At 36.1% G+C, this 72,089-nt stretch overlaps 2 protein-coding genes and 1 pseudogene across 2 annotated transcripts; all 3 read right to left on the bottom strand.

Moving 5' to 3' along the window:
- Positions 1–29,427: 29,427 nt before the first annotated feature.
- On the bottom strand, positions 29,428–30,356 carry LOC149267444 (nucleolar complex-associated protein 2-like). Its single transcript, XM_089411795.1, has 2 exons — positions 30,321–30,356; positions 29,428–30,048 (listed from the first exon to the last, which is right to left on the bottom strand). The coding sequence occupies exons 1-2, from the start codon at positions 30,354–30,356 to the stop codon at positions 29,428–29,430; spliced, it is 657 nt and encodes a 218-aa protein (XP_089267921.1).
- Position 30,357: 1 nt separating this feature from the next.
- LOC149267443 (nucleolar complex-associated protein 2-like) lies at positions 30,358–37,022 on the bottom strand (annotated as a pseudogene).
- A 5,663-nt stretch (positions 37,023–42,685) lies between these two features.
- On the bottom strand, positions 42,686–48,406 carry LOC149267442 (protein indeterminate-domain 14-like). Its single transcript, XM_089432746.1, has 3 exons — positions 47,963–48,406; positions 46,049–46,451; positions 42,686–43,907 (listed from the first exon to the last, which is right to left on the bottom strand). Exons 1-3 carry the CDS (start codon positions 48,192–48,194, stop codon positions 42,974–42,976), a joined length of 1,569 nt encoding a protein of 522 aa, XP_089288872.1. The 5' UTR covers positions 48,195–48,406; the 3' UTR covers positions 42,686–42,973.
- Between the last annotated feature and the right edge of the window lie 23,683 nt (positions 48,407–72,089).

Genomic DNA, 72,089 nt, shown 5'->3' with positions numbered 1-72,089 from the left:
GGAGAAATGGAAAATCGCTGAAGTTTGTGAATCAGGGATTCGACTTCAGGAAGTTCAACGGTAGATTGTTCTGAAATATCAGGGTGTGTAGCAGCGGTTGATACTCAAGCGACTTCTGACTCTGGATTTAAATGTAATGGAGAAGTCGGGGGAGACGATGAGGGCGATTTACTCTCAGAATGGTATTTAGATTTGGATTTACTTGCCATTCATGGTTCAGACCCTCCTTCTAGCGCCAAATATGTTGAGGCCCCGAAAATCGGGTCGACAAAAAGGGGGATACCCGCCCGGTCTGGACCTTGGTTGGCAGCTCCTTATCCGTTTGGTATAGCGGGTCCGACTGGGGATAATGGGACCAGTTTCCCAATCTATGAGTGTGTGTGTGTAGAATTGGATGTTGCTGATCTAACAGTTCCTATCTAAGCTATTCTAATTCAAACTTTAATCTAATTCTATGCTATTGTAATCTAATAAACAGCACATCTAAATCTATGCTAACCTGGGATGTAATTCTTCTATTATGCGATCTAAAGAGATTTCAAATAACAACTAGTAATAAAGATCATTCAGCGATTATAAGAAAGGAAATCAATTAAGATGAACCACTTCGCATAAAAAGTTAGACGAAACAGTTGTGAACAACATATCGCATAATGAGCTATTCATACATTAAACATAAATAAATAGCTACCACCGTACAAAAGTGCCAAATGATAACTCAAGCATTCATGCAATAATACATAAACAACTAAAAACTGTATATCACTTTAACATATAAGCAGAAATGGTCAAGAGATAAAAGTACCATTTATGACTGGTCCTACTCATAAGCTTCAAGCAACAATGATTTATCTCTCCTTGCTCTAACATCTACTAAGAGTACAGAAGTGCAACATCAGTAGCAGATATCAAATGCAAACATCAACAAATATTGATCCATTCATTCACCAAAACCTCCTCTGAGGGTGCAAAAGTGCATGTTCTGAGGACAAGTTTTTGATAAATTTCTGGACCCTTCTCTAAATGCATGAGAAGGGTTTAAATACTACTAACTAAATAACTTAATTACACAGATTCAGGATATGGTTTAAATGACCGCCCTTTTTCTAAGCAAAACTATTTCTAAAAATTAAATCTAATATCTAACTATTTATGTATTTGCTCCTTAATGTTGCGAGCATTCAATATTTTCCTGGGTAGAGTCGGCTGACTGTCTTCTGCTTTTGGTTGAACTAAGCAAACATAAATGGTAAGAGCTGGCACCATCTTTTCAGCAAAATAGATGATATACTCGAGAGTCATCCTCTGGTTATGTGGATTTACTGTGTATGCCCAGTAATAATTCAAGTTCCACTTGGTTAATCCTCGAATTGCTTCTGCCTTTTCTTTCTTGTGTTTTCCGGGCTTACAAGTGATTGAGCAGTTAGAGGCTTTGCTTTTTGAGCAATTTTCTCAGCGCTCGCGCATCGGAAACTGCCTCCGTTCTTTGATCCGGGCCTTTCTGATGCGTTTTTCGCCTTTAGTGCCTTTTCCTTCACCGGGTATAAGCTTCAAAATTTTGTAAACATACTGCTTTCGTGAGCTTCTGACTTTGAGCGTTAAACCGCCTGTTGATATCAGCATTGTTCAACTACTCATTCAACCATGGCCATGACTGAAAGATCTGTAATGGATAGCTCAGCGGCGCTCTGTGAATTTGCGGCTCTGTTGCATGCGGTATCCGCTTATGAGGGCATCTTTTCTCTGTCTCTGAGCATTGGAGCTTTACCCTTTTCCTTTATTGCTTCCTGCACATTGCTTCATGTTACTTCTATTTTTCGTTCCTGCAGTTCACACATGAGGAGAGAGTAATGATAATAAAAATCGACAAGAAAGCTTTAAGCTCTACGGATGTACAAAACATGCCACCTGACGTGAACTGACTCTTCGAAAAACACAAAACCGTCTTTCATTAACAACTGGCGTATCATTCATTAATTATCATTAAAGCGCGTATCCAATTTTTGGTTTATGGACAGCTTTTCTTGAATGTTGAGTCGAGGAAAATCTGCGATGGAATGTTTCTGCGATTCGCATCGCAGCATCGCATCATCGCAGTATCACATTATCACATTTTTCATTAAGATGTGTTATCGCAGGGTTGCTCGATCGCGCTATCGCAAGATCGCGGATCGCACTGTCGCGCTATCGCAAGATCGTGGATTGCACTATCGCGCTATCACGGATCGCACTGTCGTTAAATGGTTATGTGTTTTTGATGCGACATTGCGATATGCGATATCGCATATCGGCTATCGGCGATTTTTTAAGGTTTTCCAATGTGAGCGTTTCTTAACGCATGTGATGCGATCGAATTCACGTCGCATTTTCGTAGTTTATCATTATTACTCATAAGGAAATGTCCTATCATTCTTCGTGCGATGCGATGTTTTCTTAAGGAGTAAAATACATGAGTTTTAATTGAATTTTTGAATTTTTTACTAAGGGTCCCCACTTACCTAGTGTTATTGCTAATACTAAATAAGGAGGGGGGTCGTTGGTGGCCACAACAGGTACATACGGACAAAGGGAGTGAAGCTACAGGGCCTCACTGATATAGATTGGGCAAGGAGTCCATCAGATTGAAAGAGCACATCAGGAGGGATTTTCACCCTTGGGTCAGCGACAGTTTCTTGGTACAGTAGGAAATAGAGGTTAGTTGCACTTAGCTCGGCAGAGGTAGAATACATGGCTGCAAGTTAGGCAGCATGTGAGGTCATCTGGATGCAGAAAATTCTAGTTGGTTTGTTTGATCAGAGGATGGATCCAATTGTGATCTATTATGATAATCAGAGTTGTATCAAACTCTCTGAGAATCCATTATTTCATGATAGGTCCAAGCACATCGACATCCGGTATCATCATCTCAGAGACAGTGTAGCGAGGAGGATCATGTTGTTGCAGTATATTTCGACAGAGGAGCAAAATGCTGACATTTTGACAAAGGCATTGTCAAAGTGTAAATTCGAGTTCCATAGAGACAGGATTGGGGTGGCAGATAATCCCTTTCTTGTTGAGAGGGAGTGTTGAAATATGGCAACAAGAATATGCCAATTTAATTTTTCCTTGAATTAAATTGTGGATTAAAAACGAATTTAGTCTTAACAACTAATTGGAAATAATTAATTAATTTATTTTAAATTAATTAGTTGGAGAAATTCAAGTTAGAAGTCTTTCTGAAGTCATGCAAGAGTCTAGAACTCCTTCTCACATTTTGGAAACTTATGGTTTCTTCTTTGGTGTCCTTTTTCCTCTTTCCTTTCTCCTTATCTTTCTTGATTTGTTCCTTGATCTTGGTTAGTCTTTCAGAAAGCAGTTGTTCATCCTCTTTAGGTGATGAAGGTTTAGGAATATCGCTGTTAATTTCTTCAACCCTTTCTTTCATTTTTCTCCTTTGCTTAGTCTGCTTTTTTATCTCTATTTTAGGAGCTATTTCTGCATCATCTTTTTGTGAGGAGCTTCCAATGCTGACATTTCTCTTTCTACTCCTTTTAGCATGACTTCCCTCAGATAAATCTGGAGCATCTTGGAAGAAATTCCTTACCAAGAAGTCCTCCCATGTATCCCCTACACTTCTCAAATGAAATTCAACTAAAATCTTCACTAGTCCATGGTGATATAAAGTGGTTTCTATTGATTCAACTTTCTTTTGAACATTAGTTGCCATTCTTCTCAGACTATTCAAAAGGAAAAAGGGAATATTGAGGGTTCCATTCTCTAGAAAATTCATTAATAGTCTTATATGATAAACATACATAGACCCAAACCTCCCTTCACAGGTAATGAATTTTTGTAGTATTAACAACATGCTACTCCATTTGTTTTTGAGTGCAGAAATTGGAATCCCTTTTCTAAAAACTGAAATGTCCATACCTGGGTTTTTAAGAATCACCTTCCAAGATTCATCATGAAACTCTTTGTTCTTAAACCACCTTTCTCCTAGCCTTGGGAGTTCTGTTGCTTCTGCTATGAAGGACTCGGTAACTGCAAATTTGATGTCACCTATTTCCACTTCCGTTCCATCAAATGACCTAGCAAAGGATTTAGTGATTTCCTTATGGTAACCATTAAATTTTTCAATAAAACACAACCAACCAGCCTTCTGTAACATTCCCTTCAGCTGCGGATATCCCTCCATGTATTTTACCCCTACGGGTTCAGTTCTAACAATAAGCCCCATATCCTCTGTTCTCGGTTACCCTTCAAAACTACTCTCACTGTCTAAGAAATGGAATGACTGCGTAAATGGTAATGGAGTGACTGGGTATATAGAAGCAAAATGATTATGGATATGGAAACAGGATGACAGGGTATATGGAAGTGAAATGACTATGAATTATGGAAATAGAACCACTGTATATACGAAATATATGAAACAGAGTGTCTGTATACACAAAATGGCTGCGTAAATATGAGAGAAAAACTTAAGAGTTGGCATGTAATAAATAAACAGTTAGGGTTTGAGGAGTCGTATATAGGTAGGTCACGTCATTAACCTGATTGTTAAAAAATGTAGTTGTGGAGGACCGGTTAAGTACAAGTTATGGAGTTTAAAGCGGAGATCAGTTATGAAGGAATCATTGGACTGTTTGTCATTGAAGACAGAAGATATGGTGGAGACATCGTGGCGGTCAAATCATATGATGATTAATCAAGGAGACATGTGATCATACATGTTATACAAGCTTATGTTTTTGAATTTCTTTTTGAAATAAATTTTTGTATTTTACCTTTGGAACCTTTACCTTCCGCTTGCTAATATTTTGATGTTTGCTCTACAGGTGCTTTAGGCATGATTGGTCTTCAAAGTTGATTTTCTTCAATTACCTGCATACAATATTTTGTTAAGAATTGGACTCTTGTGCTTGGACTGATAATCAAACTGTTGCTGCAGAATCAGATTAGCTGCAAAACAGGATTAACTATGGAATGGAATCAGCTGCAGAACGTGGAAACAACTGCAGAATATGAAATAGAGAGTAAAATATGGCTTATGAATGAATGAAATGGAAATGGATGTGTAAATGAAAATAAGACATGATGATAAATGAAAAATGGAGATGAAAGAAATGCTGGGAAAGGAAAACTTTATTGGTGAAATATGGCAATGGAAAGAAGTGAAGTTGTAAAAGTAAAACAGAGTGAAATGAAATGAGACAATGAATTTTGCAGAATGCTGAATGACTGTGGCTTTTTGTCACCATTTTTTTTTCAGAAAGGAAATGGAAAATATAGGGTGTCAGAAACTTCTGATTTTCACCCTGTATTTTCTGTATAAGCATGCCAATCAATGATTGGTTTTCAACCTTATACAATTTATTTTTTTTAATATATATATATATTTTTTTTCAATTTTTTTAGATAGGAAAAACAAAGACTAAGTTGGTGGAGAAGAAGGACTCTTATTCACTAACTTCACTTCAAAATTGTTCTGGAAGACCTTGATGAACTCCTCCTTTGAAATTGGTTTTTGATATATTTTCAATCTATGACCATTCACAAGAAGAGGAGTTTGACTTTCATCTATTTTTATGATCCTCACTGCTCCATTACTGAAGACTTTTTCAATCTCATATGGCCCAAGCCAATGAGTTTGAAACTTCCCTTGGAAATCTTTAAACTTTGAATCAAATAACAGTGCCAAATCTCCCTCTTGAAACCTCTTGTCCTTGATGTATTTGTCATGCCATTTAGCCCTCCGTTGTTGACTATACCAGTCCTTTGAACTACTTCTTGCCTGATTTCATCATGTTCATTTAATTGCTCCAGTCTATGCTTTTGAGCCTCTGCAAAATCCATCCCCAACTAGACTGCCACCTTGAAAGTTCTGATTTGGAACTCTATAGGGAATAGTACTTGTTTCCCATAAACAAGTTCATAAGGTGTATGTCTTGTTGTGTACCTCCATGTAGTTCTATAGGCCCATAAGGCTTCAGGAAGCCTTTCTTCCCAATCTCTTCTATGTAGATGCACAGTCTTGGTGAGGATTCCTTCAATCACTTTATTTGTAGACTCCACTTGACCATTTTCTTGTGGATGATAGGGAGTTTATTTTCTATTCTTGATCTTGTACGCCTCCATAAGCCTTTCCATCATGTTGGATGTGAATTGAGATCCCTGATCTGTCACAATTTCTCTTGGAACACCAAAACGAGTGAAGATGTCCTCAAAAAGAAAATTAACTACAAATTTTTCGTTAGCAAAAGGTAATGCTTTGGCTTCTACCCATTTGGTGACATAATCAGTGCATACCAATATATACTTTTTCTACTTAGATGGAGGATTAATTGGTCCAATAAATTCTAAATCCCACTTTTCAAAGGGTTCGATAAGTACCGGAGTTTGTAATGGCATTTCATTTGAGGGAGCAGGTTTCCCTACCCTTTGGCAGTTGTCACACATTCTGACATATTCTTTAGCATCTTTGAAGATGGATGGCCAATAATATCCTAAAGAAAGGATTTTATAGGTTGTCCTCTTGTCAAAAAAGTGTCCACCACACGGTTCATCATGACATGCTTTGAGAATATCAGGCATTTCATCTTCCCTGACACACCTTCTGATCATAAGATCTGGCCTTGTTTTATACAATTCGTTAGTGATCCATGAATATCTTGCACTTTCTTGAATAATCTTTTTTTTCTCTCTAGGAAACAAATGTGAAGGTAACTTCCCTGTAACAAAGTAATTAGCAACATCTGCAAACCAAGGAGTTTGAGTAGTTACTGTAAAAATATATTCATAGGAAACTTATCTTCAACCGAAGAGTCTTCTTTGATATTCTGAATCCTAGACAAGAAATCAGCAACTGTGTTTTTTTTTCCAGGTCTATCTAGCACAGTAATGTTGAATTCTTGCAAAAGTAAAAGCAATCTTGTAACTCTGCCATTAGTAATAGGTTTATTCATCAAATATCTAATTGCAGAGTGATCTGTATGAACAAAGGTTTCATAGCCTGTTATATAGTGTCTGAACTTATTAATTGCATGAACAATAGCTAAAAATTCCTTTTCAGTCACAATATAATTCAACTTAGTGGGAGTCCAATTCTTACTTGTATAGTAAATGGCATAAGGAATCAAATCGTTTTGTCCCAATACAGCCCAGAGCTGTATTTGAAGCATCTGTGGAAATATGGAAAGGAAGTTTCCAATTTGGACCTCTTAAAATAGGTGCTTCATAAATTTTTGCTTTCAAGGTTTGAAATGCTAGTTGGAAATCAGGATTCCATCTGAATTCACAATCTTTTGTAAGCAATTTGAAGAGTGGAGATGCTATTTTAGTGAAGCTTTCTATAAACCTTCTATAGTATCCTGTAAATCCTAGAAAACTTCTAACATCCTTTTGGAAATTTGGAATTGATAACTTAGAGATGACTTCAACTTTAGATTTGTCAATGTTATAGACATATTTGGGCACTGCAACCCCAATCTTATATGTTGATAAACCAAGGGCTCTTTAACCCCTAAAAGTGTTGTTTCATACCCTAAAGGATCATGGTCAACTGATTACATCATTCCCCAAAAGTTCCACCTGAAAAACCACTCAGAACTGGCCAAAACTGGACCATACTGACTGCTCCACTGTCAGGGTGCGATGCATACTGACTTCTACACTAGCCAGGTGCGATGCATACTGAAGAGGCCTTCTGTGGGGTGCGATGAGTGAGGATGGACAAATTTTCGAGACAGTTTGCTAAGTGGATGCTCATGGAATCTTCCAGAAACTTCTCATATGACACTTGCCTCTCTGAATTCGCCCAGGGATGAGTAAGAGATCCAAGAAATCTCCAAGTGGAACCAAGAACAACAAGTGGAATGACACTAATAAAAAACCCAGAGATGACTCACACCCTTGCAGAAATCTATAAATGGATCCCTCATCTGAGAGATCTAGAGGCTGGAATTTTGTAATTTGTAAGGAAGTGCTGATAGTTTGTCTTTGAGAAAGAGCATTGTATTGTTGGGTGATTTTTATTTTCATGAGGTGAAGAGGGCTTTGATGCTGGGATGATGATTTTGGATCAGACAGCTAGGTTGTAATTCTCCCTTATACTATTAATAAAGTTCTTTGAGTTTTCCTCCATACAATCGTGTATTTCTGAATGTTGTTATTTGTGAATGCTATTGTATCTTCAATGTAATTCTGATTCTGCATTGGTTATGATATAATAAATCGAGATGCTTTGATGGTGTTTCGTTACTTTGTCTCTACAAGTATTCATTGAGCAGGATAAATAGGAGAAGAGGTGCAAGCTCTATTAAGGGAGAGAGAAATCAAGAAAGGAGTCAAGCAGAAGATCCAGGTTGGTCCCTTTGCTTCTCTCTTATCTATCATACATAAAGGAAATCACAAATTGCTTTGATTGTTTGTTTCTAGGATAGCTACCAATCCCAGTGGGACTAGCAGATCGAAAAGACACTAGTTCGGAAACAAAAATGGTGACTCCGCTGGGGATCGAATAGTTTGTTTGTTTGTTGTTGATTGTTTGTTTTATAAACTACATATGGAGCCTGAAGTTAGCCAGATAGCCTTCGAAATGCTTTTGCTCTGCAATTGCAAAGTAGATGAACGCTGCTTTAGTCAATCTCCAGTTTAGTTTATGATTTGAACATCTGACTTACAAGCATTCTAGATGCCCTGTTGGTAGCTCAATAACCTTCCAAGATCATACCCCTGTACTTTTTTCTTTACTGTCCATAATAGCTCAACTTAACTCACTGAATTCAGCTGCAAATTTGAGCCAAAACCCACCTCAGTTGCGCTCCCTGGCCCATCACACTATCTACCACTGGAAACCAGTATGCATCGCACTTCCCAAGTGTAGCAGGTGAGATGCATCCCTGTTTCTGTGAAGCACAGGTGCGATGACTGAGTAATCCTATTTCTTTCCTTGAAATTTGGGTTTTCTGTCCTTGTTTTCAGCTCTGTTTGATTGTTTTGCTGCTTATGAAAAATATCTCACTACTGAAGCCTCCTTGCTTTACATAGAACAACCTCCATTGATTAGGATTAGTAAATGTTTTAATGTATTTTTCCATAATTTGCAATCCTTTGTCGATAAGTTGTGTAAATTGATCTATCGTTTTGGTGCAAAAAGTGTCGTAACTGTTGTTTTGTATCAAAAAGAGGAGTGTCGTAAAGTCTTCCCCCTCTAGATAGTCGATTGAACTTTTTTCATTTATTTGATTTGATTTGTTGATATTTGAAGTGTCGAAAGCATTTCTATTTGAAATTGAAAAGTGTCGTTTAAGTCTTCCTTTCATTTTGAAAAATAAATTGTCGAAATGTCGCTTTGAAGAAAATATTTCAGATCTATACTCAGTTTTCCTTTTTGGAATTTCTCACATTAAGGGAACGAAAAACAAATACATGCATTTGCATTTGCATTTAGACTGTGTGCAAAAAATGATTTAGGAAAAGTGCATTTAGTGTGTGCTGTTTGCTCTCTGTTTGAAAGAATTGTAACCTTATTTCCTTAGTAACTAGGATTTTCATTGCTAAAAATAAACAACGATTGTTTATCATTTTAGATTACATATTTAGGAATTTTACATCTACATCATGCGGTGAACCTTGAAAGACAAAATTCTAAGCAAGATCAACTCTAAAATAAATTTCAATGAAATTAACAACGCTTTGGAACCTAACGCAACACATCTAGAGGTCTAGGCTAGAGACGTGTTCCCGACGTTGTAAAATCTAGTAACTATCATTTTCATCGAAGGTTGGGTGATTCCTCCTCTTTTATATGACAAGTGATAGCACAGAATTGTGCTCCTCGTACCGTCGAGTATATATTGGGAGACCACAATAGGCTTATATCCTTTATCCATAGGAAGCTGTGTCTACCGCCCTATCAATCGCAATGCACTGAACACAACATTCGGGAAGATTGACTGCCGTACATAAGTCCTTGGTAATTTCTCTTTAATTTATCACCAAGGTGTATTTTGCAGTTTTGCAATTGGTTTGGTAATCCCTCTATCTAGATCTCCAGAGTAGTCATTTTCGTTCATTTTCGACTCCTTAAAAGAAAAGGTCCATCTGAGCACTTGTCACTTCAGGCTCATTAAAAATTGAAGGGGACTAGAGTCATCTTTACCTTTTTCTCGACTCTTAAAAATTGAAAAAGCAAAGTTGTGTTAAAGCGTCATTAAAATTTATTAAATTCGGAATAACATCCCTATTCCTTCGTTGATCTTAGGTTGAGTTAATGGAGTCTACCAATCATGTAATCCCTCTTAAGGGGAATCCTAGTCCATTTTATTCTTGGGGAAATATTGGTGCTCCTCATACGGCCACATTGTCTCTGCCAGGTCTGACTATTGGCCTGCCAGTGTGGCTGTTCTCAACCTCTGTGGTTCAAAATAACGTGATTCCTCAGCAATCGAATCAGCATCTAGTTGATACTGGAGTTGACCCTTCACCTTCCTCTTCGTTTGTTTCTCCCTCCCCTTCTTCATCTTCGCTTGGTGAAAATAGTGATGCTAGTAACCAAGTGCCCGAGAAGAAGAAGAAAGGGAAGGAGAAGAAGAAGAAGAAGTCAGTTAAGCAAGGGGGCAACCATGAATCATCTGGTGAAAATCTGCACACTAAATCTCCAAAATATCCTTGTGTAATTTGCAAAGGAAACCATTTTCATCGAGATTGTCCTTGCATTTCGCGGATCTTGAGAGAATGGTCTCCCCGTTCGCACCGTCCGGTGTCATCAACCTCTGGTGATCATGTTGACAACACACCATCAACTAGTGAAAATGAAATTCCTGGATAGAAAGGAAAGGTCAAAACTCCATGTGGATTATGTGAGGGGGACCATCACCTTCCCCATTGTCTCTTTTTGGATGAGGCCAAAAGAGTCTTGCATAACCATCCTGCTTCACCGCAGCGACTTCCGTTTGGGTACAAGAAACTCACCTCAAGTCTTTTACTAGTTGAAAATACGACTGACATACCCCAATCGTCGGTCGAAACTCCTATCGTCGAAAGTGAATCTTCTGAGTCCATACCGGACCAAAGTCAACAGGTCGAGATGGCAGTCGACCCAGTCTTGCCTTCAGAAAGTCCACCTTCAGATGATATCATTCCCAAAAAGAGTGAGAACGATACTGTTCAAATTCTTTTTGTCACTTCAGAATCTGATGAACTTGGGGTAATCCGCCCGTTCCTTCACAGGAAGAGAATCCCCCAATTCCTGCTACTCAAAGGGTTATTTCACCCGTTTATTTGGTACCCCCTCAAAGCAGTCTAATCGCTTCCTTTGATTGGAATCGACTAGCAATATCTCGCCTTCCTTATAATGTATCATTCCGAATCATAGTACAAGTTTACAAAATGATCGTGGCTGGAATTATCATAGATGAAGGGGCTTCAATGAGTATCCTTTCCTCAACTACTTGGAAAGTGCTTGGTTCACCATCGCTTATGCCTGTTACACAGAATTTTTTCAGGCTTTAACAAAAGAACCACTCGACTGTTAGGGATCCTTCTTAAGTTACCGATAACTTTGAGAAGGAAAACCGTTCACTTGAATGTGATGGTAGTCCAAGGACCGTTAGATTACAATCTACTCCTCGGACGTGATTATGTTTACAACATGGAAGCTATTGTTTCAACACTCTTTCGAGTGATGTGTTTCCCGCATGAAGGCAAAATTGTCACTGTTGACCAGCTTTCATTTCCCGGTTCAAACACAGATTCAAGTCAAACATCATCTCTAAACGGTCCTTTTGTGTCAAGAATGTCTCTTCAACCTTCATTTCATCCACCTAATTATCGCGAGTAGTCTGGTGAATGAAACAAAGCTTAGGGGGCATGCACCCTTGTCTATTTGGTGGATGAACCTAGCCGAAAAAATAAGTTTCCCTGTGAGTTATGTGATTGGTCTCTGACACCTTTCACCTTCGTCTATTCTACGGACAAAGTGCAGGAAGTGTTTTGTCTAACCTCTGATAGAAAATCATCCTTCTTAACCACAGTAAGTTTCCATATGGTTACCTGGAGACTCTCTTTTTGATGCCTGGGGGCATGCAAACCTTTTTATGCAAGCAAAAAAACGACCAATTTCATTTTTTAGATTTTTAGAGTTTTTTTAGCTTTTTAGCTTTTTAGTTTCAACTTCTTAGGTTAGGTGATTGGTCTGATCCACCATTCACCTTTGTCTACGCCACAGATGGAGTAAAGTGTCTAAAATGCTGATGAAACCATCCTACCTAACCTCAACAGTTCCTTAGCTTTAATAGTTTTTTTTTAGCTTTGTAGTTTGGTCGTTGCTAACCTACATAAAAAGGCGATGAGCATACTTTCCGCAAGGTTTGAGCTCATTAAAAAATGAACCCGCACTCTCATGAGCAATGTTTTCGCAAGGTTCAAGCTCGTTAAAAATAAACCTGCCAAATGAGCAATGTTTCCGCAAGGTTCAAGCTCGTTAAAAAATAAACCTGCCAATTGAGCATATGTTCCCCCAGAGTTCAAGCTCGTTAAAAAACGAACCCACCTTCGATAAATAACCCTTGTGATCACAATTATGTCAACCTTTTGAACCTTGGTTGTGTTTCCTCCATCACCTCCATCCGTTTGGACGATCATACACTTCCACTAGATTGTTTACCATTTTGAGGAATAGCTACGATGAGTGGTCTTGTTAGCCACCCTCTTCACATCACCATGTTTTGAGAAGTTCCAAGCTTACCCGGAACCAGCTGCTACCCTGAAACGCCACTCATTCCTCAAAAATGAGTCTCCTTTAAACTCTTTTCAGACTCGCTAAATATGAAAAGATTTTCGAGCTATTGGCCTCTCCAGCTCGCTAAAGTGATTGGAAATGCCATCCCTCCTGTATATTTTAATCTTTTTCGAACCTGAGGGATTATCTTAACAAAAAGATCGAGCGCTTGTCTTTTCAGCTCGCTAAAGTTATCAAAAACTCATCCCTTTTGTATTATTTTAATCTTTTTCAGACTTAAGGGATTATGCTACGAAAAAGAACTGCTGGAGTTTCCTTTTCATCCCTTTTCAAACTCTCTAAACATGAAAAGGACCGAGTTGTCTTTGTCGTTAAACTCGTTAAAACAATAGTGACAAACTTGTCCACCCAGACAAGAACGAGTTTCACTGTCGCTAAACTCGCTAAAACATAGCGACAGGTTTACCCGAAGGGAAAATTATAGAACAAGCATATGTTATCCTCCTCAAGCTTGACAAAAATAAAGGGGTACTGGTCAGCAATGACTGGGGAAAAAAGGGAAGAAAACTTGAATAATTTTTATGGTAGCAGGTCGCTCTTGAACATGACACTTTCACTCCATCACCATGATTGAGTCGGGTTGGGTTATTCCGTTCACCGGTCATATCGCCATTGGTCCTCCATACCATCCACCTTTTGGGGTTAACGCTACCAATCCATTTCAGTGTCGCCGATATGTTCAAGAGAAGTCATTTAGAGAATTCACCACCTAGTCAAGGCCTCATCCACTGCAATACCTTCAACCTCCATTTTTCATGACCGCCATTCCTGAAACTTGTGTCGTCGATCGTTTTCACCTCCAAAAAATCATTTGCTTCGTTTCGTGTCGTAGATGTGGGATACATTAAGGCCCTCCTACGACGGGTCACTTCTTGTTGACATCAACTCATTATCCAAGAAGTTGACTTAGAAACAACCTTTTCAGTACTTTGAAGCTTGCATGCCTCAATGGCAAGTTTCTCACTTCCGGCGATAGGTTTACATCAATGGCCTTCGACCGAAATATTTTGCGTGGTGTTCAACATCGGATCATAAATTCACACCACGTGAATTGTACTGTAGTACCTTGAGGGTCATTATCATTATCGTTGATTCCTCTCGTGCCTGTTAACAACTTACATTATTGGCTAGTATTCAGATGATGTCTTTCCATGTTCAACTTCAGGACATCTTTTCACATGGATCGACTTGTATATCAGGCGAAGATTGAATGAGTTTTGAAGACCCCAGATCTAGTTTCATCCATCCGGGTTGCGATATATTCAGGAATATAAAGACATCAAATGTACACAGAATCTGCGCAGATAGTTATCTAAGCCAGGGAAGATGACTCTTCATGTGAAGAATCACCAGTCTGCAACTACAGACCATTTTCTGTCCTATGTACATGAAAATGAATTTATAAAGCTAAGAATGGGAATGCCCTCCTCAGCTAGGTCATGAAAATAATATGATGATGATGTATTGTATTCTATCTTATAAAGGTCACCTTCCAGTTTGAATACCTCAGATCCTCATGATAAAGCATTTCACCCGACATCAAAAGATTTACGACTTCATGCTTCAGGGGGCAACTGTTATAGACATATTTGGGCACTGCTACCCCAATATTATATGTCGATAAAACAAGGGCTATTTAACCCTAAAAGTGTTGTTTCATATCCTACAGGATCATGGTCAACTGATTACATCATTCTCGAAAAGTTCCACTTGAGAAACCACTCAGAATTGGCCAAAACTGGACCATACTGACTGCTCCACTGTCAAGGTGCGATGCATAATGACTTCTACACTAGCCAGGTGCAATGCATACTGAAGAGGCCTTCTGTGGGGTGCGATGAATGAGGATGGACAAATGTCTGAGACAGTTTGCTAAGTGGATGCTCATGGAATCTTCCAGAAACATCTCATATGACACTTGCCTCTCTGAATTCGCTCAGGGATGAGTAAGAGATCCAAGAAATCTCCAAGTGGAACCAAGAACAACAAGTGGAATGACACTAATTAAAAACCCATAGATGAATCACACCCTTGCAGACGTCTATAAATGGATCCCTCATCTGAGAGATCTAGAGGCTGGAATTTTGTAATTTGTAAGGAAGTGCTGATAGTTTGTCTTTGAGAAAGAGCATTGTATTGTTGGGTGATTTTGCTTTTCATGAGGTGAAGAGGGCTTTGATGCTGGATCAAACAGTTGGGTTGTAATTCTCCCTTCTACTATTAATAAAGTTCTTTGAGTTTTCCTCCATACAATCGTGTATTTGTGAATGTTGTTATTTATGAATGCTATTGTATGTTCAATGTATTTCTAATTCTGCATTGGTTATGATATAATAGATCGAGATGCTTTGATGGTGTTTTGTTACTTTGTCTCTACAGGTATTCATTGAGCGGGATAAGTAGGAGAAGAGGTGCAAGCTCTATTAAGGGAGAGAGAAATCAAGCAAGGAGTCAAGTAGAAGATCCAGGTTGGTCCCTTTGCTTCTCTCTTATCTATCATACATAAAGGAAATCGCAAATTGCTTTGATTGTTTGTTTCTAGGATAGCTACTAATCCTAGTGGGACTAGCAGATTGAAAAGACACTAATTTTCTCGGAAACAGTCAACTTTAATCCCATCTCCCGAAATATGATGTCCTAAAACAATACCTTCTGTAAACATCATAAAACATTTTCATGGCTTAGTGAAAGGTTTGTTTCTTTACATATTTTAAGAAAATTTTCCAAATTTTCCAAAGCTTCTTTAAATTTGTTTCCATAGACTGTAAAATCATCCATATATATCTCTACACAATCATGTATTAGATCAGAAAAAATTCCTAGTACTGCTCTTTGGAATGTTGCAGGAGCATTACATAACCCAAAATGAAGTACTCGGTAGGCCAAAGTTCCCCATGGACAAGTAAATGTGGTTTTATCCTGATCCTCAGGTGCTACCTGAATTTGATTATAACCACTAAAACCATCCAAGAATGATAAATACTTCTTACCTACAGATGTATCTAACACTTGATCTATAAAGGGTAAAGGAAAGTGATCTTTAAGGGTTGATTTATTCAATTCTCGGTAACCAATGCACACCCTCCATTTACCATTCTTTTTAGGCACAATTACCAAAGGAGAAACCCAATGGCTATCTGAAATTGGGTAAATGAAGTTTACATTGAGTAATTTCTGGAACTCTTCTTTTACAATTTCCCTAAGATTTGGATTCATTCTTCTCTGAGGTTGTCTGATTGGTCTACTGTTTTCCTCAATATAGATATGATGGATACAAGTTTTAGGATCAATACCTTTCATGTCGGTGTACTCCCATGCAAATGCAGCATAATGTTTTTGTAATGTTTTGGTTAGCTCTTCTTGTTGTATTTTCTCCAAGTTTTTGTTTATATTCAATGTCCTACTTGGAAAAATTTCAGTTGTAGAACTACCAAACTCTTCCATAGAATAGAGAGACATCTGCCTAGATGACAAGTATTCAACATTAGATTTTTCTTGAAATTGTGCATGATCATATTCTGAACATGTTTCAAAATTTTCCAATGTATTCAAAATTTGACTATCTTCACTGATTTCTGACATAGTAAAGAGAGGCAGAATATCATCTTCATCATCAATCCATTCCTTGTCATCTATTTCTGTGATTTCTTTTTCTAGAGGATACAAAGTAAATTTCTTTGTTGAATTACCATCAGAAATATACATGTCACCAGACCTACAACTAATAAAAGCATCAGTTGTGGCCAGCCAAGGTCTTCCTAATATGAGTGGATGTCCTCCTAAATTATTCTTAGGAGTTAAGATCATGAAATCAACAAGATATTCCCAAGAATCTAAGGAGACTGAAATATCTTCTAGTACACCATTTGGTTTGATTACTGATCTATCTGCAAGTTGCAGTAAGGTAGTTGTGTAAAGAAGATTAAGAAGTGTAAGCTGCTCCATAGTTTTTCTACTCATGATGTTTATTGTTGCCCCTAAGTCAATCAATGTATTTGGAATTTCAATTCCATTTATATGTGTCTTGACAATTGGACTTCCTGGATCCACATATTTCTGTATGGAAATTTTTCCCATCATTATGTCTGTTATCTTTCCTACCAAGTGAATTCTTTTTGTTTCTTTTGATTTTCTTCCTGGTCTTTTGATGCTCAACTCCTTTATTGTTTTGGCTAGAATTGGAATTTCTCTAATGGCTTGTAGCAAAGGAATTTTGATACAGACATTCTTCAATTCATCTAGAAAATCATAATTGGGCAACAAGATCTGTTTTTCTACCCCTCTATCAATTTGTAGTCTCTCAGGAAAAGGAGGTGTAGAAGTAGATGCTAGTTGCTCAATGATAGGAGTTGTGTTCACTGATTCTTTTTGTTTTTCTTTTTCAATGTTTTGGTTTTGGAGAGATGTTTCCTCAAAAAATTTATTGACTTTTAGAGAATCTTCCTCAGAAGTGTCTTGTTCTTGAATAACTACAGAAGGTCTTTCCTTTTCTAATATCCTACTAGATCTTAGTTGAACATCATTAAGATCTAGAGGAGTAATCATGTAAGTTGGAAATTATTGTCCTTCTACCATGTAAGCATTTTGAGGGATTTTTTTGTTGGGGTTTGGTAATGGTTGGGTAGGTAGCTGATTTGGTTTCTGCTGAAATGGCAGTAAGAGTTGAGGGTTTTGACTTTGTTGTGGAGGTTGTTGTGGAAATGGCAATGAAAGTTGGGGATTTTGATTTTGAAGTTGTGGTTGCTGATTTTGTTGCTGATTTTGTGGGGGAGGATAATTCTGATAGGATGGAGGATATTGATAATATTGAGCAAATCTCCCATAAGGATTTTGTACCCCTTGTTCCCACGGTTGAGATTGATACTGAGATTGAGGTTGAGGCCAAGGTTGATGCCAAGGATTCCAATTTGGTGGGGGATGAAGATACATTGGATTGTTAAATCCCTGATTTTGTGGCCCCTGCCAAGGTCTTTTTGCAACAAAACAAAGAGGTTCTGCAGAATTTGGGACTGTTTCCTCTTGAAAGACAACCTTAAGACCTGGGATTGAAGGACAACCCTTGGTCTCATGACTTTCTGAACAAATCATACAAATTTCTACAAGTTTTGCATCTAAAGGGCATTCCCTTAGAGCATGTTTCTTTCTGCGTTTTGGACAAAAAATGGCTAAAGCATCAGCCTCCCTTTTCTGCTTGTTTTGAATTTTAAGGGTGTCTAGTTGCTCACTAAGGCTCCTTAGAATGTCAGTTTTAAACTCATCAAGCATATTTCCAATTTCTACCCTACTTACAGATCCAGTTGCAGATTTTCTTGCTCTAACAAGAGAAGGATATCTCGGCCCTTTCCCTGTTTTAGATTTCCCTCTTGAGAGATGAACACGTAGTTCTCCTATATCACTCAATGGAAGTTGAGAGATATCTCCCTTCCCCATCATGTTAAGGATATCTGTCCACTCATCTCTAATGGCCTTTAACAAAAGAGCTTTCAAATTTTCTTCATCTAAATTGTTCATCTTTGCTCTTTTCAAATTATAGTTGAATATCTCAATCAAATCTTCTAAGTTTTCATCCTTTCTTTGCATCATTTTGAACACCTCATCTTTATGATTGGTAGGCATACAATAATCCAAGTATCTATCCAAAAATTCTTGTTTCATGTCATTCCATGTTCTAATGGATTGAGTGACTAACCCCATGAACCATTTCAAAGAAGCCCCTTTTAGTGTTGAAGGAAACAATTTGAGTTTTTGAGAGTCTTCTAGATAGTCATAAGTTCTGCACAAGACTTCAAACTCAAACAAAAATGTTTCAGGGTCCTCACTTCTCAACCCATAGAAGTTTGGGAGGACAAATGGTGAGATATTTTTCATTGTGGTATGTGTTTCCTCATCCACTATAGGGAATCCAAAAGAGTTATATACTTCCCTATTTCCTCTGCCTCCTCCATTATTACCTCTACCTCCTCCATTATTTCCTCTACCTCTCCCTCTACCCCCTCCTCTAAACAGTGAGAATTCTCCATCTTGTTCTTCTTCTGCCATTATAGTTTCTTCAGAGTCAGTATAGGGCTCAACCTGTAAGGTTATTCCCTCCTCCTCTGGTTCTTCTATTAATGGACTATGGGAGAGAGTTTCTACTTTTTATTCCTCACCAGGTATTCCTAATTCTTCAACTACAATAGGCTCTCCTGTGGAGGTGAAAAAGGTTATCCCTGTTGTTGGAGATTCAAAATTTTGCTCTCCTAGGACTATTTTGGTAGATGAAGTAGGAGAATCTTCTGATTGAGTTTCTACCCCTTGAATTCCAGGAATCCTATGGCTGGGAGTATGAGTCTAGGATGGAGGTGTGTCTTTTCTAACTCTTGGTGGAGTAGGTGGAGTTGTGGGAATTGAACTTCTGCCCCTAGCTATAAATCTACCCCTAGAGTCTCTTTCTCTATGCATGTCATTGTTTTGTTTTTGTTTTTGTTTTTTGTTTTTTGAATATAAGATATAAGGCTACCTACTTACACTTCCTTGGCAACGGTGCCAAAATTTTTGGTCAATTTAGTGTCCTAAATTGCTCTACATAAACTATCAATCTGGGTATTGTAAACTGATGAAGTGTAGTGCACTATATGTGCTAGATGACCCTTCTTACTTCATTGCTTTTGAGTTTTATGTTGTTTTGGGGTTTTTGATCCTTTAATCCCTAATGATTTACAATGTACTTAAAAATCTTAAATCTAACTTCTGTAAAGACTGCTAAGAACCTAAAGAAATGAAAACTAAAAAGAGCTTAAGTAAGATTTGGAAGCAAAGTTTAATCAAGAAATGAAAACAGAGTTTCTATTTCTAGTCATATCATTATTTCCAAATCATGAGCTACAAACTAAAAAGTAAAATTGCAACTACTGTCTATTCAATTACAAAAACAAGACTAAATGGAATACTGAAAACTGAAAGTGAAATTGCAACTATTGTCTATTCTGTTAAAACTAAATGAAATACTAAAAATGAAAATGAAATTGCAACTAATCTATTATGGAAACAGAACTAAATGAAATACTAAGACTGAAAATGAAATTGCAACTAATCTACTATGGAAACAAAACTAAATGAAGTGCTTAGTTACTCTGCCTCTCAATTTTGGGAGAAAAACCTCCTTGTGATGACATTTTGAGGAATTCTGTACTTCATTATTCTAAGAGAAGATAAATACAAAAATGCAGAAAAGACTCATTGCATGAATGAAGTATTCAACCACTTAGTTTAAGATGAGTTATCAACTAGAAGGGCTCTTTAGAAACATTCATCTACACCATGAGTCAATAAACTAGTAACAAAATGGCAAGAACTGTAATGGTACTGATCAGTCTAATTGAAAAACTTAAGACTAGTGAAACAGTAAATGAAACAACTACATTACACTACTGCATTTCAACTTCTAACTACTGATAAAAACTAGAAATAAATTAAGCAAAAAGAAACTATTTTACATTGAAAGAATCTATTCTGCGTTAGTAAGAAAATGATAATGATTGCATTATAAACAAGGTTAGTGTGGAAATGATTATGAACACTGTGAAAGGAATGATGAAATTACAGTTAACTAGAAAATACAAAACAAAATGAAATGAAACCTCAGTCAGCGCAGGGGCCCTCTGCAATTGCTCAGGTTATGTGTACTAAATCAAAACTCTAAGAAACGCTTTCAGATATCCATAAATCACATGGTCTTCATATTAAAAATAGGAAATGAGTTTTTCAAAATTACAGAGCAGTAGTCTGAGCTTAATACATGCGAAAATTTGAATTGGTTATGTGTTCTTTACACAGGTATTTATAAGAAAATTATACAACTCTGGAGAAAAATAAGCTATAGACAAAAACATGTAGCAGACAAGCACACGAAATTCTCTTCCTTGGCTGCTGGAGACATAAATCTAAGATGATGGCTGTTGGATTCGGTTGCACAGATGGTTGTTGGAGTCTGTGGGTTCAGGAAGTTGTTTCGGATCCCATCACTGTGAAACATGTACAAAATAGAGTCCTGTTTGCCTTTGGTCTCTACGTTTGACTTCTTCTTTGACTGGAGTCTTGTACCATCTTCCTTATCAACCTGGGCTAGGTGAATAGGACACGATCCATGTCATGATGTTTTCCAAGCTGCCCATGTAGCTAGTTTCTCCTTCTGACACCTAGAACCTGTTAAAGCATGGAAGTAGTTGCGGAACAGCCAATTAGCTGCAGAATACGCTGCATTCCGTAGCTAAAAGACAAAAACTTATTCAAATAGCAAAACAAAAAAGCATAACATGTAAATCACTAAAATGTTCTCCTTAAGGCAACGTATACTGGTTATTGATGATAGGGATACATTTTCTTCATGGAAAAACAAATAAAAGGGAGGAGAAGAGTTGCTAAGGAAAGGGCAGTTTTGAGGCGCAACAGTGGGGTAATTATCTTTCGGAAAAGCTTTGTTCAAATCCCTAAAGTCAATGCATACACAGATCGTTCCTCATTTTTTATCAACTGGGACTGGATTAGAAACCTAATTCGTTAGAGGACAAGGGTATATGAAACCCGCCTTGAGCGACTTTTCTACTTCAACTTTAATAGCAGCCGCTTTCCTAGGATTGACCGGCCGAAGCTTTTGACGGATCAGCTTAGCGTTTTCATACGTCTTGATCTCATGCTAAACGATGGATGGATCAATACCAGGCATTTCTTCATAAGACCAAGCGAATACATCCCGAAACTCTTTAAAGAGGTTGGTGTAAATTTGAATCTCTTTAGGGGAACACTCGGCTCCGATGAAGACATTTTCTATCACATTAGGGTTCCTAGAGATGTTTATCGGTACGGTTTTTGAAATGACCGACATATTACCTTTGGCATGTATGTGTGCTGGAGCCAAAGGGTTTGAAACCGTACAAACATCGCTAGTAAGTAGATTGGAGAACCTGGATTCGACTTCTTGCAATGGGGGAAGAAAATATGAACGATGATGTAAATCTTCCCATGGTTGATCTACACCCGTCATTGCTTCTAAGATTGCTTCCTCAGATGGTAAAACTGTATCTAAGCAATCCATAGCAGAAGTAGAGTCAAGGGTCCAAGCTGGGGCCACATCACCATCTAACTCTTCCTCTGAAAAAGGAGTAGGATGGTCGTCTACAGAGTTAATGATAGACTGATATCTAAGCTCTGCTGTAGACATAGGGAATGCCATTCCACCAACTTGTCCTTCATCTAATGTGGTTGTAGGCGAAGGCAAGGTCCAAGGGTCTGAAAAATAACGAGTCCACAAGAACTCTTCTCGTGAAGACTCTTTGGAGGACAAAATGGCATTGATTCTAGCTATAGGAGTGGGAAGATCAAATGTACCCATCAATGAAGAATACATCCCAACTCCTAGGTTCTCGATAGGTTGACGAGGGTTATCCACCAACGGAACAGTAGAATCCGATGTTGCACAAGGGTTAACTGAAGAATAATCCAATTGATCAACTTTAACAATTCTCCCCTCATGAGGAAAACAAAGGACGTGAAACAGAGTCGAAACTACGACATCCATTTCATAAATCCAATTCCGTCCTAAGAGGAGGTTGTAATCGAGGTTGGCATCAACGATTTCTACTTCGATATTAACGACCTTTCCTCCAACACATATAGGAAAGGCCAGGATAATCCCGTGTGGCCTATGAGAATGTCTGTCAAATGCTGTCAAGAGAGTGGGTGAAGGAACAGCCGAAGGCGATCCAATGGCCTTCCAACATGACATAGACATTATGCATGTGGAAGCTCCCTCATCTATAACTGTTCGAAAAATATTAGTTTTCTGGTAAGTAGACTTTATTTGAAAAGCCATATGATGAGGAAGTCTCTTTTTGACATTGAGCATATCAAAAGTGAGCACTAAAGAATTCTTTAGATCTACTGCCCTAATCGCTGAAAGCAAACACTGGAGTACCTCTAAAGTAGACATAACGCAAGGACTTTGAGCCATATCTTCTATAATGGAGTAGTTTTGGGCTGCCCTAGCATTAGGGTTGATAGTCGCGCGTTTGGCGGAACCTTTCGGTATCCGAGGTATAGACTCGACAGAGGGTCGTTCAATATGAAGTGGATCCGTAGTTCCAGGAACAGATTTATCCTTAGATGTTTCTACTTCACCATAATCCCGTGACCATGTAGCCACATTGACATTAGAACTCATCATGAAAACATTTGAGGAATTGTCCCCCTCCTGGTTGCCCCCTGCAAAGGTACCAGGGTTTGAGTTCGCGCCAGCAAGTAGCTGCTACCCTTGGGGGAAAGGTTTAGTTAAGACAACTTGGGAGCTAGAAGACCCTTGCTGCACTCACAAGCGCTAAGCATCTTGAATTTTTGGGCAGAGATGAGTCAAATGATCTCCAGTGCATAACTTGCATGGAAATTTAACTTTCTTCTTAGACTCTTTTCCACCCTCACCAGCACCATTGTTGGGCTTGTTCGCATTACCCTTCCCATCCTGATTCTTATTTTTACCTCGTCCCTTCTTCTTCCCATCGGAATTTTGATTTCCTTTGGGGTTAGAAGCATGAACGACGTTTACGGAAGAAGGTTGGGAAGGTGAAGGAGTAGACGATGCAACCTAATTGGAAGAAGCAGTTTGTAGAGACAACTGCTGCAATTGGTTTAAAAGGTTCACCGCATTTGCATCAATTGATCCAACAATACCATCAGCATGAGGGCTTGGCTTCGGTTTGGCTATATCAACCGTGGATCTAGGAGCATTAGGCAAGATTTTTTGAAGAGTCCCAGACTGAGAATATATCAGTTCTAATTGTTGGGCGCGAAAGATAGCCAACTCTTCCGAATACACACCAGACATAGAAACATCCTTGGAGATCTCGGGTTGTAATGATTTTAAAAACCATTTGAGACAGAATTCAGGTGGAATGTCGGCTTTGATGAGCCTCTTTCTCCATCTCCATTCCTGGATATGATCTGAAATGTGAGTAGCCGTGTCTTGATGAAAATTGGCCAGAAGTTCAGTTCTGGCTTCGTAACGGACAGGCAACTGAAAATGGTTTAAGAAAATGTTAGCCAAATCGGTGAAAGATGTAAAGGTGCCCCCTAGCAACTCTATGTATCACTTAGCCGCATTCCCTGTTAAGGTGCGTTGAAATAGTCTCAACCTAATCGAATCATCGATTAGGGAGTTAGATGAGCACCATAAATGGAACGTGGTTACATGGTCGCTCGGGTCTTCACCACTCTTCCCTTCGAATTTTGGAATATCCAATGGAAGTTTGGTTGGGACCGGAGGCCAAGCTGGATTGTATCTGATTGGATCGTTCGTCAACTTAGTCAAGTCTGGCATATTAAGCGTGGCCAGAAAAGGAAGTCGTGGAGGACCTTGGGGATTCCAACCAAAATGGGCGGGGTTCCCAAAAGTATAAAAAGAATGACCTGGATTTTGAAAGGCACCAGGTTGCTCAAAGTAACTAGTAGAACCTATTGAACCAAAAGGTGACCCTTGTGGTCTAGTAAAACTTGAAGTTTGACCAACTCCAGCCGAAAAACCTCCGTAACCGGCAAAGTTTCCCCCTAACAAATTATTTTAAGGAGCGAATAGCCCCTAGTAAGGGTTCCAAGCATTAGCTAAGGGTGGAAAACTTCGAAATGAATTGACTGAGGAATACGACACATTCCCTTGTTGGTTGAAAAACTGATTCCCAGTTCCTATCCCACTAACTGCAGGGTTTGTCCAACTCTGAAAAGGATTACTACCTTGACCTGTGAAAGGAAAAGGCATAGACCCTACTGTCGGATTGGAATGTGGTATATGACCACTTCCAAATGGGAAACCTTGAAAAGAAGCTGATCCACTCATCATGGACGTGGAGGCGGTTAATGGTACATTTAATGGAACTGAAGGAATACCTTGAGAGGGCATTCCAAAAGGGAAGAATCCAAAACTGGATGCATTGGCTTGAGAACTTCCACTCATCGACGGAATGGAAGTAGACCCAAATAAGGATGTGCTAGCAGTAGACCCAAATAAGGATGTAGAGGGGATGGAAATAGTTCCTCCCCCTTGCACTGACATGGGAGTCTGCATACTCGCAGCACTCGTGGTGGATGCCATGCTTCCAATAGTGGTCATCGAAGGGATAGATGTGTGTGGACTTGGGCTTGAAGACCTGTGAGTCGAAGTTCCAACGTATAAAAATATGTCTGGATGATCAGAAGGGAAAGGAGAATTCAAAGCCGCAATTGACTTTGAAGCTCTTTTACCTCAATACTATCTTCTGACTAGAAGAGCACTTGAGAAAGAACTGGTGTGTTCCTCTCTAGCTCTGTAGTAGTACCAGGTCTATCTTGTGAACTAATGCCCCCAAGCGGAGGATCAATCTTCGATGCACCTGCTGCCACTGGTTGAAAACCACTGGCAGAATCGCTCCTACGCCTTCTAGGAGAAGGCTCTGGACTCGCAGGTGAAAGCCCACGAAGTCTATGGGACTGCTGAGGTGGTCGGTTAGCCACTTTGAATTATTTTTATAAGATCTACTTAAAGACTCAAGAAAATTGAAAGCTAGGCCAACTAGGAGCATAGAACACACACTAAAAATGTCCCTAAAGAATTCAGCAATCAAACAACTTCCAAGTATTTCCGCTTCGAGTGATTAGGACCATACACCAAAATACAAGAAAGTTAATATTAAGGGCCTTCCGAAAATAGACTGGGGTAATTACGCCCCAGGTCTACTAGTGAAGGTATCAGAGGTAGTTACGCTAACCTCTAGACAATAGCCTTTATCGGTGCAATCCCCCAAGCTTTGCAAGGGTGCCCTCCAGAAGTACCGTTGAACATGATGCAACGTTAACCTCAGGTGCCACAGGATTCCCCTCCGCAGCCACCTGTGTAGATCCTTAGGATAGGCAACTAAAGATACCAACTTGTATCAGAAGCTGGGTAGAACAGTCTGAGGTAAGATCCGACAAGTAAGAGAGGGGGTATCTCTCGTCCTTATCTTCACAAACCATTGTGCTTAACTCCCAGTCACGGAGCTTTCTCGTTCTCCCTAACGCTATTGGATTTCACTCTTTATTCAGACTTCTATGTTTTACAATTTAGAGTGGCCTTGGAGAGTTTACTCTCCTCTCGCCTAATCCAAGGCCCTAAATAAACCTAAAACTTGTTGGTGTATACTGATTGACAATATAAAAAGTTCTAGTTTATTTTATTAAGTGCTTGATTTTAGGTGTCTGTTCTTTTAAGTCAAAGGGACAATATGGAAATGAAACCGATGGTGTTTTTTACGACGCAAAAGAAATTAATGAAAAAATAACTTATATGCAATGCACTTGTTCGTTCTTCGATGAAAAGCAACTTCTACTTGGGTTCTAAGAAACTTCTATAAAGAAAAAACTTTTTCTTTTCTTTTCTTATAGCAGACTTCACACTCATAAAAATTAAAAGACTATTGATGCTTTAATAATGCAAAACTACCCTAATGCAAGGTGTACATGATAATGCAAAATTCTAGATTACTCTAAAAAGAGATGAAAGTAATTGTTTAAAACTTTTTGATAAGCCAACTTAAATGTTTGAAGAGAATGCAAATTTCACATACAAATTTTCCTCCAAATAAGCAAGGCAAATCTCGGAAAATCACAATTCACTTTCACAAAACCAAAGAAACCAAACTCAAATTCGGAAAAACAAAGCAAAAACAATGTTTTTGAAGAACTTTTCTTTTTCAAGAAGCAATAACAACAACTTTTCAAAAGCACTCAAAATGCAACCAAAGACTCAAAGACCGAAAGCAAATCACAAGGAAACTTTGTAAGTTACCAATTCAACATGAATGAAAACTTGAACAAAAAGGTGTTTCAACTTGCACTAAATGATCCAAAAGTAGCAAAAAGAGCTTTGAGAAACTGATCAAGAAATCAGGAAAGACACACTTTCAAATTCATCAACAAGAAACTTTCGAAAAGCAAGAAAAAGTGTATGGCCACAAAAATGACGGGAAGCAAAGCAAGAAAACCAATAATGAAGTTTGACACAAAGATTGCAAACAATCTTCTGTTTCAAAAGACCAGAACAATCAAGAACCTCTATAAGAAGCCTTGTGTGTTCAAACACAAATCATAAAACTCACTCAAAAGAAAACCGAGGCCAAAAACTTTTCAAAGCAGGAGAGAATTCAAAACAGTAAGCTCACTGAATAATTAAAATCTGGAGACAGAAACTGACCACTTAGAAACCACACAGACCAAGAAAAAAATCTTTCTGGGCAGAAAGATTTGAAAAAAGCATGCAAAAAATTGTATACGCGACTGTGTCCCTACACAGGTGCGTGTACATGCGCTTCTGCCAAAAGAAACTTGCGTATATGTGGTTTCAGTTCACCTAAACAAGCGTGTGTACGCCTCTGTAAACAGACAAAGGTGCGTATATGAAGTTTTACAAGAAAAATAAAAAATGAGGCCTGATGAAAAGATCAGACTTGAAGTCTGAGTTCCTACAAGAGCAGGCAATAAAATCACAGTAAGCAAACTAAGAACTGAGCCCTGATTGGCACTGAATAACCCAAACTAGGAATAACAAGATTGTTATCCCTAATGGAGTCACCAATTCTGTTAAGGGAATAAGTCCCCTAGGGCTTTGGGTCAGAACCCTATCAGAGCAGGAGTAATCTACAGCAAGAAACACGCATACAACTCAAGCAACATGCTTAAATAAACTAACTATGCGAGGATGAACATACCCGGATGTCCTCCGTTTGGGTAGTTCTAGCGAGGGTTCAAACTCTCTGCAACTCCTGATGATCTTCGAATCTGCAAATCAACCAATTCGAATACACATAGCAGCAGATGAAGCATTTTAGTAAAATCAACTTTATATCATATAAGTATATGGTTAGTTATACATCAAAATAGTCATTCATATATAAACCATAACAATAACATCAAATGCATAAACAAAGTCGATATCAGGAATAAGACATCGTTTATTTTTATTGTAGAAAACTATAATAAACATGGAAAGGGTCACCTGAGTCTTCCTCTTCCGGCTCCCAAGTGAAACAGTCCTTTAGGTCTGTCCAGTCCCAGTCTTCAACAGCCTCCTTCCATAACCAATACCATGCTATCTCAATCAAGTGGGAGAATATCAACACTCAAGAAAACAAGGGTTTCCTGAACTTGGGGAAGTGCTTGAAGCACAGGGATACTTCAGACTTGATCAGGGGATAATCTCAGTATAGTAATTCTATCCTTTCTCTCCTCCTTAAGGCCTTCCCATTGAAGTCTTTTTATACTTCTCCCAAATTAGTTTTTTAGTTTGGAAACAGTTGGGAACAATTGGGCCACGGGCACTAGGCAATAATCAATAGGTAAAACCCGTGATCTTTGCCCATAATTAAGGAAATTTAATTTTTTTAAGTGTTTTAACACATATACGCGGGTTGGGTATAGACTAACCCATGTGTACACGCTTTTATCACAGGGAAAAGTAGCGTACAGGAATTAAAACACTGTTTTTAAAATGTTTGGACCAAGCCTGGAAGGAGGGGTTGCCCTAGGCCATAAACCAAGCATCACAAATACCAAGGGTGATATTTGGAGCTATAACACCATCGTATGAATCGAATCGTGATCAAATATGAGTATACCCTTACACCGCCATACGAATAGAATCACCACCGTACGAATCAAATCATGATAAAATATGAGACGCGACGTATAGAAAACCCGACCGACAGGGATTTACGCAGGATGATCACCCAGAATTTGGTTAGAAGGTAGCGTGGTCAACGAATTGACTGTTTTTGAATCGCAATGGATGAGGCAACATCGAACATTGACTGTTTTTGAATCATAGTGGATGAGGCAGCGTTGGACAATGGAATTCAAGAACCTCTCTGTATATAGGAAGTCGATAATGTTTCTATTCACACAATCGCATCCATGCTTCTTGGTCTATGAATCGCAGTGGATGACGCAGCGTCGAACAACGGGATTTAATAACCCCTCTGTATATATGAAGTCGATAATGTTTAGGTTTGCACAATCACATCCACGCTTCTTGGTCCTGCCTACGTCATCTGTCAGAAAATATTTGCAGTCGGCAGCCAACATATGGAGGTGTTTATCCTTGTTGGGAATGTATGGCACAAAATATACACACTCATATTGGAAAGCACGAATTTCAAGAAAACTTTTAGCACCTTTAATGCTATTGAAGAGTCAAAAACTTTCCCATATCCTCCAGTTGGTGTCCTGTCTAGTTCTTTACACTCTAGCATATCAAAAAGTAAAGAAGCCACAGGAACAAAAATTCCCCTAGCAAAAGAAAGTGTGTTTAACATTTAGGTACATCTCAGCTTCAAAGGGGTATAGCGTGCAGTAGGCACCAAATGAGTAACTCCAATTACAATATAGCGTGCAATAGGCACTAAATGAGAAACTCCAATTACAATGTGAGCCATTGGATAGGAAGGAGGTTGGAAGTCAATACTGATCGCATTGACACAAAGAAATTTAACCCAAAGTTCAAGGTAATTCATAAATTTCCAACTGTAAGCCTTCTCCAATGCTTCCTTGGTATTTAATGTGAGCGCACGTCGTAAAACCATTCCCAACTGATTAATGAATATAAATACATGCTAATAAGAATTTGATAAGTCCACTCCATAGAGTTCCACAACATAGTTCTTTAGGGATTCAATCTGTTGAAGGTTTGTTGTGTTGAAAAAATATGACTTAATGAGACCCTCAAGGTCCTTCCATCGTGGAGTGTCTTTCATTTCTAAAATTTCTTCCCTCTTTCCACCTGGCAGAGGCATTCGCAACAATTTCCTGAATATACCATCAATTTCACCAAGAACAATTATCATGATTGTGTTAAAGGTATTGATGTTTACAATTTTCAAAATTGAAAGAGAGTCATCTCTTCTCCCATCCCCATAGTGACATGTAGTTCTAAAAGCTTGCAGGAGGCAACGAAGAGCTCCTATGTTTTGTCGCTCCTTTATTTCTTGACACCAAGCATCAACATGAGCAGCTGTGAGGAACTTTTTTGATGAAGACTTCAAACTTTTGTTCTTAATCTCTTCTAGTTGACCAGGCTTCAAGACACTTTCCTTGAGATTCTCTTTGTCTTCTTCAGAGTCAGTGTTATATTCATGATTGACTTGAAGAAGTTCCTTTTTATGTTCTTTTAAAAATTTCAAAAAATTAGGATCATTCTGTTTAAGTATCTCTAATTGTTTCTTGTGCTTACCACTCTTTAATTGCAGTGTCTTATTTTACTCTGGTTGAGAATGGCATCTAGCTAAAGACTAAGAGAAGTCTCAAGTTCAGAATCCTTTTCAAGAGCTAAGCCTTCTGAGAAATTCAATGCATTATGATCTTGGTTTGCCTCTGAAACATTGCTTAGCATATCTTGTTTAGATTGCTTAGCATATCTTGTTTAGACTTTCCATTATCATGCTTAGATTCTGAAGCTGATATGTGAATTACATCCTAAACTTGTGTTGGCAACTCATTCGATGAATACCAATAACCTCTCTTTCACCTTCTTGATTGATATCATTCTAATCCACATCAAGATCAACTTCATCTGGATCATTTTCATATTCATCATTCTCGTCCATATCAAGATCAACTTCATCTGGATCCTCATCTTGATCTTGTTTCGTTACTTTACTGTCCCTATCATCTTCCTTATTATCAATTTCCTTTTGACATCCTTTAACTTCTGCAAATGATTTTTCTAAATGCTGAAATGCTTCTTGAATTTTACTAAATTGCTCAATGCATTCAAGACTGAACGTAATGGCACATTGTGTGGTGAACAACGTTCAAAGACCCGCATGATTATATTGTGTGCCATGGCTCTGATACCACTAAAGCATCAAAACTGATAGCTTGTAGGCTTGAATGTAAAAATACATGAGAGGCATTTGTAATAATAATTTATTATATATAAAAATGTACAAGTGATGAATGTTACAATGAGGACCTGCATATATATAACTAAGCAGGTGTCCCTTCGTGACTGGGAATGTCTTTTAGACATGCCTTTTCACTTAAATTAATGACTATTTAACATTATCAATATTTGATTATTTAATATTTAGATTTATTTTATTTATTTACTTGTTATGAATTATATTCATAACACTTGGTCTAAAGAAAAATCTAGTTTTTGTAGCTGTACTTGAAGATAGAGGATATGATGTGGTATTCAGTATAGGGAAGGCCTATCTGAAGCATGTTGCTACTAGACAGGTTAAGAAGATTGGTATTAGGATTAATTATCTCTACAAGCTAGAGGTTGAAGCATGAGTTGCATTGAGTAGCAAGGCATAACATGTTCAGGGCTGAGATGTTGGAGAGATCTGGCATAGGTCCATGGGACACCTACATGATGAAATTTTGAAAATAATGCAATAGATCACCACTGGACTTCCAAAATGCACCCTTAATCAACATGATGTTTGCAAGGGATGCACTCTTGGGAAATATGTTAAATAATCCTTCCAGGGCTGAGATAGCAGAGCTGGAGCCATCTTGGAGTGAGTTCACTTAGATTTGTGTGGACCATTTTCCATAGTCTCAATTGCAAAGTACATGTATTATGTGATCTTCATAGATGATTTTTCCCACAAATGTTGGATCTATTTCATGAAGAAGAAATATGAGGTTTATTCAAAGTTTGCTGAATTTAAAGCCTTAGTTGAAAATGATACTAGAAAGAAAATTAAATCCATGAGAAGTGATAATGGAGGAAAGTATGTTTCTAATGCCTTCAAAGAATTATGTGACAAGGATGGTATTAGAAGGGAGTTGATTGCACCCCACAACCCACAACAAAATGGGGCTGCAGAGAGGAAAAACAAAAGTGTTGTAGGAGTTACTAGAGCAATGTTACATGACAAGGGATTGCTACTATCCCTGTGGGCATAAGCTTGCAATACAATTGTTTACTTGTAGAATTGGAGCCCTCACAAAATTCTTGGAATGAATACACCTGAAGAGGATTTATCTGGGAGGAATCTAGATGTCTCCCACTTTTCAATTTTTGGATCCATACTTTATTTTCATGTCTCCAAAGATAGCATGAAAAAGTTGGAGCCCACTATAGAGAGGGGGGTATTTATGGGCTATTCTATGACACCTCATATTTATCGAGTGTACATGCCCTCACTCAAGATGACTGTTATGAGGGATGTGAGATTTGATGAGGAGAAAGCCATGAGGGGCTCTCTATAGTGAGATTTGAGCATACCTCCAGAGGAGGAGCTTCTATCTCCAAAGGAGGAGCCTCAATCAGATCCACAAAGTCATATCTTGCTGAAAGGAAAGATAACATTCCAAGAGGATGATGTGGAGCAGCCACATGTGGAGGAGCAGAGTACAAGCCGAGTGGAGGCATCCACTCACACAGAGACATCCAGAGAATGGAGGAAGAGAACCGGTATGGTTGACAAGTTGGTGCAGGAAGCTCAGGAGCAGGTTGGATGTCCTAGCTCCTTGCATAGATAAAGGAGATTACTAGACATATATACAAGATATATGGCACTCATATAAGAGTTGATTGATTTTGAGCCATCTTCTTTCAAAGTGGAAACTTTCCAACAAGTGTGGTTGGATGCCATGGTGTAGGAGTATAACTCCATCATGAAGAACAATGTTAGGTAAGTAGTGCCCAAGCCCAAGAATAAGTCAATTATTGGTTCCAGGTGGTTGTATAAGGTGAAAGATGCAATTGATGGCAGTGTTGAGAAGTACAAGGCCATATTTGTGGCAAAAGGATTCTCACAAGTGGAGGACATTTATTATGAGGAGACATTTGCCCCTTGCAGCAAGATACACATCTATCAGGACCATGCTTGCATTGTCTGCACAGTTGGGGTGGAGGAGTCACCAAATGGATATTAAAATCACCTTCCTCAATGGAGTGGTTGAGGAAGAGATCTACATTGAGTAGTCTGAGGGGTTCGAGACTTTTAGCAATGAGACACATGTGTGTAGGCTTGATAGATCCCTATATGGTCTCAAGCAGACACCTCATACTTGGTACACTTGCATAGATTCTTATCCCAGTGGATTGGGCTTCACTAAGAGTGAAGCATATGCCAATATCCATTACATTATGGTAGATGTCAATATGCTCATCTTATTTCTCTATGTGGATGATTCGATACTGACAAGAGATGGCAGGTTGATCAATTCTCACAAGGAAGATCTTGCAAGAGAGTTCGAGATGAAGGATTTGGGTTTGATGCAATACTTCCTTGGCTTGGAGTTGTGGCAGGGAGATGGAGAGATATTTTTTGGACACAGGAAGTACACCTCTGAAATCCTTCAGATATTCCATATGCAGGATTGAAAATCCATGGATACTCCTCTAGGTACTAACTGGAGGAAAGAGGATGTCTACAGGGGAGGTAGAAGATGGCACTATATAAAAACAGTTAGTTGGGTCCTTTATGTACTTGGTGAACACAAGGCCCGATATTTGTTTCGAAGTCAACCACCTTAGTCAGTTCATGGGGGAGCCTACCAAGCTTCACTGGAAAATAGCAAAACATGTTCTAATATACCTTAGAGGCACAATATACTTTGGTTTATGGTACAAGAAAACTAATGGAGTGAAGCTCCAAGGCTTCACAGATGCAGAGTGGGAAGGGAGTCCTTGAGATAGGAAGAGCACATCAGGAGCAATCTTCAGCTTTGGGTTAGTAATAATTTCTTGGTACAACAAGAAACCGAGAACTCAGAAGAGGCCGAGTATATGATCGTTATTCAAGCAACATGCGAGGCTATTTGGATGAAAACAATCTTGGTTGGTCTCTTCAGTTAGGGGATGGAGCCTACATTGATCCAATGTGACAATCAGAGTTGTATAAAACTCTATGAAAATCCAGTGATTCATGATAGGTCCAAGAATATAGACATCAGGTACATCACCTAAGGGATTGTGTGCAAAGGAGGTTTCTTATGTATATGCGACTGTGTCCCTACACAGGTGCGTGTACAGTGCTTCTACCAAAAGAAACTCGCGTATATGTGGTTTTAGTTCACATAAACAAGCGTGTGTATGCCTCTGTAAACAGACAAAGGTGCGTATATGAAGTTTTACAAGAAAAATAAAAAATGAGGCCTAATGAAAAAGATTAGACTTGAAGTCTGAGTTCCTACAGGAGTAGGCAATACAATCACAGCAAGCAAACTAAGAACTGAGCCCTGATTGGCACTGAATAACCCAAACTAGGAATAACAAGATTGTTATCCCCAATGGAGTCACCAATTCTGTTAAGGGAATAAGTCCCCTAGGGCTTTGGGTCAGAACCCTATCAGAGCAGGAGTAATCTACAGCAAGAAACACACATACAACTCAAGCAACATGCTTAAATAAACTAACTATGTAAGGATGAACATACCCGGATGTCCTTCATTTGGGTAGTTCCAGCGAGGGTTCAAACCCTCTGCAACTCCTGATGATCTTCGAATCTGCAAATCAACCAATTTGAATACACATAGTAGCATATAGATGAAGCATTTTAGTGAAATCAACTTTATATCATATAAGTATATGGTTAGTTATACATCAAAATAGTCATTCATATATAAACCATAACAATAACATTAGATGCATAAACAAAGTCGATATCAGGAATAAGACAACGTTTCTTTTTATTGTAGAAAACTATAATAAACATGGAAAGAGTTCACCTGAGTCTTCCTCTTCTGGCTCCAAGCAAAACCGTCCTCTAGGTCCGTCCAGTCCCAGTCTTCAACAGCCTCCTTCCATAACCAATACCATGATATCTCAAGCAAGTGGGAGAATATCAACACTCAAGGAAACAAGGGTTTCCTAAACTTGGGGAAGTGCTTGAAGCACAGGGATACTTCAGACTTGATCAGGGGATAATCTCAGTATAGTAATTCTATCCTTTCTCTCCTCCTTAAGGCCTTCCCATTGAAGTCTTTTTATACTTCTCCCAAATTAGTTTTTTAGTTGGGAAATAGTTTGGAACAGTTGGGCCATGGGCACTAGGAGGTAATCAACAGGTAAAACCCGTGATCTCCACCCATAATTAAGGAAATTTAATTTTTTAAAGTGTTTTAACACATATATGTGGGTTGGGTATAGACTAACCCGCGTGTACACGCTTTTATCATAGGGAAAAGTAGCGTACAGGAAGTAAAACACTGTTTTTAAAATATTTGAACCAAGTCTGGAAGGAGGAGTTGCCCTAGGCCATAAACCAAGCATCACAAATACCAAGGGTGATATTTGGAGCTATAACACCATCATATGAATCGAATCATGATCAAATATGAGTATACCCTTACACCGCCATACGAATCGAATCACCACCGTACGAATCAAATCATGATCAAATATGAGACACGACATATAGAAAACCCGGCTGACAGGGATTTACGCAGAATGATCACCTGGAATTTAGTTAAAAGGTAGCATGGTCAATGAATTGACTGTTTTTGAATCGCAACGGACGATGCAGTGTTGAACATTGACTGTTTTTTAATGATAGTGGATGAGGAAGCGTCGGACAACGGAATTCAAGAACCTCTCTGTATATAGGAAGTCGATAATGTTTCTATTCACACAGTCGCATCCATGCTTCTTGGTCTATGAATTGCAGTGGATAACGCAGCGTCGAACGACGGGATTTAAGAACCCCTCTATATATATGAAGTCGATAATGTTTATGTTCGCACAATCGCATCCACGCTTCTTGGTCCTACCTACGTCATCTGTCGGAAAATATTTGCAGTCGGCAGCCAACATATGGAGGTGTTCATCCTTGTTGGGAATGTATGGCACAAAATATACACACTCGTATTGGAAAGCACGAATTTCAAGAAAACTTTTGGCACCTTTAATGCTATTGAATAGTCAAAAGCTTTCTAATATCCTCCAGTTGGTGTCCTGTCTAGTTCTTTACACTCTAGCATATCAAAAAGTAAAGAAGCCACATGAATAAAAATTCCCCTAGCAAAAGAAAGTGTGTTTAACATTTAGGTACATCTCAACTTCAAAGGGGTATAGCGTGCAGTAGGCACCAAATGAGTAACTCCAATTACAATATAGCATGCAATAGGCACTAAATGAGAAACTCCAATCACAATGTGAGCCATTGGATAGGAAGGAGGTTGGAAGTCAATATTGCTAGCATTGGCACAAAGAAATTTAACCCAAAGTTCAAGGCAATTCATATATTGCCAACTGTAAGCCTTCTCCAATGCTTCCTTGGTATTTAATGTGAGCGCACGTCGTAAAACCATTCCCAAGTGATTAATGAATATAAATGCATGCTGATAAGAATTTGATAAGTCCACTCCATAGAGTTCCACAACATAGTTCTTTAGGGACTCAATCTATTGAAGGTTTGTTGTGTTGAAAAAATATGACTTAATGAGACCCTCAAGGTCCTCCCATCATGGAGTGTCTTTCATTTATAAAATTTCTTCCCTCTTTCCACCTGGCAGAGGCATTCACAACAATTTCCTGAATATACCATCAATTTCACCAAGAACAATTATCATGATTGTGTTAAAGGTATTGATGTTTACAATTTTCAAAATTGAAAGAGAGTCATCTTTTCTCCCATCCCCATAGTGACATGTAGTTCTAAAAGCTTGCAGGAGGCAACGAAGAGCTCCTATGTTTTGTTGCTCCTTTATTTATTGACACCAAGCATCAACATGAGCAGCTGTGAGGAAATTTTTTGATGAAGACTTCAAACTTTTGTTCTTAATCTCTTCTCGTTGACCAGGCTTCAAAACACTTTCCTTGAGATTCTCTTTGTCTTCTTCAGAGTCAGTGTTATATTCATGATTGACTTGAAGAAGTTCCTTTTTATGTTCTTTTGAAAATTTCAAAAAATTAGGATCATTCTGTTTAAGTATATCTAACTGTTTCTTGTGCTTATCACTCTTTAATTGCAGTGTCTTATTTTACTCTGGTTGAGAATATCATCTAGCTAAAGACTAAGAGAAGTCTCAAGTTCAGAATCCTTTTCAAGAGCTAAGCCTTCTGAGAAATTCAATGCATTATGATCTTGGTCTGCCTGTGAAACATTGCTTAGCATATCTTGTTTAGACTTTCCATTATCATGCTTAGATTCTGAAGCTGATATGTGAATTACATCCTGACCTTTGTGTTGGCAACTCATTTGATGAATACCAATAACCTCTCTTTCACCTTCTTGATTGATATCATTCTCATCCACATCAAGATCAACTTCATCTGGATCATTTTCATATTCATCATTCTCATCCATATTAAGATCAACTTCATCTGGATCCTCATCTTGATCTTGTTTCGTTTCTTTACTGTCCCTATCATTTTCCTTATTATCAATTTCCTTTCGACATCCTTTAACTTCTGCAAATGATTTTTCTAAATGCTGAAATGCTCCTTGAATTTTACTAAATTGCTCAATGCATTCAAGACTGAACGTAATGGCACATTGTGTGGCGAACAACGTTCAAAGACCCGCATGATTATATTGTGTGCCATGGCTCTGATACCACTAAAGCATCAAAACCGATAGCTTGTAGGCTTGAATGTAAAAATACACGAGAGGAATTTGTAATAGTAATTTATTATATATAAAAATGTGCAAGTGATGAATGTTACAATGAGGACCCGCATATATATAACTAATCAGGTGTCCTTTCGTGACTGGGAATGTCTTTTAGACATGCCTTTTCACTTAAATTAATGACTATTTAACATTATGAATATTTGATTATTTAATATTTACATTTATTTTATTTATTTACTTGTTATGAATTATATTCATAACACCTGGTCTAAAGAAAAATCTAGTTTTTGTAGATGTACTTGAAGATAAAGGATATGATGTGGTATTCAGTATAGGGAAGGCCTATCTGAAACATGTTGCTACTAGACAGGTTAAGCAGATTGGTATTAGGATTAAAAATCTCTACAAGCTAGAGGTTGATGCATGTGTTGCATTGAGTAGCAAGGCAAAACATGTTCAGGGCTGAGATGTTGGAGAGATTTGGCATAGATGCATGGGACACCTACACCATGAATTTTTGAAAATAATGCAATAGATCACCACTGGACTTCCAAAATGCACCCTTAATCAACATGATGTTTGCAAGGGATGCACTCTTGGAAAATATGTTAAATCCTCCTTCCAGGGCCGAGATAGCAGAGCTGGAGCCATCTTGGAGTGAGTTCACTCAGATGTGTGTGGACCATTTTCCATAGTCTCAACTGCAAAGCACATGTATTATGTGATCTTCATAGATGATTTTTCCCACAAATGTTGGATCTATTTCATGAAGAAGAAAGATGAGGTTTATTCAAAGTTTGTTGAATTTAAAGCCTTAGTTGAAAATGATACTGGAAAGAAAATTAAATCCCTGAGAAGTGATAATGGAGGAGAGTATGTGTCTAATGCCTTCAAAGAATTATGTGCCAAGGATGGTATTAGAAGGGAGTTGACTGCACCCCACAACCCACAACAAAATGGGGTTGCAGAGAGGAAAAACAAAAGTTTTGTAGGAGTTACTAGAGCAATGTTGCATGATCAGGGATTTCTACTATCCCTGTGGGCATAAGCTTGCAATACAATTGTTTACTTGCAGAATAGGAGCCCTCACAAAATTCTTGGAATGATTACACCTGAAGAGGATTTCTCTGGGAGGAATCCATATGTCTCCCACTTTCAAATTTTTGGATCCATACTTTATTTTCGTGTCTCCAAAGATAGCAAGAAAAATTTGGAGCCCACTACAGAGAGGGGGGTCTTTATGGGCTATTCTAAGACACCTCATATTTATCGAGTGTACATGCCCTCACTCAAGATGACTGTTATGAGGAGTGATGTGAGATTTGATGAGGAGAAAGCCATGAGGAGCTCTCTATAGTGAGATTTGAGCATACCACCAGAGGAGGAGCTTCTAGCTCCAAAGGAGGAGCCTCATTCAGATCCACAAAGTCATATCTTGCTCAAAGGAAAGATAACATTCCAAGAGGATGATGTGGAGTAGCCACATGTGGAGGAGCAGAGTAAAAGCCGAGTGGAGGCATCCACTCACACAGAGACATCCAGAGAAGAGAGGAAGAGAACCAGGATGGTTAACAAGTTGATACAAGAAGCTCAGGAGCAGGTTGGATCTCCTAGCTCCTTGCACAAATAAAGGAGATTACGAGACATATATACAAGATATATGGCACTCATATAAGAGTTGATTGATTCTGAGCCATCTTCTTTCAAAGTGAAAACTTTCCAACAAGTGTGGTTGGATGCCATGGTGGAGGAGTATAACTCCATCATGAAGAACAATGTTAGGTAAGTAGTGCCAAGCCCGAGAATAAGTCAGTTATTGGTTCTAGGTGGTTGTATAAGGTGAAAGATGCAATTGATGGCAGTGTTGAGAAGTACAAGGCCATATTTGTGGCAAAAGGATTCTCACAAGTGGAGGAGATTGATTATGATGAGACATTTGCCCCTTGCAGTAAGATACACATCTATCAGGACGATACTTGCATTGTCTGCACAGTTGGCGTGGAGGAGTCACCAAATGGATATTAAAATCTCCTTCCTCAATGGAGTGGTTGAGGAAGAGATCTACATTGAGTAGCTTGAGGGGTTCGAGACTTTTAGCAATGAGACACACGTGTGTAGGCTTAATAGATCCCTATATGGTCTCAAGCAGACACCTCATACTTGGTACACTTGCATAGATTATTATCCCAGTGGATTGGGCTTCACTAAGAGTGAAGCATATGCCAATATCCATTACATTATGGTAGATGTCAATATGCTCATCTTATTTCTCTATGTGGATGATTCGATACTGACAAGAGATGGCAGGTTGATCAATTCGCACAAGGAGGATCTTGCAAGAGAGTTCGAGATGAAGGATTTGGGTTTGATGCAATACTTCCTTGGCTTGGAGTTGTGGCAGGGAGATGGAGAGATATTTTTTGGACACAGGAAGTACACCTCTGAAATCCTTCAGATATTCCATATGCAGGATTGAAAATCCATGTATACTCCTCTAGGTACTAACTGGAGGAAAGAGGATGCTTCTACAGGAGAGGTAGAAGATGGCACTATCTACAAATAGTTAGTGGGGTCCTTTATGTACTTGGTGAACGCAAGGCCCGATATTTGTTTTGTAGTGAACCAACTTAATCAGTTCATGGTGGAGCCTACCAAGCTTCACTGGAAAATAGCAAAACATGTTCTAAGATACCTTAGAGGCACAATATACTCTAGTTTATGGTACAAGAAAACTAATCGAGTGAAGCTCCAAGGCTTCACAGATGCAGAGTGGGAAGGGAGTCCCTGAGATAGGAAGAGCACATCAGGAGCAATCTTCAGCTTTGGGTTAGCAATAGTTTCTTGATACAATAAGAAACTGAGAGCTCAAAAGAGGCTGAGTATATGATTGTTATTCAAGCAGCATGCGAGGCTATTTAGATGAAAACGATCCTGGTTGGTCTCTTCAGTTAGGGGATGGAGCCTACATTGATCCAATGTGACAATCAGAGTTGTATAAAACTCTATGAAAATCCAGTGATTCATGCTAGGTCCAAGCATATAAACATCAGGTACATCACCTAAGAGATTGTGTGCAAAGGAGGTTTCTTATGTTACAATACATTCCTACAGAGGAGCATGATGTAGACATCTTGACAGAGGCTTTGTCAAGAGGCAAGTTCAAGTTCCACAAGAGTGGGATTGGGGTTTTTCAGAACCTTTTTCTTTCTAAGAGGGAGTATTAAATTATAGTAATAAAAGACTTCATTTGACTTGTACCTTAGTCAAATGAGAAAAATTGAATTCAACTTCAAGCAGGATGAGTCGTCAAGTGATCAATAGGAGTGACATGGCCAAATCACTCAGTTAAGTCAGTCAATTCGAGTTTGTGGGCAAGTAGTAGAGTTGTGTACAAGTTGATGGCTAAGTTCTAGCTATTTAGTGGTGTTATCTTTAGTGTTTGATAGTTGACTGAGCTTTAGTCTAGAATAGAGTCAATTAGGAGTTTAGTTGAGTAGTGGAACTATTGTAAACTCAATTGACTCTTAGTTAACTAGTTCATTTACTAAAAATAGCCCTAGTCATGCATGCAATTCAAATTGCCTAGTGAAGTTGGAGGGAAAAGGAAAATTGTAATTATTATTGTATACTAGTGAGTGTACAGAGTTTGTTACATGCAGGTGAGTTATTTTCCTTGGGAATTGCGCAAGGAAATAGGATCTTTCCCTATTCTTTAGGAGCAAAATTGTGCAAGGAAATAGGAGGAAGCAAAAGCCTATTTTGTCTAAGTATTGGGCAGAGAAGAATCAAGGAGAGAGATCAGTATTGCAGTGCAAAGGGAGCTTCAAGCATTAAAGTTGTCATTGTAATAGCTCATTGTTCTCATATAATATAATACAAACAGAGGAGGGGATTTTCCCAGTTGGGTTCCCTAGTAAAAAATGTGTTCATGTGATTGAATGATTGATTTTGTTTCTATTGTATGTTTTCCCTTCCACAGATTGAGTAGATGAAGTTTTATGTCTTTTGATTTCAGTTGAATTCATTAGCAACTACAGAAATTTAAGATTTGTCTACATTAAAAGCTCTTCCTTTGACCTAAAACTTTCAATGTTTCCAAACCCTCAACGTCTAGCCACTTGCAGAGCAGAGAACCAGAGGGAATGAATGTTAGTTGCGTGCTAATGGAAGAATTCATGTCCTTCATTGCCAGTAAATGCCTTGTCCTCATTTGATCCTCCATCATTTGAATGTGGCATTGGATGTGTTCGGAGAATGATTGGTACGCAACCTTTCTCATTAAAATCTTATGTAGTACTAGCATTAAAAATATATCGTACCTTAAATAATGCGTAAACACTTCGATCCAAAGTAAATAATAAATTTCACATTCATGGAAATTATGAAAAATAAACAAATAATTAATATTTATATAATTTTTAAAAATAAATAAGATAATTACTTTTTAATGGTAAAATCTCTATATTATTTATCTATATTAAATTTTATTTTAATTATTTATATTATATTACTATAAAAATCCAAATCAATTTAAAACTTCTATTTTATATTAATATCATTAATCTCCCAATCTTTTTAACTTACTATACTAAACACTAATAATATCTTATATTATCCCATTTTATCATCTTATCCAAAAGCTCTCACTTTACAGTGGCATCATTACACTCCACCATTTAACCTTCTTATATTATCCCATTTTATCATCTTATCCAAAAGCTCTCACTTTACAGTGGCATCATTACACTCCACCATTTAACCTTCTTAAATAGAAACTAATAATTACACATTTTTATAGAGATATTATTATATTTTAAAATAATACACTAAACTACTTTAACACCATTCTGACTTTATATTGACATTATTATACCAACCATATTTTTATTTTGATAAATATTAATAATATTTTATCTTTGTTAAAAATCTACAATGGTACTAGGAATACTCAATGATTACCCAGTTTTATTATATAATTATACCAAACTATCATTTAACCTTCTTTAATAGACATTAATAATATCTGCTCTTTTATGTAAATATTATTATATTTTTAATCCACGAGAATGATACGAGTAATATTCAATAGTTAGCAGGTTAAGATGCATGCCACATGGAATATGTAAAGCATAGAATTATCCTTATCTTGCCACACAACTGGTTTTACTGCCTTGGCTCACAAAATATTTTAAAATATGATGAATAAGAATGAAGTAAAGTATCACAGTTTACAATATTTCTAATTGCTTAATCTCGTTTTTATGGTTGATTACAGACACATGAAAAAAATAAAAAAAACAACTTTAAGGAAGTACAGGATTTCAGTGACTCCAAGTTCCAAATGAAATGAAATGATGCGATACACCATATAATATTAAGTGGACTTGCAACAGTGTCCAATATTTGAAGAATCAATCCCAGCGTTAAAAGAATGAATGATAACTTCAGTACTAATAAACACCCAGAATAGGCGAGATATCAAATTTATAATGCTAATTTCCCAGAGTTCAATGCACAGGCAGCCATAACCAGGAAGAAATATTCCTCATTCAACATTCATATGTGCATGCTCCCGCCTTCACATGGCTTCATGATTCATCCACCATGAAAAAAAAACCTTTGGTTAATTGCAGGGTTCGATCTTTGTGGAGGAAGTAACCGAGCTTGACACTGTTCTGCTAACATGAGCACCGTACAGCTGGTCATTAGGTTTTGATAACGACATCTGCATTTTATCTTGGCTGCCCTTGTCAATTTCTATGACAGTTGGATTGGAGAACTGCATGTACCTCATCCTGCTAACTTCTGGAAACACGTTTCCATGACAGTTTTCATCATCTGCGCCACCTTTAATAGACGACAAGAAGCCATTTAGTGAAGGAGATTGATATTGCAGCGGCCACTGAAACTGGCGCTGGCAAGATCTGCATGTTATCTCCAGAGGAGTTATTGCAGCGTCAGAAATTTCTCTGGTTGCTTTTTCTTTCAGGAATCGAGCTTTATCAAGCTCTGCATGAGCCTGTTCTCTTATTTTCTTTGCTCGTTCAAGTTCTATATCTGCTAATTCCAGCTGCCTTTTAGCCACCCTTCGTACATGCTCTGCGTAAGCCATTTCATCGCATGCCAGCCTCATGACCAGCTGTTTTCGTTGTTCAATTTCCTCATTAACCCTGATCTCATTCTCCTCGAGTTTCTTTTCTGTGATCTCACTGCCGAGTCCAATGGATAGCTGCAACCGAGGAGAATTTTTTTCATCTGCTGGCTTTGAATATGGTTGAGGAAATTCAGAAGTTTCAGATGTGCCTTGTTGCTTGGAAGGCATAAGTTGAAGCTCGTGTCTTTGCTCCATTGAAGACCAGTTAGGATCCAGCCTTTCATTCTCGATGCCTCTCCACATGGTTGCAGTGAAAAGAGCAGTACTCTCAGTGGCATTAATGACTGTATTGCCACTGTTTATTCCGGTGAATGAGCAGGGCATGGATAACTGATCATCATCATCAACCATCTTGTCTATAGTTGTAGTGCAATCGTCTTGGTGCTCAATGAAGCTTTCAACTCTACATCAAACATACTTATACCTAAAATCAGGAGCAGAAGGTGATTATATGCTACATTTTCTCCTAAATTTGATGTTGTAATCATGATGGCTTGAAGATAAATTTTTACTGCAGGTGTAATGTGAAAAAAGTAATATTTTTATAGGGAAAAAGAGATTGTACGTAAGAGTTTCAAATCACGATGAGCACATATCTCTATAAACTTTTTACAAGAGGTTTAATGTGAAAAAAGTAAAATTTTTGTAAGGAAAAAGAGATTGTATGTAAGTGTTTCAAATCACGATGAGCACATATCTCTATAAACTTTTTACAAGAGGTTAACAAAAACAATGATAAGAAAAAGAACCCAAGAAACATCGTATCAACTTATGATCCATATTTAAAATAATATATATGAATATAAACAGGTTAATGTATTGGATTGTCATTTAGGATTTAGGATAAAGGATGATTAGATGTAAGAAAATGGAATAAACTTTTTAGCCTAAGATGTTTAAAAAAACAATTATAAACTAAAAAATAACATCATATCAGATTCTTGATACATTAAAAAATAAAAACATACAAAATCAATGAACATGGAGAGACCTATGCTATATTCTAGGCAGGGATTAAAAATATAAATACAAATATAAACATGTTAGTATATGCTATATTCGAGGCAGGGATTAATAATATAAATACAAATATAAACATGTTAATATATTAGATTGTAATGTAGGTAAAGATTCATAACCTAACAATATGGTAAAGACTCATAACCTAACAATATGATATAAGAAATGAATAAAAAAATATATATATAGTTTATTAATAAATGTAAATTTTAAAAATAATAAAAAATTGTTATATTTTTTTATATAAAATATATATATTAATGTAAAATAATTACTTATAATTTATTATTTGGAGAAAATTATATATATATAATTTATCTATTTAATTTTTTATGTAAATTATATTAAAAAGTATAGTCTTCATAATAATGAATCATACTTGAGGGTTATATAAGAACTACAGTGAGAAACTATGAATCACAAAAATTTGTATTCTCAAATATTAAAAAAAAAAATCCAAAATACAAAATAGTGAAATTATTACTCGTATTTATTATAAAACAATATTCACAATTATAATTATAATTGTAATATACATAATTACAACAAAATTAAAAACAATATATACTGAAACAATATATAATAAACTTCAACACTAATTCATAAAATCTTATTTTTTATTTCTTTTAAATAATAATTACATGAAAAATATAACCTAGTTATAAATATGTAAAAAAGAAAAATATAATAAAAACAACAATAAATATGGTTACAATATACATAAATATATCTAATAAATATAACATTACAATATTTATAAATGTCATAAATATATCATTAAATCATAAATTTGAAAATAATGTTTTATGGATTTTAATAAATATGGTTACAATATACATAAATATATCTAATAAATATAACATTACAATATTTATAAATGTCGTAAATATATCATTAAATCATAAATTTGAAAATAATGTTTTATGGATTTTAATTAAACATCAGAAATAATTGTAATGAAAATTTAGATAATCTAATACAAAATACATATCATATTATAATTTATAATCATGGGTAAAAATTATTAGTTTATATAACTATTTATATTTAATAAAAACAAGTTATATTTTTATTTTAAATAACATTTTTGACTTAATAACTTAATATTAAAATTACACCGAAACATTATATTAAATTTTTATATTAAAAAAATTAACAAACAAATTTATATATAACTTTATAAATAAAATCTATATATATATTTCATTTTTTTCTTTTCTTTTTCTTTTTCCTTTTTTTTTTAATCTATTCTCTTTAATCCTATGCAATATTCCTATTAAAAAAAATATTCTAATCTAACTTTTATATATATTTAAAAAAAAGCACACATAACATCACCAATTTTTCAAAACCCAGCTCCATAAACTAACCGATCTTTATATTACAAATATTTAAAAAACTATATTACAAATTAAAATATCTCTCATTTATCAATAATATCAAACTAATTTATTTTTTCTTCTCGTCTCATAAGTCCTGCACCATAGTCATATAAAAATATTATAATCTAAATTATATATGTACCTTGAGAACACGCGACCGCAATCGCAAGTATGACCTCTGGTGCCACACGTTTTGAGATGCGCCTTATAATCCGATTGTACCGCATACGCTTTGGAGCATTTTTCACATGTCCACTGTTTGTTGCTGCTGTGTTTCCTCCGAAAATGTTTTTTGATTCCGACCAGGTCTCCCAGCGCATGAGAAGGATTATGGTGGAGGCATGTTGGTTCAGGGCAAACAAACACTCGTTTAATGCGTGCATCCGTTGTCTCTCGCTTCAATAATTTCCACGGCACCTTATGCCTGCGTCTGTGCATCTGAAGATTTTGGTCTCTCTGGAATCCCTGCTCGCATATCTCGCACACATATTTGTCTGATTCCATCAATGTCTTGGGTGACAATGAAACCACTTCTGCTTCAGGATCTGCATAAACATAATCCGATAAAACTTGTCTTCTGTCTCTATATATAAATCAGTATAAATCTATTTTAAATACAAAATATAAATCAGTATAAATCTATTTTAAATACAGATTTAATATGAACTAATTTTAAATATGAATCTAACCCGAGCAAATCTAACATGAACAAAATTAACATGAACAAATTGAGTGAATTTTAAATATAAATCTAACATAAAATCTAACCTGAACAAATTTAACATAAACTGAGAGATCTAATTCCTTTATTTGCAATTGTTTTTATAAACCAACCAAACATTATTTAAATCCAAATCCAAATCTGTTTATAGATTCTATACTGTAAAATACATTAATCGAGCTATGAAATCCAAATCTTGTTTTAATGACATTATTATCTGTGATTTCCACCCTAAGCACTCAGAAATGTTTGAGAATAATGTGTGATTTCCACCTTGGTTCATATGAGAAAATTAAACACAACTGTTCAAGAAACATGAATCAGGCTCTCATATCCAAATCTTGTTTTAAAGACATTATTATATGTGATTTCCACCATAGTCACTGAAAAATGTTTCATAATAAAGTGTGATTTCCACCTTGGTTCGTATGAGAAAATTAAACACAACTATTCCTGAAGCATTATCATTACAGAAGTATATTATTTTGTCTAAGGTTCAGGGTTCTCTCAGTTCACAAATTTATTTAAAATTGAAGCTAAATTATTTGAAGTAAACTCCAATCTCCACAGCTCAACTCACCAAACCAAAACCTCAAAGAAAATGCATATGATTTGGAAAAAATTGTGAAAATGTTTTATGAATAGTGTGTTTCATTTTCTCATATTGGCATTTCCAACTTGACTTGATTCATCTTCAAGATTGATAAGCCAGTGAGGTTAATCAATGATCTGAAAATATTGAACACAGCTATTCCTGAAACATGACTATTTAAAAAACAAAAGTTGTAAACCTATTCATTGTTTTCTAGGGGCTCCAAGCCACATTCAGGATCAGGTTTAGAGTTGAATCCAGGTTAGTTGTGGCCAACTTTTATTTGAATGAAAGTTTTATGTGTTCTTGATAATGGTGAAAGTTTTATATGTTCTTAAGGGATGGTGAAAAATTTATGTGTTTGTGAAAGTTTTATATGTTTGTGATGAACTATTTGTCGATTTGTGGGTGTCATTTTTGGGCAGGCGCCATGTTAAATTTCTGTGTATCATTCCAATTTTATCGATAAATGTGACGATGATGAAGAAAATTTTGTGTTCCTAATGATGAATGTGACTATGGTAAATTTTTTATATGTTGATGATAATGGTTAAGAATTGAATAAAATCTTTATGTATTGCCAATAATCTGTAGAGAGTACAACCTAAAACATTTCCTATAATCTGCACAGTTATTTCTAGAAGAAATTTAGAACAAAATAAATCTAACCCAACTGAAACAAACAAAATAAACATAACCCAACTGAAACAAAATTTGCAAGCTTGAGATCAACCCCAGCGTACCGGGCGTTCCAGCTGGACGACGCGCTCTCTTGTTGTTTGTTCCACGTAAAACAGGAGGTAAAGGCGATTTGTAATGAGATTGTTGGGAAATGGATTGTGAAGGTGACGAGGATCCATGGAGAAGCCTGGCCGAGTTAGCAGAGCTGCAAGGCGTGCCTGGTTCTGGCGATATCTCTGCCATTTGTCCAAAGAATAGAGCTGAACCCCACCTATTAAGGTATGCATCATTCATAACTTTCCATAGTCTTATTCTCTAAGGAAACTTGATCAACACTGTTCCTATATTCATGTCAATGCCTACAGAATATGGATCCAGCAGAGGGGCATCGCAGCCCTAAAATCAATGGCAAAGAAAAGAATTTAACACAAAAAGACTGGAACTGGGAAAAACACAAAAATGCAGAATCCTGTTCATTTCTGGATTGTTTTTTATTCAACAAAAGGTCATCAAAGTAGAGGCTTGTGTACCAAGCAAAATCCGAGTATCTGCACGTGGAGAGGAGCCGTCAGAATTCAAACCGACCTTTAGAACTTAGGAAAGTGATTTGACAAGTTGCAGATTATAAGCAAATTTAAATTTAAAAAGGATTTTGAGTGTGGAATTAGCAAATCTAATTCTGACGACTGGGTGATGGGCATGAGGGGCATTAAAGTCAAAAGATATAATTGCTAGCTTTGCAACTTTTGTTTCATTCGGAGCTGGGCGGGCAATGAGACTATAGTCCAGGGGACACTTAACTTTTTCCCCATTATGGGCCCTTCCATTAATGCCGGCCATGAGAAAGAGTGGACCCTGCTTCACATTCACATGGCTTTAAATTTTGAATACAAACAAAATACAATTTCCTGTGGTGCAAACCCTTTGGAGCAGAATTGCCTGTCAGCAGGCAGCTTTGTCCCAGAAACCACCCAGCTCCAGCTGGAAAAGCTATGGCTGAGGAATTGCAATGATATTAGCAGGTGATGTTGCCATGTGTCATTTCCTCAGTCTGTCACTTCATTTTTCTAATTGTCTTATCTGCCTCTGCTGGCTGATTCATACGTCAATCCAAGCTGTAGCATTCATTAAAAATATTCGAGGTCACAGACTGAAATAGATTACCCACTGCCTACACAGCAAAATCTGATAGAATGAAGAGTCCCGTACAGACAAACTGAGTCGAATATTGATAAACATTTGTTGTCTGTTTCTAATATACTTGAGATTGGGCTTCTTGCTAGTGTCCAAATGTGGGTAGTGTTCGGTGAAATGTCAAAGTTATACGTCATGCAATGACTATTCAGCAGGGCCTTGCATTCTGGATTCAGTCTATTAAGAAGACAAATTAATGCCACTTTGAGAAAAGATAAAGTTCCAAAAACTTAAAGTTCTCCGACTTTTGTTCTGAGTGTAACTTGCAACGTTTATTTCATGTCATATGAGTAAAATTTTATGTTTATTTCATGTTATATGAGTAAAATTAATTGCTGGACTTTTCATATAGGTTAGATTTAAAAAAAAAAATGGGATTACATGTATTTATTTTTCAACACTCTAGTCTTATATGAAACATGAAATTGGTTTACTTTCCATTTTTTTTATAACATCTCTATTTTTAGTTATTAGAAATGTATTTTAAATAAAAATTTAAAAAGTTCTCTGACATTAGTTTACAAAGACTTAATAACTTAAAAACTTACTCTAATTTATAGACAAAATAGTCTTTTTCACAGGAATTCATTAAAATCTAGCAATACAATTTCAAGACTTTTTGTCGTCTACAACACAATTTTGAATGCATAAATATATTCAACACCATCAAAAACCCCTAGGGCACTAGAATTATGCAGATTAAATAATTTCAACTCAAGTTTTTAAAAATATAGGTCATATTTTGATTAAAATTAACCAAAAAAAATAGTCATGAAAAAGGTCATTTTATCTATTAAACTGGGTCATAACTTTAAATATGTCTCTTTCAACAATTTTAATTATATTTCTAATACTCTGTTTGGTGTTACTCAAGTGGTGATGGTTGTGGAATGAAGTCTCACCAAAAAATCTTGTGCTACCACTCTCCCGTAGTGGAGTGAATAATAGACATATAAACTCAAAAATAGAAAAATCCTACCAAATTTACTATATATATATATATATATATATCCAATAAAAATTATATAAAAAATATATACAATATTATACTATTTAAACTCCACTGCATCAAACCTTAAATCATACTAATATTGCTAACCCCTTTCAACATTTTGGTTTTAAATGCAATTCTAAATAAATAATAAATATACAATAATAAATATATAAATTACAATTATTTATAACAAAATAAATATATAAATTTCAATTATTTATAATATAAAATGGAACTATATGAGAATAAACATATAAATTTCAATTATTTATAATTTAAAATAGAAATATATAATAATAAATGTATAAATTTCAATTTTTTATTAAAATTGAGATTTCATTGATTTATTTTTCAACATTCTAGTTCTGTATGAAACATGAAATTATTTTACAATTTTTTTTATATTAAAAATGTATTTTTAAATACATAAATGTATTAAGAAACTTGAAAAATTCCACAACATTAAGTTTACAAAGACGTAATAAATTAAGTATGTTGTTCCAATAATTTTTAACTATATTTCCAATAAAAATTATATAAAAACATATGCAAAATTATACTATTTAAACTCCCCTAATATTATTAATATCTTTCAACATTTTATTCTTAAATAATGCTAAATAATCTTTGATTTCATACTTTTGTGATCATATAGAATATATGAAACCGAGGTTTTGATTAATCACATAATCAATATTTATTTGTAACTCTTTAATGTGGTTGATCATCAGGGACAAGATGGAAAAACCAATCATTTTTTATGATTAAATAGCAAGATGCATCAAATTCCAAAATTAACCATTAAAAATTAAAAATTATTTTAATCAAAAAATATTAAGAGAAAGTTTAAGTGAATATTTAATCAAATAATTAGATCAAAATGATAATCTTCCAATAGAATTTAGATCAATATTTAAATAAAAATAAATAGGATTTTTTTTTTTTTTTTAGTATTTTCTAATTATTATGAAAGAAATCATTGATAGGCAAAAAAGAAAGAATATATATATATATATATATAAAATAAATTAATATATTATATATTGAAATAAGGAAAAGAAAAAAATAAAGATTTATAATTTTACAGTGATAAAAATATAAATAATTATATAATATATAATATCTTTTTATCAATGATTAAAACACACAAAAAAATACTTAAAAATAAAAAATAAAATAATAAGATTAATTTAGAGATAAATATGATGGATGATTAATAATGTGAGAATAGGAACATCGAGGATGAAAACCACTTCCTCTTAGAGTGCCCCGCGTATAACCACATTAGATCTCAGTTTCACAATCTTTGCTACAATACTAACCTTCCTAGCCTTTTACAATGTCAAAATTATAGTGAGCTCGGGAGGCTTCTCTCCAAGCTTTTTGAGCATAGGAATAAAATCTTAAATCAAAATAGATAATTTGTTTCTTTAGGTCCGATAGACCATTATTTGGTCTCAGTGGACGTTAACCATCATCATCATCATCATCAATAAATAATAATTATTATTTAAAATTATTTAAAAAATATTATAAACTATAATAAACTATATAAACCGTAGATCATACCAAGAATGCTAATATTTTGTTTTTAAAAATAAATATATAAATATATAAATTGTAATTATATATTTTATAATTATATCCGATAGACCAATGTTTGATCTCAGTGGACGTTAACCATCATCATCATTATATATATATATATAATAAAATGGAAATATATGAAAATAAATATATAAATTACAATTTAGATAGTAGTTAAATGTATTTATAATTGTTTTTAGGTAATTTTTATATTTAATGGATATTGGATTATTTAAATTTCGAAATAGGAGAAATTGACTTTGTTTCAAGAATATGTACTTAAATTACGAATGATTTCATAATTAAGTAGATATATTATACAAATAAAAATTTAAAAATAATTTTAATTTGAATAATTAAAATAATAAATATTTTAATTTATATTGTTAAAATGAATTTTAATTTTGATTAGGATTGAATTATTTTAATTATACAAATAATTTTATAAAATCATATAAAAATATTTAAAATATTAATATTTATTACATCAACGTATCTGTCACCTCACTGTAAAACACCTCACTTTTCACTTTTCTTAAAACAAACAAAACGGACATTGCAAACCGTGTATAAAAAAGCACTACGAATAATGTGTTCCGGCTACTTTACCGGGATGGGTAGCACGAGTATAATATGTTTGACCTACTGGTTAGAAATTAAGGGCATTTCAAATCTAGTTTATTTTTGCAGTTTTGGCTTTACTATAATTTAATATGATGCTGATCTGAATGTACCTTCAAACAGTGAGTTTAGGGGGAATTTATTAAGAATCAGAAGGTACAGTGAGTTTAGGGGGAATTTATTAAGAATCAGAAGGTTTTAAAGTATATTTATGTATAAAATTTGTAATTATTAAAAAAACATTGATTAATATTTCTATATTGATTTATATAAATTAATTAATAGATTTAAATAGATAATTATTATTATTATTATTATATAATTTTAAAGTTACAACTAAGTTAGACATTAAATCGGTGTATGAAACTTTCGTGTTTTAAGGTCACGGTTAAGCTAGACACTAAATTGGTGTATGAAACCCTCTTGTTTGTGAGACAAGGGACCCACCTCCACCCAACTATTTGATTGCTAAGTCTAGGAAGGCATACATACTCTACCTGCTTTGGTCTTACCAAGAAACACATGATCTTAAGCATTAGGCCCACTCTTAACCATAATATATTGAGTGGGTTTGGAATATGTTTTAAAATTAATTTTATTTTTGTTAAGATAAATTAATTATTTAAAGTCCATATATATATATATATATATATATTTATTTATTTTGATTATAAGTTTGGCAGGATTCTATCTTTATCCCGTCTAATAATAGATAACTTCACATCAAAAAATACTTTAACAGAACACCTGATTACTCTCTATCCAAAACCCCTCGAACAAAATCCAAAAATATTTTGAAAAAGTAAAAACTTATCTTTTAATTAATTATTTTAATTTTAAATAATAAAAAATTAACAATAATTATAAATAAAAATAGAAATAGCTATCGTAACTAATAAACCATTCAATTACCCCGGATGCGGGTGTCTGATGGCAAGGAGGGCAGGCACGTGGTCGGTCACATGGACAAGTGTCCGAACACGCCTGATATGAGGTGGTGTACAAGGCTTTTAATGCTTTTAATGCGAGACATTAATTCCTCAACCAGACTCCCGGTTAACTGTGCCATGGAGCACCATATCCGTCGCTCTCCTGATGCTTCCGAGTTCATTTCTGCTGCTCCAGTCTCTTGGGATACTGTGGTCAGTGTAAAGAAGAGCTTCTCCCTCAGCGTGGCAGTGTTAAATTCCTTTCCAGGTTCATTCGCTCCACCTCAGGGCCTTGCAATGCCGCAAGAACGGCTCAGGATGATAAGTAGGCGAGGAGGCTCCAGGGGTCGCGCCATCTCGCAGCGGTCAACCTCCCCGACGCGCTCTTTCACGGAGGTGCAGGATTCCGGGCGAAGCAGTCCTCCTGGCACAAGATTTGGTCGTGGCAGAGGTCGAGGGCGCGGTAGACGGAATAATTGTGAGCATGAGGCACACCCCACGGTCCGCTATCGAATCCCCTGCACTCTTGCTCATTCGACCTTTATTGTTTCTGTCACAATTGAGAAATGTGAAGATCCCAGAGGCCAGGTAGATGCTCCTCCGGAAATGCCGGCCGTCCAGCGAAGGGCGACTCCAATGGACAGTCAGCGCCCAGTCTCAGGAAGCTCCTCGATGGTGAATCAAGCGGTCACTGCAGGTCCAAGCGAGCCAGTGCAGAGAGAACCAACAGGCTCGGGGGCTCGGCACTCAGATACGGAGGACTCTTTACAATTTGGTTGCAGAGTTGTAGAGGAACCATACACCACTGATGATGATTGATCTATCTCGGTTCTCCGCTAAAGGCAGCTTCAGCAGCAGGAACACCACTCTGTTTTGCTTCTTGACTCATGCCAGTATCGGGTCTCTGTCTGTGTTTAGCAATGTTTCGGGTACTTTACTGTCTTTGTTGTCTCTGTTTAGCCTTGTTTCGGGCACTTTACTGTCTCTGTTCAGCTATGTATATGTGTCGGGTCTTATAAGAGGCCATATCAAAAATGGAGGTCCTCTGAGAACTAACAATGTGAACACTTGTGCAAATTGCCAACCTCTTGGCAAGACTTTCAAGGCCACAGCCTTGCTGTAATTTTTGCTCTTTTTGTATAATAATAGAAGTAGACAGATCTAGAAAAAAAAATAAACCATTCAATTATATATATATATGAATTAGAATAAAGTATGAATTCAGTTGAAAAAAGCCCAAAAAATAAAAAATAAAAAATAAAAAATAAAAAATTAGATTTATATTAAATTCCCACACAAGACCAGGCATTTCATTGATCTTATGTCTCACACTTCTATTATAAAGCATCTTGCATTCTGAAAACCATCAAATGAATATTGAGGACACTGTATCTAGAAGAACTGTGTGCTCTGGCAACTTGACATGGGTGGGTCACATTTAATATAATAAATTATTTGGAAAAGGAAGTTGAAATCAGAGGCGCTTCCTTTCTGCCTTGGTCACTCACTTCATTGGTTTAAGTTGAGCAATGAGGAGATGTGTACAGTGCTTTATTCAATGACTTGGTGGTTTATAAGTATGTTTAAAATAGACATCAGACATCACTATAAAGAGAAACTTGGGAATAAATATACTGTGTATGGTACAGTTACAGCTGCACTCCTTGATGCTGAAAAGAAAAGTTAAAGAGGAGCAGAAGAGAATTGAATTTTTATAATGGGACCACCTGCACCTCCCTTCAACATTTTGGTTTATTCAGTCGTATTCGACAAAGGCTGCTGAGTTTCTTTTAGAACATGGAGGGATATGGATGAGTTATGGCGCATAAGACAACTGGAAAATTATGCCCCCTGCGCACAGAAAAGAAAAGAAAAAGGCGCAGGAAGACACACAGAGTATCTCCTTACTTTCTTAAAAATAATAACATCTTGTTGGGCTTTGACAACACGGGACATGGCCGCTGCAAGCAAGTCAAACATGATTACATCAATTAATTAAATAACAACGAAAGGAGAAACGCAGGCACCATTGAAGCTTATCCTAATGTCACCTGCTCTGCACAGCAAGTTTTTCTCCCATTTCTTTCAGCAGCGTCATGCTATATGTCTAGTTCTGTATTGTCGAATCAATGGAGTGGGGACAACGGATTTCTGCACATCTGTTACAACAGCAGTGTGGGGTCATTAGATCACGTCTCGCAGCTACTAGTCTCTGGAGTTGTCTTATCTGTAGGTACAGAGAAAATGGGCCTCCTAACTTCTACCTACTTTCTTCAAACCCTAATCATTCAAAACACATCCGGAATAACAATGAGTATTTATTTAGTTGCAGTGCTATAGCGGTTATAGTGGTAGTTCTTCAAACCTAATCATTCCAAACACATCCCGAATAAGAATAAGTATTTATTTAGTTGCAGTGATCTAGCGGTTATAGTGGTAGCAGTCAGGTTCGATTTCGGATGAGTTTTAATTAGGCTTTTTTAGTTAGAAATTACGTTGTTACACAAAAATTTTTTAGTATTTATTTAGCCTTAGTCTTATTGTGTTTGGGTATATTTTTTAGTTAAATTTATCTAAAATCTAGTAAGCATGTGTTGGAATCACAAATTTATATATAAACTTTGCTAAATGCTAACAAAATAAAAATGCTTCAAAAAATTTCTCAATACTAAATCTATTTATATATTGATGATGAAAACTTCTGAAGTCTTGTGTGAATTGTTTGAAGAGCTCAACGTTTCGGGTGAACACTTCACTCATCTTCAGAAACAGAAAGCAAACTCATCTTCATTTATTTACTTCTTGCCCATAAAAATGAGTAAAATATTCACCTTAAACGTTGAGCTCTTCAAACAATTCACACAAAACTCCAAAAACCCAATATATTTTTCACTGTAAAAACATATATATTTAAAAACAAATTAAAAATTAAAAATTAAAAATAAACATATAATTTAACCAAAAATTATTTCACTAAATTCCAAAAATAAATTAAAAAACAAAATAATTAAGCTTTAGTGCGGTGTAAGTGGGCTCAGCTTTAACATGTGTTTTGTCCTTGTAAGTCTAAGGATCCAGAGACCAGGGCTTCCTTGTTCTTGGACGAAAGGATCTCGTATGATAATTTGGCTTTTTTGATTTGACTTTAACATATATTTATATTATATTTATTATTATTTGTAGAATAGAATAAGGTCTTTTATTTCTCATCAAGGTTGGTTGTTTCTTTACGTATCAGAAACTCATCATGAAAATTCGAATAAAAACATGAATTTTAATGTTAAAATAATTTATAAAGTTATGAAGAACTCATTGTTATTACAAATTTTGTGGAACACTCTAAGAGAGTGGCTCCAAAGTCTGGAAACATTTGCAACTGCATGTGTGATTCCGACAAGTCAGTGGGCACTGCATTATATTATGTGAAAGTGAAATTCAAACAGTTGAATTCCAGTATTGGAATGATCATTGTATCATTTACATAATAATATAATCGCAGAAGATTGAGAACTATTTTATAAAATTTGGAATATATTATAGTTTCTGGAATTGAATTTTATTATTTATAATTTTTTTTTGTAAAATTGATTTTTTTAATTTTTTACGATGTTAAAATTATAGTGAGTTTGGGAGGTTTTTCTCTAAGTTTTTGAACATAGGAATACAATCTTAAATCCAGTTAAATAATTTGTTTTCTTTAGGTTCGATAAAGGAAGTTTGGTCTTAGGGGACTTTAACCATCATCATTATCATAAAAATGAATTATACAATCCAATATAATGTAAAGATGTCCGTCCATCATTTAAATTGAAAATTTGTTCATATTAACTAAAACAAAAATTTAAACTTATAAAAAATTTACACTTGAAAAAATTACACTCATATTAAATCTATATTTAAAATAAATATATATTAATACATATAAATCTCAAAATAAAAATTTAACATATTTATCTGGTTGAACTTTGAAGTGCTCAATACATTTTCAGAGGTAATTTTATGAGGTGATTTTATGGTTTTATAACCTCATACCACACATTTCTAATATAAGTTTCCTTTTATATACATGCACATGTTTAGAAAGGGCCAAGGGAAAAATTGAAAAAAAGAAAGGAAAATAGAAAGGATTTGAATTTTGAGGGTGCACTTGCTTTAATATTCAGGATTTGCAAGTGGACCATCTTTTTGTCAGAGCACTTACCCTCATCCAATCGCACTCTGCTCGAATCCATAAACCCTACTGGCGGTGATACCACCTGAAATACAGCGAAACCTAAATTTAAATTTACTGTTTATTATAAGTCTGAAGCTTTCCTTTGTAATGTATATTTACTAAATAGTATGTTATGTCTATATAATGTTGTATATGGAGTAGAAAAATTGTTGCCTCAAAAATGGAATGTTAAGATTATATATGTGAAATAAGATTATGTATGTGGTTGTGTTGGAAAGAATTTCAAAATTAGTTATGATAAAACAAAATAAATCTACAATCATTTTATATAAAAAATAAAACAAAATAAACATATTTTATATATACAATTTTTTTCATTACTATAACAAAAGAAACCTCTATTCATTTTATATATCTAAAAACAAATCATTATTATAATGTGGAAAACATTCCAATATCTATTATTATCATAACAACTATATCACGAGAAAATCATTTTTTTTCCTGTCTATATATTTTTAGAGCATTCTTTAATATGATCATAGCAATTTTAGAATGTAGGATTATCTTTTTCATGTTTTCTATATAAGAACTTATATAACATTATGTAAATTAAAGATTATCATAGGATTACTTTACAATATTTTTTGGCCTTGCAATATGATTGTAACAATTTTAAAGTGTGATATTATATTTTTCATTTTGCTCATAAAAGAGTGTGGTGTTATTATATAAACAAAATGATGACTATAAGATTATGAAAATATTGAATGTGTATTGTAGCGGTATTAAGTTATTAGAATTAAATTAAAGCGTGGAATGAATTTTATTAATATTTCATATTTTAAAGAAAAATTGAAAATTATGATAAAAAAAGGCTAGAGGCGAGACAAGGGAAGAGATTAATCATTAAAGTAGGTTATTAAATTAATTAAAAAGTAAATTTATATAATATAAGTTAGTACATTACCTGGATGCGGGTGATTAATTTGCAATTAATGGAGATAAGACAGGGGAACGACAGGCGGCTGAGCCACATGGCTACTCGCGTCCTCCTCCATACCAATTTATGGCATAAAACTGTTAACCTGGTGCTCAGATCGAGACATCTGCGGCAAGCTCAAAGACATGGCTAATGCAAGCCAGAATTCATTCTCCCCTTCCCCGCTCAGATGCTCTTGCCCCCCTCACGCAGAGGAGCTGAGCACCCGCACTATCACAAGGAGACACTGTTGGCTTCTCAGCTGCGTGGATTTGGGGAATGGTTTCCATTTTGCCCAAACCACTCACTGTGCTTTGAATTCTGCCCAGATTACCTTTGCTTCTCGACTAAACAGCTCCAATAATCCCAGAGTGACCCCTGCTTCACTTGCTGCTCATACTGATAATACCATTGCCATCCTAGCCCATACCACTAATTGCCAACCTGCTAGACAAGCCATGCCGAGGCATCGCCATTGGATGCGCAACAGATGTGGTAGCTGTCGCGGCCCACGCACTCGCCCCACCTCTACGCCTACCCATGAACCAGAGACCCCTTCCTCCTCAACCTCTTCTGGTTAATCCAGAGACCATCTCTCTGGCAGTTATCCGCATACCCACAGTGGAAGAGGTTGGGTACAAGAATACGGCGCCAGAAAAACGAATGTAGCTACCCAAACGACAGGCCCTCCTGACCCCCCTCATCCTTCCTACCACACTACCCAATTTTGTTTCCACAGCATGTTGCATCGTCCCAACATTACCGCCACTATCACAGTGGTCTTTAGTGAAGAATTGCATCCGCAAGATGAGCAGGCTGCTAAAACCCACAGACCTGGGCCAGAGAAAGGATAGACCAGCAAGCAACCGAAGGCCAAGGAGACGCGAGACACAGACGAACCGGAAGACATGGACAGGAATATTGCTAAGCTCAGGCACAAAGATGGCCATGACAACACTCTGCATGGCAAGGAGATTGCTGGAGGCAAGCATACAGTGGATGGCAGCCTGAATGGCACGCAAGAGGTCGGAGGCAGCCAAGGTGCCACGACTGCAGTGGTGGATGAGCCAGTGGACGAGGATGACTACAGCTGTCGTGTCATGGAGGAGCCTCCACCAGATGCCTAGTGGGCTCAACAAGACATCTGCTCGAACTGCCAGGTCATCTAGTAGTTTTTTTCATGTGGTTTTATCCTAATGTTTTTTCAATCCATGTGGTACATTCTGATTGGTTCTGACTCAAGACCCCTGTGGGGGATTTCTTTTGTTTTTGATTATGTTATGGGACCCCTGTGTGGGCATTTGACATTTGGGTACACTTGGACTGGTTTCCCCTCGGTGGGCAGTCACGTTTGAGTTTTCTGCTTACCAATGACATAACTATGTTCAGTACCGCAGAGGCCGAAGCCTCGTTGTATTTTTATCTTTTTCTTTAATAGAATAGCATTACTTAGAATATATATATATATATATATATATATATATATATATATATATATATATATATATATATAAGTTAGTAATTAAGGTTTTTATGTATATTTATTTGAGTTAATTAATAAGAATGGTCTATATTAAGTAGCAAAGAGAAAATGAAAGATTCATAATCATCAATCTATGGCCTAGTCAACTAAGCAACTTTAATATTATATTATTAATTTTTTTTGAGTGATCAATTTCTACTATATGAGTTAGTCTATTCAAATTGATTGAAATACTTATAACAAATCATATTCGATAATAACTACACATAAATACATTATTTACCCAAGAGAAACATGACGTATTTGTGATTATTTTCTACTATATGAGTTACTTAGTCTACTCAAATTGATTGAAATACATATGACAAATCATATTAGATGATCACTACACATAAGAACATTATTTAAACAAGAGAAACTTAATGTATGAAAACACCCATAGAAATTGTTTACTTGGTACTTTTATTCTCTTGGTGGGAAATAAATTACAAAAGGCTTTGAAAGTTTCTTCTTTTGTGTCGAAACTTTTATAACCTAGAGCAAACAACCTTTGTTATGGTTGTTTGATCCAATCAACAATATTTTGTGTTGAGAAATGTAGCAAAAAAGGCTCAATTTGACTTAGCCTTGGTCAATTTGAGAAAAATCAAAATTTCTACATCACCAAACAACTTCAAATTTGACTTAGCCTTAGGCTAAGTCTTGAAATTTGACTTAGCCTTGTGAATTATATATGTGGTTGTATTTGATTTGATTTCAAAATTGATTCAATTATTTTAAGAAAAGATATTTAGATAATTCACTTGCACCTATGACAAAAATATGTTGTATTAAGAATATGTGACATTAATTTTTATTTTTCTTTTTATTTTTTTGAGATGGTGTTATTTTCATAATTGACTCTCACTCTCAACCATTTTCATAATATATCAAATTTAATAAATCTCTAATACCAATTTCTTACATCAACATTACTCCATTTTATATTGAAAACAAAATAAACATATACTCATTTTATAGATACAATATTTTTCATTACTATAACAAAATAAACCTATACTCATTTTATATATCCAAAAAAAAAACATTTTTTCCTATGTAATATATATCTACTGATCCAGGTCCAAGTGTGATGAAGGACCCTTCCAAGACCTTTTACTTTTGTGATGTGTTAAAATGCATTTTAAAAGAACATTAGTGAATACATCTGCATGCGGAAAAGAAGAGGAACAAGACAATCATCAACACATGAAAACATAAGTTGTTGATAACGAAGTTCGTCTAGGAGGGACTACATCTCCGGACCCCAGTTTCAAGATGGTGTAGGTCGCTACATTAAGTGCCATCAATAATGGTGATGTACACACGAGATGATGTCACGATCATACAAGGAAAAATGCCCTCACGCAAGAGTGGCTCTAAGAGATGTTCCACAACTGGAACTCTCAGTCAAAAGACTCCTATTAGTATGACACAAAAACATGCATGGTGAGCATCCTGCCAACATGGCACAAAAGGGATCTCAATGCAAAACACATGCATGACGACAACAAGAGTATCCCAACAACATACAACAAGGGATCTCAAAGCATAACATGAAGAGTTATGACAACAAGTACATCACATAAAAGATTCCACATCAAATCAAGAAGGGAATCATGACAACATGTAATAAACAAGATCTTACATCAACATCAATCAAGAATCTGTGCAACATAATGCAAAAAGAAGAAGTACATGCACACATCATATACCTCACAACCAAGGGCCATCTGAAGAAGTGGATGTCACACTGCTGAAGCTGCTCGGACCATCGATCTCAAGGCATTGATCGTATGAAGATGGCTGCTCGCACATGAATGTGGACATCTGAACTGGCACTTAGAAAAGTGACTAGAAGAAGAAATGAGAGAATAAGAAATCTGAAGACACCATCAAACTTGTGGCATTGAGTGGTGCTGAATCAACTGTCCAAAATCCAAATTCTGAGAAGTTGAGAATTCTGGGCTCAAGGAATCTTTTAGATTCCCTCGGGATTCCTCAAAGATTCTGCTCCATGGATGGACGGAAAATCTACAACTCAGATGGCGAATCTGATCTCGCCATTGTGTTCCCTGCAGAAAATCATGAAAAAAAAGCATAAACTTGACTATATTCTGAAATGTCAAAATTTTACCTCCTTGGGAAAATTTCATGGCTCATGGTTTTGCTCCCTGTTTTTATTGAAATCATGGTTCCATGTGCATTCTGGAAATGGCCGAAAAATGCAGACCTTTGATGAAGAAACGAACAACACCATTGCGTTCGTGGCAACGAGAGGTGTAAAAACCATATAAAATTTGTCAAATTCTGACAAAATGAAAATTCTGCCCTCCTGCATAATTCATGGTTCCTGCATTAAAATATTAATTAATTGCCTAGAAATCCGTGCTTGCATTCTGCCTCGAATTTTGTGCCTGCAGTCTCTCTCCTCCTACTCTGGTAGAAAAATGACTGTTTAAATAACTTTACTAGGCAGATTACCCAAGGAGTCGGTTGGTGTAATGGCAAGTAAGGCATATGGTTGAGGAGAGGTCGGGGGATCAAATCTCGCCCCTCCATATATAGTTTTATAAACCAAAATGATGCATTAATGGGGGTCAGGTCTGCATTGGGCGGCCTTCCCCTTAAACCCTGCATTCTACATTATCGGCATTTTTCCCAAAATCGGCGATCGGCATTATTGTTGTCGCATGTATCGATGCGATGACTGGTGGTTGCACCGATATATATATCGGTGATTGGCAGTTGCGGAGGTATATATCAGCGCGATGACTGGTGGTTGCGCCAATATATATATCAGCGATCGGCAGTTGCGGAGGTATAGGCGCCTTTATCAATATTTCACCGATTTATATATATTAGCAATCGCATTCATCGGTAGTCGGCGTTGTGTATTAATCGGCGTGAAATCCGGGGTGTTGCCAATGTATATATCGGCAATATATAATAGGTTGAGGCGATGGGGTATGGGCCGGGTCCACCACTGGTGGCCTGCCCGCTCCAAATGATACAACAATATATGTGTGTGTGTGTGTGGGGGGGGGGGGGGCATAACATGCGGCGGTTTTGGAGGGTTCAGAGGGTTCAGTGGGGGTTATGGCCGCCGACCCTATATATATATTGCAATTGTGATAAGGTTGTTTAAAGGGTTCGGTGGGGGTTGTGGCCGCCGATCCCGAAACCATATATTTGTTTATTGTTTGATTGTTGCGATTGTCTTATATAGTTATTTTAATAACTATATATTAAAACAAATTTTGTTATATGGTTATTTAATAACCATTTTCCATGATTTTTGTCTCTTATGCAATTTTAGGAGACCTTAAGGTCATGTTACACCATGTATATTTATGTATAAGAGTCAAAAGAATACCTCCAAGAAAATTCAACAAGTCTCCTCCATGCAACAACACCACCAAAGAAGCAATTTGAATTATATATGTCAAGTCGGCCTCAAATTGGCCTAAAGGAGGGGAAGTCCTCTATATACAGAGGTTGTCCACTCCTCTAACGATAACACAATCTATCTCTGAAATCAGCGAAGTGAAGGAATGAGTAAAGGGTGAAAAGGAGATGAGAAAGGGAGCCTCTAGTGCAACGAAGAAGGAAGGAAGAACACCAAACTTTAGAGGATTGTTTCTAGGGAAAGCTGCAGTCACACATGCGAGGAAAAGGAAGGTTTCCTGTGGTCATAACAACAGAAATTGGCGGTTGACATATCTTTGTATTTGGGCTAGTAAACAAGGCCTATAAGGCCTCCCACTCAAGCGAAGAAAAATGGCACTCAAGCGAAGGAGAAAAGAGCCTACAACACCAAGTAAACCACCACACGTGTGAGAATTTAGGGCTGCAGTAAAGTCACATCAAGTCTACACCTACACCTTGAAGAAGGAGCTCATTTGGTCAATAAGAATGAATGGATCAAAACAAAGGGTCTTATCAAAGGTGTCTCTTCTAGAACAAGTGTAACAAGGTATATCAACATTTGAAAGAAGAATGAAGTGCCAGAAGAAGGAGGACGAAGTGCCAGGGAACAAAGTGCAGGAAGGAGGAAGGACTTGACTTGTGCTTGGAGGATATTCTAGTTAGGGGTCTAGGGTTTGGCATTGATCAATAATAAGATTCAATAAGATAAATTTATCGAAGGGTTTTCCTCTCAAGAGAAGAGATGTTTTGGCCCTAGCCGAAAGCCAACATCTTGTGTTCTTGTTCTTATGTTTTTTATAGCAGTTTGATGAAGTACACACACATGCATTAATAATAATAAGAAAAAGATTAAGCTAACAAGAAAAAGCAAAAGGACTCCACAAATTGTTATCAAGTCAAGAAGAATCACACTACACCTAATTTCCCTTGATTCTTCAACATGGTATTAGAGTGAAGGTGACACCTCAAGGAAAGGGAATCTCAAGAACACTCGTCAAGGAAGAAAATCTCAAGAAAATCTATAAGGTTGAAGCATCAAGCCAAGAAGTCTCAATCACTTCAAGGACAAGAAAGTCTACCATCTATATTTCATCAAGGAAGACTACAAAGCAGGAAGAAGAGCCCTATATAAAGACACCTGCAAGAAGTTAAATCAAAGAAGGACCTACATCATTTACAATCCATCAAGCACATCCCATCATCAAGAAAGTCCACTTAGAGAAAGAAACTTGAAGAACAATATCTAAGGAATGAAATCCATCAAGTCTTTAAGGAGAAAGCAAGTCCACTACATCTCAAAAATATATCAAGTAAGTATATATCCCCTTCTGAATTTACATAAATATCTTTTTGCAAGGAAAGCAACAAATTGGTAGGTACCAATAACTTTCTTGCATGGAATAAGAGGATTGATTTACTTCTCAAGGAGAATGAAATTCTAGAACACATAAAAGGGAATATCATTATCCCCACTAAGGAACAAACTCAAGCCTTAGCCAAGTACAATAAGGATGAGACAAGAGCACAAAGGATTCTAATAGAATATATTAAGGACTCTCTCATTCCTTATGTATCCAAACTTGAAACATCAAAATAAATCTATGATAAACTAATAGAGCTTTTCTTGGTAACCATAGTTGGAGAAGTGATATATCTACGAAATGAATTGTACAAAATGAAGATATCAAAGGAAGGAATGTCTCCCTACTTCATGAAGATCTCTGAGATGAGGGATCAACTTCAAGAGCTAGGGGAAGTCATGTATGACATGGAAATGGCAATTGTAGTACTCAACGCTCTAGGTGAGGATTGTGACAACTTCACATAAAGCATATATGTCAAGAAGGAATCCACCCCACTAAGTGAAATGTGGTCTCTATGCAAGATATAGGAAACAAGACTCAAAGCAAAGGAATATGTGGGATCAAAGGAGCAAGCATTTTTGACCATGGCCAAGAGAAAAGGAAAATCTGGATAATTTGGTCCGCGAAGAACAAACAACAAAGATATGTCCAAATTCCAATGTTTAGGAAGCCAAGAACATGGACACTATAAAAGGAATTGTCCTAAACATAAGAAGGACAACAACAACAAAAGAAAAACAGAAGAATCTCACATGGCTCAAGAGGTGAAAGAAGAAGATAAGAAGCAAAAGAAGGAAGATCCTCCAGATCCATACTATGACTAAGTTTACTTCTTTACTTAAAGTCTTCTTTCAAAGTTTTGAGTTGTATAGGATAATTTAGGAATAGAATAAAATTGCATGGCTAGAAACATCTTCTAGAATCTATAAGCATGAAGTACATAGAGTTCAAAATACTCATGTAGAAGGACCATTTATAAATAGAACAAAAATGCATGGTTAGAAATATCTTCTAGAATATACAAGCATGATAGATATAGCTCAAGATATTCATGTAGAAGGAGCATAACTAGTATAGGACCTCATCCACAATGAAAGAAAATTGATCATGATTAAGAATCTTAGAATACCTCCATCATAAAAAATAAAGAAACATTTGCAGGGAAAGGGTCTTCAAGATCCTCTGATGGAATCTTCAAAAGAAGATTCATAAACAAAAGCAGATGTCTCATTGGGAGTCCCATTCATGGGATTCAAGAAAAAGGATGATATGCAGGCAAGCTGAGATGAAGCGAGAAGGGCCATGCCATGGACAATCAATTGAAGATAAGATGATCAAAGGAGAATCAAGATGAGGTATGTATGCATCAAAGTTTAGTCATGTTCTCATATGTATATTATTGAGTCATAGGAATAGTTCTATGACATGATCAAGTATGAACGAATATCTTTCACCAATGACATGATTTAAGTCATGTAATACAATGCAATGAAGGTAAAAAAAGGAAATACTAACATAAAGAGTATAAGATTGCTGACTAAGAAGAAAGAAGAAATGTTGACTAGTCCTAGAAGCAATCAATGAAGAAGTGCTCCTGCAAGGAGCATAAGGTGGTCGACCAATGTATCCAAGAAGAAGCAAATGAAGAAAGAGATCAAGCATGTGAAGAAAACCATGATCACTAAGAATCACTATCTGACAAGATACTTTGAAGGCATATCCCGAAAGAAGGCATGACAACTCTGACAAAGGAAGAAAAAGATCAAAGGACCCTTGACACCTGTGAAGTCCTTGGAGATATGAAAGGTACAAATAACTGATTCTACTCTACAAAGATGTCATGATGAAGAATCCATCCATAAAAAGCACCATTTAATGTTGAAGCGATATGAGGATGAAGTCATGAAGGGCTACTAGATCGAAACATGTAAAAAAGCAAGTCCAACGAAGCATCCATGAGAAGAGTATTCTGAAGCATGGAAAAATGACAAGAGAACCTAATATATGACAAGAATGCCACTTTCCACAAAGGAATAAATCACATGACAAACCAGGAAGGAAAGTGATCAATGGATTATTCCCTACCAGGGAGAAGATTTGAACAAAGACTTCATGACATCGAAGGAAGGAAGGAGATCAAGCAGCTAGAGGACCCACAAAGAAGAAGTTGGTGATGAATGGACAAATCCCTAGCTAAGAGGGAGTAATAACAAGTTCCAAATTACAAAGGAACTTGGACAAGTACCTTGTAAGAGGATAATTGGGAATGTCTTCCTCAAATTATTTTCTTCACTTGGGAAGAAAGAATGGGAAGATTGGGTAATCATCTAGCATCTGACACCCTTTGAGGATGTGTGGGGCATCCAAGACAAGAGTAGGCAAGAGGATTGATATTATTTGAGGGCTAGGAACCCAAGATAAGAATAGTCCTAGAAGGTCATACTCAGTGAACACCCAAGTGGGTATGTACCTTGAGAGAAAATGACTAAGGTGTCTATAAGTCATTGGTCTCGCCAACATTGTGCTTTGATCTATTGAGAGATAGAGTTGTCATTCAAGGCCTTGTTTTGGAAACAATGTTGGTTACTATGATGCTATAACATATGGATTGCCAATCTGGTTTCTCTTATGTGAATTCTTCAAGATTGAAAAATAGCCAAACACCTTGTAATGTTGTATGAATACCTCCCTAGTTAAGAGGCAGTGTTGAAGGAAATGTAACTAGGTTCAGTCTTCTTTTGATAATTGTATTTATTCAAGAAAGAAATATTATTTTTTATAATATATGTCAATGAGTTTCTTTCTCATTGAAATAGGTATAGCACATGTTAAAGTGCTATAAGTGAGTCAAAGAGTCAAAAGAAATTATGGAAGACCTTAAGGGCATGTTACACCATGTATATTTATGTATTAGAGTCAAAATAATACCTCCAAGCAAAGTCAACAAGTCTCCTCCATGCAACGACACCACCAAAGAAGCAATCTGAATTATATATGTCAAGTCGGCCTAAAGGAGGGATAATCCTCTATATATAGAGGTTGTCCACTCCTCTAAATATAACATAATCTACCTCTGAAATCAGCGAAGTGAAGGAACGAGTAAAGGGTGAAAAAGAGACGAGAAAGGGAGCCTCTAGTGCAGTGAAGAAGGAAGGAAGAACACTGAACTTTAGAGGACTACTTCCAGGGAAAGTTGCAGCCACACATGCGAGGAAATGGAAGGTTTCCTGCAGTCATAACAATAGAGACTCACATTTGACATATCTCTCTATTTGGGATAGTAAACTAGGCCTATAAGGCCTCCCACTCAGGTGAAGAAGAAGGGCACACAAGCGAAGGAGAAAAGACCCTACAACACCAAGTAAACCACTGCATGTGCGAGAATTTAGGGCTGCAGGACAGTCACATCAAGTCTGTACCTACGCCTTGAAGAAGGATCTCATTTGGTCAAGAAGAAGGAAGGGATAATCACAAAGGGTCTCATCGAAGGTGTCTCTTCTAGAGTAAGTGTAACAAGGTCTATCAACATTTGAAAGAAGAACGAAGTGCCAGAAGAAGGAGGACGAAGTGTCAGGGAACAAAGTGCAGGAAAGAGGAAGGACTTGAGTTGTGCTTGGAGGATATTCTAGTCAGGGGTCTAGGGTTTGGCATTGATCAATAAGAGAGATTTATCGAAGGGTTTTCCTCTCAGGAGAAGAGAGATTTTGGCACTGACAGAAAACCAACATCTTGTGTTCTTGTTATTATGTTTTTGGTAGTAGTTTGATGAACTACACACATATGCATTAATAATAAGAAGAAGAATATTAAGCTAACAAGAAAAAATAAAAATACTCCACAAATTGTTATCAAGTCAAGAAGAATCACACTACACCTAATTGCCCTTGATTCTTCAACACTTCTTATATCAATATTACTCCATTTTATATACAAAATAAATAAATATATAATCATTACAAATTAATATTTTTTTTTTTATTGCTATAACAAAATAATCCTATACTCATTTTATATATTAAAAAAAATCATTATTATAATGTGGAATATACTCATTTTATATATTAAAAAAAAATCATTATTATAATGTGGAAAACATTCAGATGTCCATTATTATCATAGCAACCATAGCATATGAAGATCATTTTTTACCATTTTTTGCAACATTCTTTAATATGATCGTAGCAATTTTAGAATGTAGGATTATTTTTTTCATGTTATTTATATAAGGGTATAACATTATGTAAATTAAAGATTATCATTGGAATGCTTTACAATATTCTTTGGCTTTGTAATATGTTTGTAACAATTTTAAAGTCTAATATTATATTTTTCATTTGCTTCATAAAAGAGTGTAATGTTATTATATAAACAAAATGATGACTATAGGATTATGAAAATGTTCAATATAAAATATTGAATATATATTGTACCGAAAATGTTCAATATAAAATATTGAATATATATTGTAGCGGTATTGAGTTATTAAAATTAAATGAAAGTATTTGGAATGGATTTAATTAATATTTCATATTTTAAAGAAAATTTTAAAATTACAAAAGGAAAAAAAAAAGTTAGAAGGTGAGACTAGAAAAGAGATTAATCATTAAAGTTATCAAGTTAATTAAAACGTAAATTTCATGTAATATAAGTAGTGCATTAAAGTTTTGATGTAAATTTATTTGAGTTAATTAATAAGAATGATCTATATTAAGTAGCAAAGAGAAAATGAAGGATTCATAATCATCCATCTATGGCGTAGTCAATGAAGCAACTTTAATATTATATTATTATTTTTTCTTTAGTGATCAATTTCAACTATATGAGTTACTTACTGATTGAAATACATATGAAAAATCATATTCGATGATCACTACACAGAGATGTATTTGTGATTAATTTCGACTATATGAGTTACTTAGTCTATTCAAATTGATTGAAATACATATGACAAATCATATTCGATGATCACTACACATAAGGGCTTTATTTACCCAAGAGAAACTTGATGTATGAAAATGCCAATAGAAATTGTTTACTTGGTACTTTTATTCTCTTGGTGGAAAATAGATTACAAAAGGCTTTGAAAGTTTCTACCTTTGCGTCAAAACTTTTATAACCTATAGCACACAACCTTTGTTATAGTTGTTCGATCCAATCAACAATCTTTTGTGTTGAGAAGTGTAGCAAGAAAGGCTCAATTTGACTTACCCTTGGTCAAATTGAGAAAATTTGAAATTTCCACATCAGCAAACAACTTGGAGGAAGTTAACTGAGGTAATGTGGCTCTTGTCACTCAATTAGCTCAATAAATTCGAGTTAGTGGGCTTGGATTTCTGTTTGCATGTGTTGATTGCTAATTTGTAACAACCCAGTTCAATTATTTCTATTTGTACTCAGTTAAACTAGTTCTAGCAGTTAATAGAACTAGTTGAAGGTCAGTTGTGCAGTGGGACAACAATCTAACTCAGAGGTCAACCAGGTAACTGATCAATCAACCACAAATATCTCATGCATGGAAATAATGTGAATTTATCAATTGTGGTGGAGATTCCAAGGCAATGTTGTAAAAATTCTTTGTAGATTCAACTTGCTTATGTAATATTCTAAAATAAAAGGCTTGAATCTACTCTACTCATCAGTGGAAACAATTAAAAAATCGTGAAATCACGAAGCATACAAGAGAAAGAATTCAATTGACATATTACACAATTATTTCTTGGGGAAAGCCATAGCTAAAAACCCCTACTATATGTATATTGCATTAGTCATAAAATATGAGAAGATTACAATGCTTTGCTCAAGCCTGAGCAAACTCTGCATTATCTCTATGTTTCTCACGACTTCCTAGACAAGCATTGGCCAATACTTAACCAATTTTTCACTTGCCTAAGTCCCTATTTCCTTGCGTTGTTTCCTTGGGAATTAGCCCCCTATTAATTAGGGAAATTCCTCAAAGGAATTGTGCAATCCATCATATGTCTTCCTCTGACTGCATGCACCACCTGTACAATTCAGATGATTATACAATTGATAGTACACTGTCCCTGAACTCCAAACTCAACTGGGTAACTCTCAAATCTGACATCCATGAGTTATTTATGAGTGAATCATCAGTTAGCTGGTCAATCACTACAGGTAACACCCTACCCCTATCCCACTAGTTCCTCCAATAGTTGGAACTTGTTTAACTGACTTTAACTCAGTTAGACTGAATTAATTAATTACAACCCAAAATAAACTCAACCAGGTCTCTTATAATGTAGGATACACTCTATATGAGTCAATTTAGACCCTCAAATTGAATTAACTGAACCAAATAAGATGAATTAACTTAGTTAACTAATACAAGTTGTCATGAGATGTGGAATTACAATTTTATTCCTAATTTAATTCAAGGAAAAAATTAAAATAGGATTTTATTGTTGCATTTTCAACACTCCATCTCAATAAGAAAGGGGTTATCTGCTACCCTGATCCTGCCCCTATGAAACTCAAATTTGCATCTTGACAATGCCTTTGTTAAAATATCGACATCCCGTTCTTTTGTAAAAATGTACTCCAGCAACATGATTCTCCTCTACACACAATCTCGTAGATGGTGATATCAAATATCGATGTGCTTGGATTGATCATGAAAAACAAGATTCTTAGATAGTTTGATACAACTCTCATTGTCATAGTAAATCACTGTAGGATGCACCTGTTGACCAAATAATCCAACAAGGATCTTCCTAATCTAGATAGCTTCAAAAGCTACTTGACTAGAAGCCATGTACTTTTCTTCTGTCAAACTAAGTGCAATTGATATCTACTTCTTGTTGTACCAAGAAACCGTTGTTGACCCAATACTGAAGATTCCCCCTGATGTGTACTTCCTTTTGGATTGACTCCCTTCCTAATCTACATTTGTGAAGCCTTGAAGCTTCACTCCCTTTGTGCATCTGTACTAAATACCAAACTGAGTAGTGCCTCTGAGGTATCTCACCACATTTTTAGTTTCCTTCAAATAGACTTTGGTTGTCTTAACCATTGCTTGACTAAGCTGGTTAACTGCAAAACAGATTTCTAGTCATGTGTTCACCAAATACATGAGTGAACCCACAAGATTCCTGTAAATAGTAGCCTTCACTACTTCACGTGAAGTAGCATCTTCCTTCCTCCAATTTCCTGTTAGAACAGTCTCCATGGGTTTGTTGCTCTCCATGTGGAACTTCTTTAGTATCTCATTGGCATACTTTCCCTTAGAGATTCCTCATCTCCTTACCATACTTCTATACCAAGGAAATAATGCATGAGCCCCAGGTCCTTCATCTCAAATTCTCTTGAAAGATCCTCTTTGCAAGATTTTACCAGCCTCTCATCACCTTTTAGAATTAAATCATCGACATATAAT

This window comes from Pinus tabuliformis, chromosome 6 (assembly GCF_031772625.1).
Source record: "Pinus tabuliformis cultivar Carrire ecotype Pingquan chromosome 6, CPIR1, whole genome shotgun sequence".
Taxonomy (NCBI): domain Eukaryota; kingdom Viridiplantae; phylum Streptophyta; class Pinopsida; order Pinales; family Pinaceae; genus Pinus; species Pinus tabuliformis.
Note: the sequence above shows the minus strand (reverse complement) of the source record. Positions and strands in the feature narration are given on the sequence as shown.

Coding starts and splice junctions, on each gene's coding strand:
- LOC149267444 (XM_089411795.1), bottom strand. CDS start 30,356: ATGATATCAATCAAGAAGGTGAAAGAGAGGTTATTG. Junction 30,049..30,320: donor AGGTGAAAGAGAGGTTATTG/GTATTCATCGAA, acceptor CTGCAATTAAAG/AGTGGTAAGCACAAGAAACA.
- LOC149267442 (XM_089432746.1), bottom strand. CDS start 48,194: ATGAATGATGCATACCTTAATAGGTGGGGTTCAGCTCTATTCTTTGGA. Junction 46,452..47,962: donor TCGTCCAGCTGGAACGCCCG/GTACGCTGGGGT, acceptor ATGTTTATGCAG/ATCCTGAAGCAGAAGTGGTT. Junction 43,908..46,048: donor TGCGGTCGCGTGTTCTCAAG/GTACATATATAA, acceptor TGTTTGATGTAG/AGTTGAAAGCTTCATTGAGC.